The following is a 72089-nucleotide window of genomic DNA, read 5'->3' as shown; positions in this document are numbered from 1 at the left end:
ATACCTTGTTGCCTACACGATTATACGAGTTTTTAAATCAAGAATACTAATACTAGCCATTAGTAGTTTTAATAATCTGTTCGGTTAAATCTTTTTTCTTCTGGTGCGCTTCCTTCAGCTCCGTTTTCACCCGTTGATACTTCACTGTTATGTCAGCCAATCGCAGTCCAGTTCCCGATGAAGTCACCCGCAGTCTTTCCAGGAATTCTTTCTGCTTCTCCAGTTCCATTAACTCCTTGTCAATCATCCACTGTTGCACTTTGCCCCCACCCGACCCCCCTCCCCCATCGAGGCTGTCATCTGGGGGAGCTGATTTATCAACACCTAATTTTCAGAAGGTTTTTGGATTTAAAATCAGGTTAAAACCAAAACATGATAAAAACAAGTTTGACCAAGAAAAGACTTCTAAAAACCTATAAAAGTGAGCGTGTTTTCCTTCATAGTGGAAAACTTACGCATTCCAGAAGCTATTTATATGACAAAATACCCGTTCGGTTGGCAATGATCGTACACAAAAGTACAGCCAACATGCAGTAGGAAAAGAGTCAATGGACGCAAGTAAACAGAAAAATACTGACTTATTTTTTGAAAAAATCTCAATTTTCAAATTTCAAAGAAAAAAATAGATGCTCTTTGAACTTGTAGAATAATTTATGAATTTATTCAATTTGAGTATATGGGATCAATAGGTAAAAACTTTATTTGGCTGGGAACTCTGAAAATTAAATTCCACTTCGAAACCAGAAGTCGATCACGTTTTTAGGACGTCGATCACGTTTTAACAAAGGAAATGAACTGAACTTGAAAAGAAATCAGAACCCAAGCTGTGAAAAATCAACATTGAGTGCCTTAATGAAAAAAGTGAGAAAAAAAATCATGCCAACCTATACAGTGCTGATTTAAATTATCCGGACAAAACGATCAAAACTTGAATTTTCAAACAATTTTTTTGTAGAATTGGGTTAAGATTAAACAAAAAGTGAACAGGACAAAAATTGCTTAGAATATCACCAGAATTAATATGGTGCCATTTTTTCTCCAAAATTCTCAACAAAAATTTTACCCCAAAAATGGGTCATTTCGGCTTTTTTCAATTAATCAAAATTACGCTGAAACTACTTTGTTAATTGATATGAAAATTATATCACAGGAAGCCTCTTACGCAGCTCAACAAAGTTTAACGAGGGTTAAATTTCCAAAAATTTGCGCAAATTGTTTAAAATTTATTTTTAAACAGAAATTCTGTGTTTTATATAGTAAAAATCACACTTATTGACTATCAAGTGAAAATTTTTTTTCATTTATACTGGTTTTTGGAGATTGAACTTTTCTTATACTTTGTTGAACTGCGTAAGAGGCTTCCTGTGATATAATTTTCATATCAATTAACGAAATAGTTTCAGCGTAATTCTTGATTAATTGAAAAAAGCCAAAATGACCCATTTTTGGGGTAAAATTTTTGTTGAGAATTTCGGCGAAAAAATGGCACCATATTAATTCTGGTGAAATTCTAAGCAACTTTCTTTCTCTTCTTTTTTTGTCTAATCTTGATCAATTTGAGAAAAACGCGTTTGAAAATTCAAGTTTTGTTCGTTTCGTCCGGAGAATTTAAATCAGCACTGTATAAAAGTTGTCTGTCGCGACCATTGTCTGTTTCCATATCTTTTTTGACAAAAAAATTATCCTTAAAAAGTCATTGCCGCGTGATAAAAAGAAGCATGAACCTTTTTGATTTGTTTGAAGAGCCGCTAAAGATTCTGGAGATTCACTTGCAGCCAACAGCAAATTTTTATTTTGCTCTGCAATATTGGCTAAATGTTTAGCTTTCAATTTTTCCTTCATCTTTTTTGACCTCAACTCATTTGCCAATTTGTTTTTCAACAAAAGTTGTCGAGCTAACGAAGCACTCCTTGCGTTCAACTGCCTTTCGAAGTAAAATTTAATTTTATCTGCATCATAAGAATCAGTTTTCCCGTTATAACTCTTATAGCAAATCCTGTCAAACTCATTTTCAAGGTCTTTCAGCTCGTTGATGTGAAAATTGACCAGATCTAGATTCGAAATAACTTCCAAGTACTCTTTTGCACACTTATCGTCGTCGATTCGGTTCGAAATCCTTTCACTGCTCAATGCAATAAGACAGATATCAATTTTTTGCCAAACATCAAGCGTCGAATTCTCATAAAGCCGAATCTCTTCTTTCAGACGTTTGGCTTGCAACATCGTTTCCATGAGGTTTCTAGGTTTGTTGCCTGTCGCTTTTTTCAAGTTTAACTTGTCAGACACGACTCGTCGAATGGGCTCAAAAATTCGTCTTCGTCGCATAGATCGTCGAACTTTTTCCTTTTAAGTGCCAATTCAACTTTCAATTTATATAAAATGGCCGCGTACAATTTTTCATGTAATCGAATTAGGTATAATTGAAGGAAGGGGATAATTGGACAAAAAATTTTAACCCTAGATTATGAGTTGGATTGCGAAAGGGTTCAATATATAAGAACATATTGTGGTTGGATAAGTTATGATTCTGCCGTGTTTAATTTTGGTTCATAACGGTTCAATTTTGTTTAAAATTGTTTAGAAAAAAAATGTTTGAAAGAGCCTATAATAGTAAAACAAAAATCTATAGAAAAACAAATATTTTCACTGTATAGCAAATAGTATAAACGCCTTGTAGGCTCTTTTTCCTTTCCCCCCTGCAAATTTTTACAAGTAAGTTTGTTGACCACATTGTCCGATTGTTATGAAAATTGACATATAGACTAATTAGGCCTTGACAAACATATTTGGTCTTTATAATCAACCTCGTACAACCACTCGTTACACTAAAAAAATGAAGCTCGTCTGAGGTGGAGGGGGGGGGGGGGAGAAGAGCCGCTTTGTATAACTCCAACATCTTGAGTTTCTTTTTTGACTTTTTTGCCATTTTTTCTGGCTAGTTAAATGTTTAAAAGTTAAACTCATTTAATCCCCCCTCCCCCGCATTTGAATTTCAGTTTTGAGAAACTATTTCAGCGTTGATATAACATTACCAGTGGCGTGCGTGCGTATGAACTTTTTCTAGGGGGGGGGGGGTGAGGGTGAAAAATTTTTTGTGAAAACTTTTTCGCGCCGCAGGAAAATTTTTCAAAAAAAGGCCAAAAAGGCGTTTTAAGCACTATTTGGAAATGTTGACCAAAAAAATGCGCTTTTTTCTGCGCGCTACCTCCTCAAAATTAGACTTATAGGCGTCAAAGGCGCCTTTAGAAATTTTTTCAGTTTGTTCAACAAAAAATTGATGTCATAAATTTATACTAAAGGGAGGACCTTTTGGAAAAATTTGGCAACCAGAAATGAAGGAAAAAGGCGTTCGACCCAACCCCCCGCCCCCACCCCCTCGGCACGCTACTGAACATTATGCATTTGCCTTATGATCAAAATAACTAAAAACATGAAGGGAATTGGATCATGAAAACAGATAATAGGAAATATCGGTAGGGGTTTGGAGGAGGAAAATAGTCGAAAGTTAAATAATCGGTTTTCCTTTTTCTCTTCGATTTCTTCCATGACGTGTTGGTCGGCGTGTGTCTCAATGAACTGGAGAAACAGTCGGTTCTCTTTCTGGATTCTGCTGATTTCGGCTAGCAGATCAGTGTATTGTTTCATAAGCTCCTCTTGGGGAAGATCCATGAAACTGAGCCACTCCGACTGAAAAAAAAAGATCTTCCTGAACTTTTTTCTAATTATAACATGCAGGAGCAGATTGACTGTGCGATAGGGGGATGGGAAGTAGCGGATTTAAGAGGGAGGGGCGGGGGAGTCTGGACCCTCTTTCTCTCAGGGATTTGACCCCCTGCAGACACAAAGGGTCCCCTTTTTGTACTATTTTGAGATATCCACTTTTGGATGACTGATCTTAAAATTTTTCTAAAGGCGCCTTGGGCGCCAATATATACTAGTTTTGAGGGGGTAGCGCGCGCCAAAAAAACGCGATTTTTTAGTCGAAAGTTTCCAAAAAGTGCATAAAAACGACCGTTTTTTGAGAAAACTGCCTGCGTCGCAGAAAATTTGGTCAACATAGGGTCATTATAGTGATTTGGGAAAGCTCTGAAAATCAATTTGGTCGATCTAAAAAAAGGTTGAGAAAAATTTCAAAGTTTTTTTGAAAAATCACCACCCCCCCCCCCCCCCCCCCCTCGAGAAGTTCCTAGGTTCGCGCTTGAACATGTTCCAGAATGTTTTTGAACAAATTTTAGGAAATTTTTTTTGTAAAAACTCACCACTCATCTTTTTACAAAAAAACTGCCAAAATTGAACTTTTTATTGTGGCTTTGAACCCAATTGTGGCTTTGAAATCGTAAAAACAAATTGCAACAAGCATTTGGCTGGAAAAAAAATTTATGATAATAACAATTTTCATTACAAAATGCTTTCATTTCATTGTAATTGGCAAGGTTTCGGAAATATATAGTTTCTCCAAAATTGTTGTCAAAAAATCGATCCCACGTCGCCCTCAGATAATAATATTGGAAAATAAACTCGATCATAAACCATTTTTTTATCCTTATAAGTTTTTTATAGTTAGAAAAAATCGATCCCGCGTCGCCCTCAGACAACAATATTGGAATGAAACTCGATAATAAACCACTTATAATCATACAAATTTTTTATACTTAGAAAAAATCGATCCCGCGTCGCCCTCAGACAATAATATTGGAATGAAACTCGATCATAAACCATTTTTTTATCCTTATAAGTTTTTTATAGTTAGAAAAAATCGATCCCACTTCGCCCTCAGATAACATATTGGAATGAAACTCGATCATAAACCACTTTTTTATCCTTATAAATTGATTTTAAGTTCGTTTTTGTTTTGCATCGTGCAAAATTTTGCAACAATTTTGGCAGGTACTATATGATTATTGCAAGTTTTTGGAAAAACAGTTTGACTGTACGGCCTACTCGTTTTCTTCAAAGAATTTAATTTGCAAAATGTTTCGATCTCCCCGACCTCCCATAAACCCCAGCTCCACATCCCCCCAATTTAACAAAAAGAGTACATGGCATGCGCGGAGAAGTTTTCTTTGAATAAATGAAAGAAAGTTATTCCAAATTGTTCCAACTATTGTTCCGACTATTGCATTAAAAAGTATCACGTTCTTTGAAAAAAGACACATGGAGCTCTCAAATCGATTTGTAGTTTTAAAATCGCCATTCAGAAACATGTCTCAGTATCTCTCAAAATATTTTCATGTGTCCTCAATTCAGAAAAGCTTCCCACTCTTAATAAAGTGGAAAGTGTATCATTTTTAATCTTTTTTTTGTCTCAAGCTGAATAAGTGAAAAAAAAAGCTGGAGAGCAAAAACTATTGCAATCAAACAGTTTTCAGAAAATTTCCGTGTAAAACCTTGTTATCAATAAATCTTTCACATTCATTGTAACAAAACAACACGTTAGAAACACATTTTTGACTGACTCAACTGAAACAGAAAACTTGAAATCTGACATCTAGCCCCTTACACATTCTGATCAATTTTGCACATTTCAAGCCGGAATAAAGAGAAGTACTGAAAATGTTTATTTCTTTTTTCGAGGTTTGCAACTTATCATAACTTTTTCTTGAGCGGCTTAAGTAAATGCAAAATTTGCAATATGTTTTTTTGTTCCGACTTTCGATACGAAAGTATCGGAATATTTGTGCTCGGGGTGATTTTTTTTTCTTGAGACAAATTTCGACTTTTTAACTAGCCATTTTTGACGGAATTTTTTTTACATCATTCGAAAGATATTGTTTTTCTGAGCTCAAATTTGAAAGGATATTTCACCTGTGATCATTTTTCGTAAAGTTACGGGGGTTTAAAGATTGCCATTTCGGCCAATTTGGGACAATTAACGCGCGATATATTTCACGCTATTAACGCGTAAGCGAAGAGTTAATCAGTCTTAGAAATTGTTCCAAATTGGTTAGAAGAAGCTTATGTGCCATAATTGGTTTGTTGCAAGGAGCGAAATCTATCCTTTTGCACTTTGTATGGCGTGTGGGGGGATGATTTTCATTTGAAAATTTCAAAATTTAAAAAAATTTTATTTTTTATTTTTTTTATTTCATTAAATTTTTTAATGTTATTACTGCTCCATAAACCTTAAATTGCAGTCGGAACATTCAGGGCTTCGCCCTGATACGAGCAGTCTTGTTTTTCTTTAGAGCTTATTTTAACTGTTTTTTTTCATTATTTTAGAAATTTTATCAAAAACAATTTAGTGTATCACAATCTGCGGGTAAAATCTAACAAAATAATTAACAATTGCTTTTTTAATTTCTTGCATTTTTGTGTTTTAATTTCTATTGTGTCGTAACTTTTCTCTACAGTATTACCTATTATGATTGAATTGCATTAAATTTTACTATTACGTTATTGCGCGTATAATAATATGCTTTAAGAACAATTAAGGTTTGTTTTGGATCGACATAACAATCTCCTCGATATGGTATCTGATTAAGAATATCAACTCCTATGAAGAAATACAGTAATTTAGCGCAGAGTTTTCCATTTCAAATTCTAATTTTGCTGCATTCTGATATGTCAAAGATCGAAATTGTAATCTACTTAACAATCTCCCTTCTTTCTCCAGTCAGTCAGCAAATTTGAGACACGATATAAATAAAATTACGTCTAATTTCCCATAATTGTAGTTTTGCATCTTGGTATTTTACATTTTTTGGTCACGTCTAACTTACTTATTGTCTTATTTCTTAGGTTCTGTTTAAACTACTCGAGAAAATAGTATTCGCATTCGCTTTTGCAGTACCTGAGCTACTTTTGTCTCTAAATTTGAACAGTTGTTTTCTCCGTACAACCTTGTAAAGCTCTTTTTTATTTCCCCCAAATCCCCTTCATTTTTGAAACTCATTATAAAAATAAACATTTTAACATTGTCATAACGCATTAAAATTTGACACACTGAACAAACTAACTACCGTTCATTTTTACATGGTATGTCGTGACATACCATGTGAAAAAATGAAGAACAAATTTGAGTCACGGTAGTTAGTTTGTTAGTTTTTTTATGATAAAGTAAGGATTTTTTGAAAAAAAACTAGGTTTCTGAACAAGTTTATGATCTTTACACGATCTTACGAATGACGCATTTAGCCATAAAATCAAGCAAAAATATAAAGAAGTAAAATGGAAAAGAATTATGGCTGATTACCTTGGTGAACTCCCTGGATGTGGATTCCCCACTGAATGACGTCTTTATGTCCTGATAGTGGTGGGACTGGGAGTCCCTAGTGAATGCAGAGTGCACATAGGGCAGGGAGATGCGGGAGTTGCCCCCATAGTATGCTGTGTATGCACTTTCCTGGGCTTGATTGGCGGGGGAGTTGCCGACCCGACTGCCGTCGGATCCAGATTGATGGCCACTTATTTCCTGCATAATCGATTATTTTTAATCAAAGCTCGCTTCCAGTTTATCCCACCCTTCGTTTTTTTCTGAGTTTAAGAATTTACGAAAGTTGTTTTGAAATGACTTTTGATGTGTTCAAAGCTGCAATAAACGCTTGAGTGGGAACAATTGAACAGCTTGTTACAACAATCCTCCCTCATAATTTGCGGTATGAACAATTTTTAAACAACTTTTGGTTCTTTTATACCCCTTTTGGTTCTTTCAATTTTTCGATTTTCTCAGTTGTCGTGTGTTATTATGGCATTATGTGTGACGCTCAGGCACGAAGAACAAATGTGTTCAAAACAGTTAGTTTGTTCACATGCAATTTTTCATTGCATTATGACAATGTGAAACTAGACTTTCGAACCTTAAAAAAATTGGGGGGTGGAAAAGAGCCTAGTTTTTATTTTATTTTTACAGAATGGTGAAAACTGGAAAAAAAAACCTATAATTCAAAAAAACTTGATGTTGTTCAAATCGTCAGAATTATTGGAATGGAGTTAAGGCTCTTTTTCCTTTTCTCTTCCACCTGCTGTTCCGAAATTACTGTTCCCACCAACCGAATGTTATGAAATTTGACATACTAACTATTTCGGCCACAACAAATATAATTGGTTTTCATTATTAACTTTGTAAAAACCCAAACTGCACCATAAAATTGATGCTGATGTGAGGAGGGGGAAAAGGAAAAGGAGTCGGAGTTAATTATATTTAAGTTTATAAATTTGATCATTACCCTCCTCACTGTAAAAGTGACAAGAATGAGAGACAATCCAAAGGTGAGACCCTGTTGTCGTATAGAATCTTAAGTTGGTTGATTAGGAAGTTTTATATAAGCAATATTAAATGAATTCATTTTTATGTTCTGGCTCAAAATGCTCACTTTTTGTTTACGTTGCTCGAGGTATGTTTCTGTTGTGATTGCTTCTTAAAATTACTTTAGTTTTACAAGTCGTGTTTGACCTTGGCTTATTCAAAGCGATATCCTTCGGGAGTGAACGAGTTCAGTGTTATTGTTCCGACTTTCGATACGAAAGTAACGGAATATTTGTGCTCGGGGTGGGTTTTTTTTTCTTCAGACAAATTTCGACTTTTCAACTAGCCAATTTTGACTGAATTTTTTTACATCATTCAAGAACTATTGTTGTCCTGAGCTTAAATTTGATATTGCACCTGTGATCATTTTTCGTAAAGTTCTGAGAGTTTAAAGATTGCCTTTTTGGCCAATTTGGGTCAATTAACGCGCGAGATATTTCGCGCTATTAACGCGTAACCGGAGAGTTAATCCGTCTTGGAAATCGTTCCAAATTGGTTGAAAGAAGATTATATGCCGTAATTGATTTGTTACAAGGAGCAAAATCTATCCTTTTGTTCTTTATATGGCGTGTGGGGGGATGATTTTCATGAAAAATTTCAAATTTAAAAATTTTTCTTTCATTTTGTTATATATTTTTTAATTTTTTAATGTTATTACTGCTACATAAACATTAAAAGGCAGTCGGAACATTCAGTGCCTCACCCTGATACGAGCAGTCTTGTTCTGTTTAGTTGGAATAATACACGTTTTAATTGAACTCTATCCTTAATATTTTAAGCTTAGTTTATTTGAAATAATATAACATTTTGTTTTAGCGCAGTCATCTGAGAGAAATCTGGCTTGACGGAAAATCTACCAATTCACAAAACCCCAAATAAAGCTTTTATCGACGAGAAGTAGATTTCAAAACATCTCAAGATGACCAACAATTTTAAACCTACACATACGTTGCATAACAATTCTGTGAATAACCACAGGGAGCCAACGTTAGTTGCAGATAGAGCCCGTACCGAATTTTTTGGCCATAATCATATCTGATCATTGTAAAATCATGCAAAATTCATGTCTGTAACAGATGTGCAGCATGTCTATATTCGGCACGCACATACCTGCATCAGACATGCATCAGGTGTGCTAACTGAAGATATGCTCACACCTGCAGCATGCATGATCATGCCTGAACTGAACATGCTCACACCTGCAGGATACATGATCATACCTGAACTAAACATGCTCACATCTGCAGGATACATGATCATGCCTGAACCGAATATGCTCACTCCTGCAGGATACATGATCATGCCTGAACTGAATATGCTCACACCTGCAGGATACATGATCATGCCTGAACTGAATATGCTCACACCTGCAGGATACATTATCATACCTGAACTAAACATGCTCACATCTGCAGGATACATGACAATGCCTGAACCGAATATGCTCAAATCGGTATCTTCGGTATTATAAGATAAATAAAGAAATGGTTAAATTGTAACAACATCATAAACTCAGCTTGATAATGTGACACTTTACTTCAAATTTTTAGTTTTTTTCAGATTTTTTCTGACATCGGTGAAGTTTTTTGTTGAAAATTGACTGTAGTGGGTAGATGCATCTTTCTTTAATTGCAAGCAGGGAGTCGTTGGTAGCCTGGCGTGTGGATACTTTTCTCTGTTTCCTGTCAACAAGAAATGAATTGTTAGTCAAATTTTTTAACTAAATAAAACAAAATTAAATTTCATTCAAAAGTATTTGCGCTCGGGCTATGTTTTTTTTTCTCCAGAAAAATGTTGACTTTTTAACTAGCCATTTTTCCAAAAAAAAATATATCAACCAAAGGGTTTTGTTGTCATGAGCTCAAACTTAAAAACATTTTTAACATGTGATAATTTTCAACATGTATAATTCAAGCAAATGAAGCATTTAAAAAAGTGCAGAGAAAAAATCAATTATTTTTCAACTTTTTAGCAGTCCTTTGTTTAAAGCTATCATGTGAACTTTAAAGTGGTTGAAATGAAATTAAACGTTGAGATTATACAAAATTATTTTGAAAAATAACTTTTAGAAAAAAAAACAGTTTCAAAAACTAATATTTTCTCAAACACCACTGCTACGTCATTCTACTGCTAGTTTGAGAAGAAATGGTTTTCATTTAAATTTTGAAATTTTCAAAATTTCATATGCCTAGAAGAAGCAAACAATTATGCTTGAAGCAAACAATTATGTTTTTGTCACACTTTCGTCTGAACAGGCGCCAGGCGCGATCTAGGATTTGTCGAGGAGGGGGGAGAGAAGGCTTTCAAAAAAAATTCCCAAATCACTAAAAAGTCCCGATTTTGAAAAAAAAACTTTCTGTACCGCAGGCAAGTTTGCAAAAAAATTAGGCCAAAAGCGTTTTTATGCTTTTTTTGAAAAAATTTGGCCACTAAATTTAGTTTTTTTGGCACACGCTCTTTCTAAATGTTCAGTAAGGCTTGGCCCCGAAAGCGAATTTAAAAAAGGTTAAGGTCAGTCAGCCAAAAATGTATATCTCAAAATAGTACAAAGGGGGGGGGGGACATTTGGGTCAGCGGAGATTTAATCCGTCTTAGAAATCGTTCCAATTTAGTTGAAAGAAGCTTATTTGCCATAATTGATTTGTTGCAAGGAGCAAAATATATCCTTTTGTACTTTATATGCCGTGTGGGGGGATGATTTTTATTTAAAAAATTCAAATTTTAGAAAAAAAAGTTTTCATTTCAAAAGTTTTCATGCGTTATAAAGTAGTCGCATATTTGTTGTTAATTTATTCAATGAGATTAAAAGTATCAACCAATCAAATCTTTTTACATTTTTCGCAATTACTGTGGCTACTGGTTTGCGAAAATTTAAAGATTTTTATGTTCCAATCAAATTTTGCAAAAAATCATGCGTTAAAAAGTAGTCGCACATTTGTTGTTAATTTATTCAATGAGATTAAAAGTATCCACAAATGAAATCTTTTTAATTTATTCGCAATTATTGCGGCTACTGGTTTGCGAAAATTGAAGGATTATTGGCCCAAAAATTTTGTGACGAATTGCTTGAATTAGTTCAAACCGGGGATATTTAGTTTTTTCTACTATCCCTCCCGTTGACCCCCTGAAACTAACCTGACGTCCTCTTTTTTGGGATGTAGATGCGACATAACTTCCTTCATTTGAAGATATTTGACTCGAGGAGGTAAATTTGGATAAGCTCATTTCGAACAAAATCTGAAAAAGTGAATTTTTAACAACAAAGACCATTTAGTCAAGATACGAAGTAATGTATAAATAAATATGAATTTGTCAAGTTTTCAGTCAGGCGTTATCATGTCTGCGGCAGGCACGAACATGTTTCACTCAGGTCTGATCATGTAAGATCCAGGTACGACCATGTCTGTAGAAAAATACGCATGCTCACTTGTGAACAGCCCTGCATAATGGGGGAACAGTCCTGAGAAAATTCTGTCCCCTGCTAAATGGATGATCAGCCGTGAAATGGCACAAAAAGTTCAGTACGGGAGGAATTTGTTTACAAATTGCGATGGGAGAATTGCCAAAGGCATTTTGTGGTACACTCAGAGAAGAAGTGTTGTACGTTTTGCAATTTCAAAGGTTTTTTTGACAAAGAAGCAATTCCAGAAGGAAGAACGCAAATATTGTCAATTATCAAGAAACTCTAAATTTCTAAAATTAAAAAATATTCAGATCAGATTGTTGTAATTAACCATGTATAGTGATTGCTTTGAGGCAATTAATGCATGGACAGAAGCAGCAAAATGACAAAAACGATTATTCGCTGCTCAATGTAACAACAATATTCACTTGCGAAAGAAAAAAGTTAGACACTATAAAGTATTTGTTTGCGGGAATGAAATTTTCCCATCATAGCATTCATGTGGATTAGGCGAGTCCAGTTAAATTCTTTAAAAAAATGTTCTCCACAAACTCAAGTTGCGCTATTTTTTCTGCAATTGAAAATCAACCCAGGTAACCATGCCAAAAAAAAAATTATTTACTGCGGTTTTACAGAAGACCCGAAAAAGATATTCAGTCGGTCAGTCGAGAGCAAGATTCAATTAGATCCATCGGATGGTTCTTCGAAAAAACAAGCCTTATAAGAAAATCAGTTGTAACTTCCATTGGATTATTCAAGAACGAAATGAAAAACTTTTTCCTAAGTTTCTGCCTTTTTTTCAATAGAATTGAAAAAAAGTTCCAATTAAAATCATGCTTTTTCAAGATCTTCCAGAACCAATTAAGTTAAAGGGATTAAGGGTACGCTACACATGCTACCAACACTAAACCAACAACCAGATCAATTGATATCCATATGACACACCAAGAAATAAAAAAATTTGTGACAAAAACAGACCGATGAGCCCAATAATGTCTTTTTGTGTGAAAGACAACGCTATCAAGTTTGCACTGCACTCACAAATCACTGAAGGAGAGCTTTTTAATATTATGATGCCAAAAATTCGAGAACTGGTAGATAATGTCGCATATCAATTGTCAAAAAAATTTTTGAAGAGCCCTGTTTCACTAATTTGGACAACAAAAACTTGGTACTTACCAATTTTTAACAAATTCTTACGGATCAGGCGAAGTGTCTAACCGTTTCCCAAGAGGTGGACTCCACCATCGGAAACATATCGTTTACCATCGTTATCTTCGACGATCGTTTAATCTCTTTCCGTGAAAGCTTCAACAAACATTTAGGTTTATCGACCCTCGCGAAAAACAAGTTTGCCGTTAAATGTCCTATATGCAAATTTTATAAAGAAGAAATAGAGTGATTTGGTTTCAAAATATCGCAATGCAGATTAATTCCATTCGAATACAAGACGATTGCAAAAAATTCAATCCAAATGCCTCTAAAATTAAAAAAAGTTGCCTTCATTCTTTGGATCGATCAACCAATTCAAGACATTTGTATCATTTTTTGAATTCTTATGAAGTACCTAAAGACATTTGTTAACAAAAAATTGATTTCAAATTGTCAGACTAACATAACGTCGCTTTCGAGGAAAAGAAACGGGAATCAGTCAACTTGACAGAGAAAGCACATTTTGATGTGAAACTAAGAGCAAGACATATCATAGTTTCCCAACAAGTAAAACTGTAATCTTTAAAACAACTTGAAGAAAAAGATATGGATTTTACCAATTTTTTTCGAGAATTTCAATTGCAAAGCTGTTTCTTCTTCAAATTTTGACAAAAACTTGCAGTAACAAATTTTTCAAAAAAAAAATCAATTATAAATCCATCTGATATTTTGAAAAAAAAAAACCAAAGCTAGATGATTTGAAAAAGTCCATTGACGCAAAGATGTTTAAAAGGCTTCAGTTAAATCAAACTTAAAAACCTGCAGTTGTATTTACTGTCATTCCAAGTTTTGTACTCTTTGATGTTCTCCGTCGATTTATTCTAAATGTTTATGTTAATGTTATAAGAAGATTTTAAGAAGATGTTTTTTGGAAGGCGTTGAGGCGAAGGAACGGAGAGCCCTATGACTGACCTTTAGGCGATAAAAATATCCAATCTTCAAAAACTACGGTTAAATTTTCCTTTTTTCCTCTCCCCCCCCCCCCCCCCCCCCCCCCACCTCACTCAAACATAATTTTTTCGGTCTAACGAGTTGTTTTACAAGATTAATTATGAAGACCAAAAATGTTTGTCAAGGCCTAAATAGTCATGACAATTTTCATGACAATCGGACAAAATTAACAGGAACTTCAAATATAAAAAACTGCAGGTATGGGGGAAAAGGAAAAAGAGCCGAAAACCCTTTTGGAAATTAGACATAGCAATTAGCGTTTTCCCTCTTAAGAAGCCAAAAATCTTAAAGGTAGCATTACCACTCCTGATTTTAATCTCTATATGAAGTTCTGTGGTAAAAATTTGTTTGTAGATGTTTTAGAAGAACAATTCAAGCTGCGCGTGGACATCGCTGAAAATCTGCTCATTGTCAGCGACAACTCAACAGGCGAAAAATCAATGAAAATGAGGAGGCCTGAATGAGTATGCAAGTAGCCCCAGATAAGCTTTTCGGACTTTTACTGATGCTCCAACGAAGATGTTCCCCCAAACAAGAACGTTTACGAAAAAGGAAGTAAAAGAGCTATTAACGCCATTGTCGCCATCACTCGTAGAAGAAAGTGGCGATTCGGGTTTAGGTTTAGTTTATTTCGACAAGCGGACGCATATTTATACAATTCATTCCAAAATTCAAAAAGTGAAACGTCTTAAAAAGATTTTTCTCCATTTATCAATTTCTTGCTTACGTAAAACCCAGTCTTCCTCAATTGGGCAATTTAACTAAATGATAGTTCATTATGATCAGGGCTTTCCAATCTTCGCTTCCCTGCAGATTTTTCTAAAAAGAAACGTAGAGCTCTTTCAACGGCTCTTTTCCAGTCCCCCCCCTTTTAAAATACCGAGTTTTATGTTTGTTTTACGTGTTATTATGGCTAAATGCGTGATGTTACGATGTAAAGTATGAAGAACAAATCTGTTCACAGTTGTCAGTTTGTTCACCATGCCAAATTTCATTGCATTATGACAATGTTAAATAAGCTTTTCAAAATTGAATTTGAAAGGGGGGGGGGGGAACTGGAAAAGAGCCCTTTCAACTTAATTGTTAAAACTATTTTGACCATTTTCGCTTCAAATCCGTTGAATTCATTCCCATCAATTTTTTTATGCTCAGAAAGTTGACTTTATTTCATATCTCATTAATGAGAGGGTTCTGTTCTATTGACCTCATATCAACCTTTGACCAAATCGGATGAAATTGCATTGCTTAAACGGAAAGTTTCCATCATAATCTTTCAAACTCACTAAGCCCTCAACTCCGCTGGATAATTTTTATTTTCTGAGCACTTGAATTTAGTAAACCTGGCTTAAAATCTTTTATAATAAACTCTTGGCTCTTTTCCAGTCCCCCCCCCCTTTCAAAATACCGAGTTTTTTGTTTGTTTTACGAGTTATTACGGCTAAATGCGTGATGTTACGCTGTAAAGTATGAAGAAGAAATTTGTTCAGAATTGTCGATTTGTTCACCACGCCAAATTTCATTGCATTATGACAACGTTAAATAGACCTTTCAAAATTGAATTTGAAAGGGGGGGGACTGGAAAAGAGCCAAACTCTTTAGTGCAACCTTTGCTATTCGTTTTTAGTCATTTAGTTGTGACTTATGGGACTATATCTCACCTCTTTGCTTTTGGCCGGAGGGAGAAAAGAAACATAATTGTAATCTAATTTGTAATTTTTAAAAGTTTCCTTGTTGTAATTGCTTTTTTTAAACTACTTTGTTTGAACAGCTCGTCTATCACCTTGATTTTTTCATAGCGATCTCTTTTGGAGTTCAGTGTTATCTCGTTTTTTTAAGAAACAACCATCTTTTTAATTGAACAGCATTCTTAAATTGCACATATGCTATCATGGATGAATGCGCGATTTTCCAAAGAAAATTATGAAGAACAAATGTTTGTCAATTAAATAGTTTTTTTTTACATTTGAGAGGGGGGTTTGAAAAGAGCCTATATGGTTTGTTGTAATTTACAAAATGACTTTGCCTGTTTTCTGCTGCTTGAGGTTGATGCCTCTTTGGACATGGAGCCAGCGATGTCCTCATGGTTGGGATTGGCAGGGTTCAGAAGGTCTTCCGACACCCCAGATGGGCGCTCTAGCTCAGTCGGTTCTGCTTCTAATTCCATTTTGAAGCCAGCAAAATATAAGATTATCCGATTAAAGCTGATTTATTTGAACTTAATAAATAAATAGTGTAAAGTATTTCCCACGTGCACTTTCGGACTTTTTTCCATTGAAATCCCTTTAAAAATTACACTGGGCTCTTCGGCTCCCCCCACCTCATGAAAACATCAATTTTATGGTGTAACGAGGGGTTTTACAAGGCTAAACATGAAAACCAAATAGCTCTTTCTCCCCCCCCCCCCCCCCCCCCCCACCTGCAAACTTTTTAGGGTAAACTTTCTGTTCACATTGTCAAATTGATATCAAATTTGCCATACGGACTAATTAGGCCACGGCAAACATATTTGGTCTTCATACTCAACCTTGTAAAACCACTTCTCGTTACACTATGAAATCGATCGATGATTATGTGAGGTGGGGGGGGGGGGGGGGAGGAAAAAGAGCCGACTAAATATGTTTGTCATGGCCTTATTCCTCCCTAGTTCGCATGCCAATTTTTGTAACAACCGTACAATGTGAACAGAGAAGTTACAGGTGAAAATTCTCAGTTTGGGGGATGGGGAGGAGTAGACACAATTGACAGGTACTAACCTTCGGAGCGCTTTGCCACCTTTGGTAAGCTTCTATTTCAGTTGCCGCTTATGATCTTGATTTGATACAGTTTTTCATTGAGATTGGAATTTAAGGTTACGGAATCTGCATTTTCAACAACCAACTCAAAAAATTTTGAATAAAATTTTGTTTATGTTGTCCGAATGTTACAAAAATTGGTTGCGGACTAACTATGCCATGAAAAAAACATATTTGGTCTTCATGTTTAACATTCAAAAACCTCTTTTATTCGATAAAACTGATGCTTTTGTGAGGTGGGGGGAGGAGGAAAAAAGCTAAAGTTTTGATCCGAGGGGGATGGGGTACATCCCCTCTTACATCTATGGCTCTTTTTCCTTTTTCCTCCACCTGCAAATTTTTATAATTAAAATTAGTGTTCACATTGTCAGATTGTCATGAAAATTGACATACAGACTAATTAAGTCATGACAAACTTGTAAAACCGCACTCGTTTGACCATAAAATTGATGCTCGTGTGAGGTGGGCGGGGAAGGAAAAAGAGCCACATCCATTTTCTTTTTCACCCGATTTTTCTCAAAACCTCAGGTACCTCGAAGTATTCTTGTTAGTTTCATCCGGCTCTTTTGACTTCAAATCTACGGCTCTTTTGACTTCATTTTTGACAAACCATTTTAACATTGCAATGACCAGGGGTGAATTTAGCCCCAATCCCCTCAGGGATTCCACCCATGCCGATCCATTCAACCCTTGTACTATTTTGAGATGTCCATTTCTGGTGACAGACCCTAAAAGTTTTCTAAAGGCGCCCTCGTCGCCAACATACATTAATTGTGAGTGGAAGAGGGGGAGCGCGCGCCAAAAAAATGCGATTGAAGTTGCACGGAAAATCAATATGGTCGTAAATGAAAGTTCGAGAAAATCCTAGATCCGCCCCTGGTAATAACGCAATGAAATGTGGCATGGTGAACAAACGAACAAATTTTGAGATCAAAAGGAGATAAGGGGAAAAACCAAGGCTCTTTTTTCCTTTTCCCTCCGCATGCGAAACTTTTCAACTAAACGAGTGTTCACATGGTGTGACTGCTATGAAAAATGACATACGTTATGAAAATTGACGTACATAAATCTTATTAGGCTATGGCAAACAAATTTTGTCTTCATAATTAACCTTGTGAAGCCATTCGTCACGCCATAAATATGATGCTTGTGTGAGGTGAGAAGGGGCGAAAGGAGCCAAAGCCAATTCATCTTTAATTGGAGATGAGCAGCAAAAAATGATTTTGATTTGGATTTCACAAAAAATTCAAAAGTTATCTCATTTCAAAGAAACACTGGTCTTTGCTTGACTGCCGTTTTTGCACTGAATGCAAAAAGAAACAAGTTTTTCTGTGCAAATTTCATAGCTGCAGCAGGAGCTATTTTTTGTGACCGGAAAGGAAACACCTTGTTTCAAGGAACGATTAATTGCAAAATTTTAGATGAGGTGAATTAGATTCTCAGAGCCTTAAAATTTTTTGTGAAACCTTTGATTCACGTGTGCAAATTTCTCTTAGATTTTTATTATTTGCAGGCTTTTTTTATTTTCCCCAACCTGCAACTGTTTTTACGAGTATTTTTTTGTTCGCATTATCCTGTTGGTGTAAAAACCGACTTGCAGACTAATTAGGCCATGACAAACATACTTGGTCCTCAAAACTTACCTTGTAAAACCACTCGTTACATCAAAAATATGATGCTTGTGTGATGTGAGGAGTGAGACAAAGGACAAAGATCCGCTATCTACGGCTACTGTTTTCGTTCATCCTTAGATGCGTTTTTCTAACATTTCGTTTTAAAACTTTTAGTACCCCAAACTGACATAGCTCTCAAATTTTTTCTCCTCCAGCTCTGGAGGGTATACCAAATCTCTTTGTTTGTTGAACAAAGATAGCGTCAAAACACAATTTCATTTTTTTTGCTTTTCTTACCGTGTTGATTTTGTCGGAGAATACGTGAAGGAATTTTTTTTCTCATGTGAATTTCTTCAAGTGTATTTGTTTAAAAATGGAATCTGAGATCCATTGATGCCCTGAACTCAAAATAAGAGTGTTTTTAGTCGTGACGTTATGGGAGGTTTAGAAATGTCAATTACACCAATTTGGATTAATTCACTCGCATTAATAAGCCTTTTTCCACTTTATATAGCGAGTGGATGGATACAATTCAAAAGTTTTTTAAATCAGTTTCGACCATTGAAAAAGGAAAGGATTTTTTTATTCGGGGCTATTTTAGTTAATTTTTTTTCTTTTTTTTTTAGTTCTCCACGCAAAATCAAGTAATCATCGGAATGGGCACAGTGAGATTTATCATATAAAAGCCCTTTTCTTTGAGACTCGAAGAACATTATAAAGTTTTCAAAAAAATTGTCTCACAATTGAGAAAAAACGGTTTGAAAAATTTAAGATTTAGTCTAATTTCGATCGAGAAACGCGATCGAGTAACGCTCGTTACATTGAAAATTGTACTGTCTTTTTACGAGTTATAGGATAAAAAACTTGTTTCAACAATACAGAAAAAATTATCAGATGTTTCATTTAGCTTGTTGAGAAAAAAAATTTTTCAATTAAAAAGAAATATTAAGCAAAAAATTAAAAAACCATTTTCAATTTTACAAGTTTTTTTTCGTTTTTTTCCCCGTTTTTTTTTGCTTAATGTTCTCAGTCACGTCGAACTTACTGCTTTTTTACACAAACGTATAGTTCTCGAATCACACCACCCTTAAAAAATGACACTAATGTGTAGAAAATTGAATATTAGTTTAAAGAATTTTTTAACTTAATTTTTCTGTGCTACTTGGACAGCAACTGGCTATCCTAGTTTTAACTTGTTTTTGTTCATGTTTCTCAATTTTTTCATCAAAACATTATTTTTGGGAGGTTTGATGCTAGTCGGAGCGTTTTCAAATTTGCCTTTGTGTCAAGAAAATATTGTTGTAGTAATCTCAATTGTTGTTAATTGTTTTATCCACTAATGTATCCGTGAAGTTGTAAGATTTTGAAAAATGTGAATTTGGCTATTTCGGGGGATTTATTAAGGCTCGCAAATGAGTATATTTTACTATGTACGAGCAGCAAAACTGGCAAATAAATTGACTGATAACAATGTTATTTGATATGAAGTACGCTAATCAAATAAGTACCTGGGTTGAAGTTCATAGAAGGAAAACGCTTGTCATACAATTTTCATACAAAATTTAAAAATTTTTGTGAAAATTTTAATAAAAAATTTTGATATATTTTGACTCTTTTGAAAGCTTCTGGTCATCAAAAAAAAGGGTTTCAGGTTTTGTGAAAAAAGATTATCATACAACCTTCATGTATAAAAATTTTATGAATGCCACTATTTTGTTATAGAAAAAAATTTCAAAATCAGGAAAAACTGTTTTTGTTTAATTTTAAATGAATTTTATGAGTGTATAAAACTTCAGTGCGAATATGTTATTTATGCATAACGTGTTTTGTGAAAATTTCTTAACATGAACGACAAGACTACGAGTGTCCAAACGTGAGATCAGATAATAGGCAATGAAACCTTCAGTATTTCTCTTTGACATACAAGCAGTCATGTTTCATATAGATTTGATAGTTTTTCATTAGTGTTTATAGTTTTTTGATAGTGTCTGCAATTATTTCCGCACTCTTTATTAACAAAAACGACACGAATAGCCGAATGAGATGCAAGCACTCGGTTTGGGGTGTTCGATTTATATTCCGACCGAAATCTGTCGAAAACATGCATGTTGTTCAACCCAAAATCCATAGTCGAAAACACACCTTTCAGTCGTACTTTATTTCAAAAGATAGTCGAAATCATGGCCGAAACATACTCAAACACATAGACGAAACCTATTCGAAGCACAACTGTTTGTAGTTTTCATTGGAAAGCTGAAAAGATAGATGGTAAGAGTGTCGAAGCTTGCTTCAATTCAGGGTCAAAACATACGAGCAGTTTTGGGTAATTTCCTCTATTAAAAAGTATGCTTATTTATTGATTGTGGTTGTGATTAAAACACACAAAATTGTCAGAACGAATTTTGGGACGCCTTTTCTGTTAATCACGTTTGCAAAATGTTTTAAGCACTTTTCCTAATGAAGGAAAAGTGCTTTTCCTCTTTTTAGTCTTTCGGCACAAATTTTTCATTTTCTTTGATTTAAAATTCGTTGACTTTGCTAGATGGGCTTTACTGCCTTCCGGGATAGAAAAAAAAACAGGGTTTTTATTTTCGTGTAAAACCAATTTTTCGTGTAAAACCAACAAAGTAAAGCCATTTACTTCTTTCGTATAGGATATTGCGTTTCCTAGTCAAATTGAAACAGTTTGAAAGTTAATTTTCTGAAATGATTCGATACCTTAGATTCAAACAATTAGAAGGATGTGACGGTGAACTGCTTAGTTTATTGAAGCTTTTATTATTCCGACGTCCAAATAAAAACGGAATAATTATGATTAATTTTGAATCGTTTTTTATTCAGTAAATTTATGACTTTTTAACTTGAAAACTTGACGGAAATTTTTATACCATGTCGGAAATATTGTATACCGAAAGCTCGAACCTCAAATTTAAAAATACCCAAATTTCATATGCAAAGGAAAAATCACAAAAAGATGGGGACTTGAAAAAGGCTAATTTGGGCCAATTTTGGATGATAAACGCGCAATATTTTGCACGACGGATTATAGCGTTCAAATTAAATCAAATCGAACCAATTGGTCTTATTCTTAGTTTAAATACCTAATACATACTTATTGCAGTCGGAACTTTTAAGGCTTCACTGTGATATACGAGTATCTTGTATTTTAAATTTTTTTTCAAAGATCATACCAAAATTAAAGCGATTTGCTTGAAAAACGTTGCAAAAACTTACTGAAAAAGAATTCACATTATGTTAGAAACTATTTGAAAGGTTTTCTTGAAAAGCAATCATTTCTTTAATGTTTCATCGCTTCAAGAAGTTGAAAGGAACTATGGCGTAGGGTGGATTTACAACACATTTTAACATTTTAAATAAATTAAAAAATTTTGTTGGGGGTAAAATTTTGTAGGTTCCTATTCTAATGAAGCTATTTAATAGGTGATTCGGATTCCAAAAAAAGCAGATAAGCTGTTTCAATTAAAAAAAAATACTGATTTTAAGTCCACTTTTGCCCGGGTTGACCACCATATGAAAAAATGCTTGAAAAGCATTTTTTTCTACGCCAACAAAAATCCTTCGTATTTATTGTCTGAAAAAAATTAAAGAAAATTTAAAAAAAATTAAATTTTTTGCCTTTTTTCTGAAGTTTATGCCTCTTTTATCATAGAACTTAACTTCTCTAATGAAAATTGTATGATAAGCTTTTTTTTGTCTCAAACAAAAAATCCAAAGCTGAGGAAAAAAGTTATTGTTTCTCATTTGTAGTCTATGCAATTGTATAAAAATGTCTGACGATCATTTTTTCCATAGCATGGTTACGTTTTTCTTTGGTCGCGCCGGTCGCGGTTAACTTTTTTGTGTCACCTCGTTCTGCAAAACTTGGAAACACTGAATTTCGATTGCGATGGTCTGGAAGTAACTAATTTTGGTTCTACTGCTACAACAAGAAAAAAACTTCACTAAAAACTAGGGCAGTTAACCAGCAATATAATCGCTTTATCACCAAAACTGTAGAAAAAGAAAAAAATGAAAAGCGTCGATAGCAGTAGTCGCTTTAAGGGGGGTTTCAGGATTCGGTCCCCTGAGTTTCTAAACGGTTCCTCTTTTGTTTATATTGCTGACCAAAATGTATTAATTTTCAGGAAGAGCGCGCGCCGAAAAAACACTGTTTCTTGTAGCTTCTTAAACACTTTTTTCAAAACCTTCCAAATAACGAGTACTCAAAAACGGAAATTTTTGCCTGCTGTTTAAAAAATTCGGAAATTCGGCAATTTGGAAATGTTTTTGGAAGGTTTTGACCAAATTGTTGAAAAAATGACGTAAAAATTAGTACATGATGGCGCCGAAGGCTCAGTCAGCCAGATGTGTCGTAAAATTTAACCAAAAAGAGAACCGTTTAGAAAATCAGGGGTCGAATCCCTGAAAATTAGTTTAAAAATCCATATCCCTTGAGAAAACTTTTTACCAACGCTGTGTCGGAGTTAGCCCCAGGCTCAAGTCTTTTGGATTCTTACCTCTTATTGTTTCAATTCAAGGTTGACTTGTTGAACAAAAAGCCCCTCGATTATTTTCAAATCAGTTATATTAGCTTGGACGATCTCAAATAATAACCAATGGCATAAGAAACAACCGATGACATCAATGACGTAGACTAAATACACCTTTCTAAACCCACTATGACTCTTTCCAGCTCTTGTAGTTTTATATACCTTCATATTATTTTCTCTTTTTCTAGTCCGCCCGCTAAGCCAGCCGGAAAATGTAAATACGTCACCCGTTTTTGCACCATTGCTATTTTTTTGAAAAAAGACCCCGAATTCCAATTTTCGTACATACAACTGGAATGAGTGTGCAACTATCCATTAGAAAATTTAATCTCGAATTGGTATACTTAAGTGAATTTATCACTCCATGTGTAAGAGTTTAAAGAAAAATCTACTATTTTTTATTACTTGTAGTTATGTTAGAGTTAGTTACGTATGATTTATCAAAAATTTAGGGTGGTAATACGATGCCAAATTCAGATGCTGTGGCTACGGTCTGATTTGCTATATACAACTCAATTTTTGGCGCATATTTATTTCACCACAGTGTTTTTCACTTACTCTGTTTTTTTACCGGTTCAGCCGGCTCTGTTTTTTCAATAGGTGTGCTTTTTGCTGATATTTCAAAGGTGGCTAATCAGTGTGTGATTGCATTGACAATAATCGTTCCGGAAAATTTAACTCCAACACGATTGAAAAACTATCAAATAAAATCAAAGCTTCTTCTGTTAAAAAAAATGAAGATTTCCTTAAAACAGATTTCGGCAAAGCTTAAAAAACGGGATGAAATCTGAACATAACATGTAGATAAAAACTCGGTGTCCTGTATTATATTTTGCTTAATCTTTTTAGCAGCTCCAGTTTTTCTGGTCCGTCCCTATTTTTGTTCAAAGACGGTACCAGGTTGCAAGAAAACATGAAAAGAGCCAGCATTTTTTGCAACAAATTGACCATACCAAAATGAACCTTTTGTATCGGAATTTGACTTATAATTCTACTAAAGCTCAGTGGTAGGTTAAGTTCTGACATTATTTGGCGTTGTCTATAAAATAATTAACATTCTCTCTTGAAATTATTTTGGCGCTGGCGTTTTTATATTATGTCCTCACAGTTTTTATACCATTCTTGCCATTTTATTCAAACCATTGAAAAAATTATTTATTTATTTTAGAAAAGCTTGTCTTTCAATGGTTCAACGTTTATTTATTATCCGTTTTGATGCAACACGCGTTGATGTTTATATTTCAAAAGAAACACTTTCCGCACGGTAAACAGTTTTCCTTTTCATTTTACTTTCAAGAAAAAGCATTATTTTTGTTATAGCATTAAAAAAACATTTACACACTTATCTGATTCTCAAAAACGTTCAGTTCTATTAAAGATGCTTAAACATTAGCTGTGCCCAAAATCCAAAGATTGAACCTGCAAAAAAGTTATTTTTACTAAAACTGAGGGATGGTTAATAGCTTTTAGAAAGTTTTTTTTCTGCACGGGCGGAACTATAATTTTCTCGAGGGGCTGACTGAATTACTGATGCCTAAAAAACTCTTTTGTCTATTTGCTTAAACCAATTTCTGAGAAAAAGAAAGAAAAAACAATCTCTTTGAGGGTTTTTCTCGAAAGTTTTTGAAAAAAATCCAAAAACTGACACTTATTGGCATTTTTGAGGCGGGCACTTCCTTATTATAACAATTGTACGGCCTAAGGCGCCTCTAGAAACTTTTATTGGTTTTTTGACCAAAAAAAGAGATCTAAAAAATTACAATAACGTAATGTTTTTTAATGATTGGTCCCATGCATATTACAAGGCGGAAATATGTGTTATCATCTTTTTATCTTGACCTCTTTATATCTTGACCTTTTTATCTTGACCTTTTTATCTTGTGTCATCTTGACCTTTTTATGCTGTGTTCGAAACAAGTTTGAAACATTTTCTAATCGGATTTTTATCTGTTTATGAAACTTTCGTTGAATAAATTTTTTTCAAAATTATGGAAAGCGTTTACTTCAACTCAAATATGTCTTAATTACACTCCACCATAATATAGAAAACTCTTGAAAAAAGTTAAAATGTATATTTTTAACATACACTATTGTGTGCTTTTTTGATACCAGTCAGCAACAAATTTTTTTTTGTTTTAATCCAACGAGGCAAAATCGAAAAACCACAATTAAATGAAGCCAAACAATTAATTGAATATGCAGAAAGCTTTATCCGATAAAATTAACCATTTTTTTTGCATATTGATATAATGTTTTTTCTATGACTGAAAAGATGATTAGCCATTGAGAAAGTGCGGTTTCGATAAGTTAATTGATCCAATAATTTTAGTAACTGTAAGTTAGAAAGTTAGTCGGAGACAATGAATTGGCGGTCAACCAAAGGTGACAGACAACTCCGAAGGTTAAATACTAGTTAGCGCCAGACAGATAGATAAATTAAATAGCAGCAACTAGAATGAAACTGTGACTGGACTCGAAGATGAACTAATTTAGATACTATGACATTCCCTTTCTTGTAAGAAGTGATGACTTAATTTAAGTACTCAATGAAATGTTGTTGTATGAATGAAATAAAGTTAACGACGAGTCTTTACTAGAGTTTTTGTTTATTAACTGCGACCACATTTAAACTTAAACAGTTGAGTTTTTGCCGCTTCACGGCATGCCCTCTCCCTGGACGTTAGAATGTTTTAAGTTTTGTTTCTTATGTTTTTCCTCTTCTTTATTTTGTTCCTGATTTTTCTGCTTTTTGAATGTTGTCAATCATGACTGCCCCCATCTTGGTCACTGCTGTGCGCTTTCTGCCCAACCGCCTTGAGCTGGTCTCGTCCAATGAGCTCGCCGAATCTTGGCTTGAATATGAAACAAGTCGTTGTTTCCTGCCCCGCTTTTTCCCTCCAGTTTGTGGATTTTGTGCTACTTCGCGCTCCGTCTCCTGTGGTGTACTTCCCGTGGTGTCTTCTTTCCTCCGGTTGATCTCTTGATTTCCGTTTTTCGTGCAATCGTATACTCCGTCGCCGTCTCGTAATCGCTCGGTCGAATCGTTATCGTTTCTGTCGGTACTTGATCTTGTCCCGCACTAGACGTTCCCTGTCTCTCCCCTTCAAGATCCGCTCCCGGGTTTCCCTCATTTGTCGTTTCGATAGCTTGTCTTGTCGTTTCCAGCGATAAATAGTCCTCCTCGTCCGATTCTGAATCCTCCACATTGTCCCTGATTTGGAATTTAGATAGTTTTCCTACGGTGCGTTGGTAGGTTCACGCGGTGCCTTTTGAGCTGCTCGGTTGGTTTGCCAATAACTTCCGTTTAAGATCCCACGGCGGGGGTGGGGCAGCGATTTGGCCCGGCGTCCTCTTCTTCTGAATAGTCGTCCGTTTGAGTGCTACTCCCGATTTTCTAAGCACAGCACCATCATTCAATTTAATAGTATGTTCCTTCTGATTTATTATGCTGGATTTCAATGGTTTATACCTATTCAGATTTCGCTCTCCAGTCCTCTGCATTACTAACACTGGTCCGAACAATCCCAGGTTCATCGTCCTGATAAGTAATCCGGTCATCAGCCAGTCTCATTGGGTGGCGCCTGTTATTCACATCATATTCCGTATCAGATCGGACTCCCTAGTTCGTGTTCATCGGTTCTGTTATCGCTTGGGTGTTTGGGTCTCAATCATCTAATCAGGCAGATTTTGAGCGTATTAGATTTTCCAATTTAGATTCCTTAATGATGGCTTTTTGGTCAAGTTCCTGAGGACCGTTTTAGCTTCCCGACCGTGGTGCTCTCCAAACGGTGTTATGTTCAGGGTGGCGTTTTTGGTGAATCTCAAGGCACCGAGGGCCCTTTCAACCATCCGATCCAAGGGTTCCGGTTTTTCCTCCCGCGCATACGTTAGTACTGAATTCGTGATGCTGCCAATTGTCCGCTCAACGCACCCTGTTGCCCGATGATCATTAAGTGGCGAGGTAAGCATTTCAATTCCTTCTTTATGACAGAGGGCACGAACCTCCTTGGACATAAAGTTCGTTCCCTGGTCAACTCGGATCTGACGCGGAACTCCGTGGGCGATGATGTATGCTTTTAAAAATTTTACGATTTTGTCCGATCGATTTGAATTACACACTATAGCCGATGGCCAAAGAGAAAACCGATCCACGGCCACCAGAACATACTTTTTGGATTCCTTTAAATAATTAATTGGCCCCCAAAAGTCTAATTGCACAAATTCATTTGGTTCTTTGGGCTCAAGTACTCTCCCTACATCCCCTTTGAACACAAGTTTTTCATATTCTTACCAGCTAATGTGCATTCTTGACAATTTTCTGCGATTGTCGCTAAGCTGCGGAACATGTACTGGTAGCAGATGTCTTTGGCCGCGTCATACATACTCGATTTCCCATGGTGATAATAGTGCGATCTGTTATTCACCGCCGCTTGCAAGGTGTTTGGAATGACTAGTCTCTCATCCACCCATAAGAATCCGTCTTTCACATGAAAATCCTGAGTATACTGGGCATAGCATTTACTTATGCTGCAATTTTGGTGTGTAAATATGGGTCGTTGCACTTAATCATTTCAATGATTGCTTGGAGTTGAGGATCTGAACTATACTGCGATTCGATAAACCGAAGATTAAACAGTTTTAGAAGGGCGGTTTGTTTACTAACGACTTTGCAATTTCTCGGAATAACCGACATAACGCGACTTTCCGGATTAACCGGTGGATAAGTTTAGACGGGATAAACAGAAAGAATGGAAATAATGGTGCTACTCTTAGTGCTCCGGACTTCTGTGGTGACTGCTTGCATATCCTGGTCGATCTCCTCTATTTCATTGCTACTACTAATGCTGGGGTAACGTTCCAATAATTTTCTGATCTTCTGTTCCATAATTAGATTAGATTTTGAATGTTGAATTGTTATACTTGAATTTGAGTAAATTATCTATGGGTGCCTCGATAGATAATCTGTGAAACCAGTTTTTGCTCCGGTTTTGTGCTCCACTTGAAAATCGAACGGTATAAGACAATCTAACCATCTGGTTAATCTACAAAACATCGTCTTGTTCTTTTTGTTGTACCCCATTTAGCAACGATACAAGAATTTTATGGTCCGTAACGTTTAAAAAAATTTCTCCCCAACACATAGTTTCGGAATTACCCCGCCCTACACACAACTGCAAGCTTCTCTAATTCGTTTGTAGAGTATTTTTTCTCCGCCTCGTTTAAATCCCGGGATGCGAAGGATATCGGCCTCCAGCCGTCGGAATTTAGTTATTCAAGAACTGCACCGAGTCTGTTATGACTAGCGTCACAGAAAATTCTTGTGTCACGGTGTATATCAAAATGCCAAAATTCCACTATGTTGGCCACCTGATTTTTTAGATTCTCGATTGATATCTGACACTCACTAATCCAATTATATTCATTTTTTCTGCTTAATAAAGGGCGTAACGAGTCTGACGATTCGTCGAGTGCTGGGAGGTATTTGTGTAGGCTGTGAATGGAGCCCATAAAAGATTTTAGCTGCGACACCGTTTTAGGTGCTTTTAACGATTCGATCGGTTCCGTTTTTCGGATTAGCGGCGTAATTCCGGTGCAAGTTCTTTTATGCCCCCAACCATTCCCATTCTTTCCGCGCAAATTGGCATTTAGTAAGTTTAGGCGATACATTTTCTCGATCTAACTTCCGCAAAATTTTCTCGACCGCCGAGATGTGCTCAATTTTCAGTGCCTTTGGTGACAACCAAGATGTCATCAATGAATGCGTGTCCCGGTGGAAATTCCGAGAGGATTGTTTCCATTACTCTTTGGAATTCCGCTGGCATGGTTGTGGGCCGTAAAACCCCGTTCAAAAACGATACGTGCCCAATAATTTTCCTCCCACAAGCAAAAAATTGCATTGGACGCTTGTTTTCGGACTAAGTGGTAGTTGACCTTACGCATGCGTAAGGTCCATTGTAGAAAAGTATAAAAGTATACTTCCCCTGGTTTTCGTTCGCCTATCGTTTGTCCTACAGCATCCATGAGCTCTTCAATATCAGGCAGTTGATATATATTCTTGTGGACTTGTTTGCTTAGCTCCCTGGATTCTAGCGCTAATTTTACTGATCCATCCTTTTTCACTGTTATTACAATCGGAGAGACAAAGTACTCATCCGAATATTCTTCCGGTTTTTCGATGTGCCCTTGCTGCAAAATTTACTAATTTCCTGTGCAACCTTATCTTGCAATGTGATCGGCACTCTCCGTCCTTTTTGTTGAATCGGCGTTAGCGTTTCAAAAAATTCCGCGTGTACCTTATAATTCTTAATTTTTCCGACTCTATGAAAACGATTGTTAAATTGCTCACTGAAATAAGTCTGCCAGGGATCTAATGAGTCGTCCTCTCTTGTTGTTTCCGCCCCCGGTTGTTCTCCTTGGACCGACATCACCTTCTCTTCCGGTGTTCTCTGCACTATCTGCAATCCCAGATTTGGCATTAGTTCTCTCCCAATAATCGACGGTCTGTTTCCTCCTATTACTTTGATGTTCGCATTAGTCACCCATCCGTTCGTCTCCAATGATACGTTCATCATTCCTAGCAGCCGTAAAGGATTGTTTCCGTGATCTCTGAACTCGTCGTCCTCCGGTGCTGGCGCCTTCACATTTACGCCAGCGATGCCCAACGTCCGTTTCAGCTCTCCAACTGTGAATTTTGAGATCGGTGATCTGCTATCTATCCAGACGTTCGTTTGCCTACCATTTATATTAATTGGTAGTCGAGCGCCGGCCACTTTCAATTCAGTTTCCCTCCGAGATTTGATAGCCATTACTACATAGTCTCCTGAGCTGTCCAAATCCCACGATCGTTGCCTCTTTTCCGGTGTATTAACCCATCCGACTGAAATCTCATATTGCAAATAGGTATCCTCAGCGTCGCTTATCTCACTGGCATCCACATCCTCCTGATTTTGGATTAATCCCACCGCCGATCTTCCCAGGTTATTCCGCTTTCCCCGACAAGTTCTCTCGTAATGTCACGTCTTTCGGCAGAAATTACAAGTCGCATTCTTGGCTGGACATCTAGTGAGACGCTCCTGAGTAAAATTGGGTTGGTCGCAATTATAGCACCTTTTAGATGCTCCCCCTCTCATCTCTGCTCGTCCTCTGAACGATCCACGGCTGCGCTGTCTATTGTTTCGATATCCTCCTCGGATTGTCCCCACCGGTTCCGTTTTTATTTAAAACGCTCCAGTTCCACCGGTGGTGCCACTGGTTGTTGCTCCCCCGGTTGCCGATCCATATGATTTAGCATACTTATATCCACGTTCGTATGACAACGCAATACGGTGTCTTTGTCGAACGGCATAGCTCGTTCTGGGCCTCTCTATTATTCATGTTCACATTGAATACATCCCGCAAAATTCTGGTCTCCAACGTTCCAAAAGTGCATTGGGTGGCCCGTCCGCTTAACACTGACTGAAACTGTTCCAAGGATTCTCTAATGTGTTTTTTTCGTGCCAATAATTGGAATGTTTCATAGGTTTTATTCCGTTCTTTCTTAAACTCCGTTTCTATAGCATCTAATACCCTAGAATACGGGGTTGTAGATAATTCCAGATGTGGCCTCCTCTTTATGCAATTCACCCTGTCCTTTCTCCCCCAGGCAAAAGTACAAGTTCGAGATTAGAGTTTGCTCCGACGTCACTCGACCTTTCCCGTCTACCTCCTCCGGTAGTGCAGTAACCTGCGCTGCTGTTAACGTGCTGGCATAGTAAAAGTTCCTCGGGTTAATACTGTATTTGGCCACCATCCCCCATTGAAATCGGTTAAGCCAAAACTCCCATAGCATTGGTGGCTCTGCGAACGTTGAGCGCCAAAACGATGTAATCCCCAGTGAGTTTTCCCCCCCACTTTGGCCTGTTGGCTGCGCCATGAGAAAGTACAGTTTCGATAGGTTAATTGATCCAATAAGTTGAGTAACCGTAAGTTAGAAAGTTAGTCGGAGACAATTAATAAGCGGTCAACCAAAGGTGACAGACAACTCCGAAGGTTAAATACTAGTTAGCGCCAGACAGATAGATAAATTAAATAGCAACAACTAGAATGAAACTGTACTCGAAAGATGAACTAATTTAGATACTATGACACCATACTTTTAAACAACGCGATGCAATCAACCTTGTCAAAATGATAATTGATTTTTTTTTTGAAAATTACGAGCAGTTGGGTACGTTAAAGGTAAAAACATGTACCAAAAAAGATGAGGTAAACTTATATGTTTTGGCTTATAAAGTAGGCCAAAACGCTCGTCAATTTTCAAACAAAATCGAATGTCAATGTCTGCTCTCATTTATCTGGTCAAATTTGGAACAGTTTTTTAACTGAACTAATTTTTGCTCATTTTTGAAGATTTATTTTAACACAAAGGTTTATATTTCCTCAAAACAAGGTATTACTTCAAGTGTATGACTAATTACTAGCGTTTTTTCATAAGCTCCATGGAATTGTATGGCCAGAGTTTTCTGTGTGAGTGGTCAGTCCGGTGTCTGCAAGAGTTCGAATATGATGTAACGCTTAATCCACGTTGACTTTCAATTGCGACAGAATAGCAAAAATTGTTAAAAACCAAACTTTGGATCAAAAGAAAAGTATTCGGAAAAATTCAAAATAAAACAAGGAAAACCGTTTACTGTGCAAGTAGCACAGAATGTTCCGACCATGGTCTCACAAGTACAAGTTCGAGATTAGAGTTTGCTCCGACGTCACTCGACCTTTCCCGTCTACCTCCTCCGGTAGTGCAGTAACCTGCGCTGCTGTTAACGTACTGGCATAGTAAAAGTTCCTCGGGTTAATACTGTATTTGGCCACCATCCCCCATTGAAATCGGTTAAGCCAAAACTCCCATAGCATTGGTGGCTCTGCGAACGTTGAGCGCCAAAACGATGTAATCCCCAGTGAGTTTTTCCCCCCACTTTGGCCTGTTGGCTGCGCCATGAGAAAGTACAGTTTCGATAAGTTAATTGATCCAATAAGTTGAGTAACCGTAAGTTAGAAAGTTAGTCGGAGACAATTAATAAGCGGTCAACCAAAGGTGACAGACAACTCCGAAGGTTAAATACTAGTTAGCGCCAGACAGATAGATAAATTAAATAGCAACAACTAGAATGAAACTGTACTCGAAAGATGAACTAATTTAGATACTATGACACCATACTTTTAAACAACGCGATGCAATCAACCTTGTCAAAAATTTAGGGAAATTTAGGAAAAAAATCGAAAAAGATTTTATCCTAAAAGTATGTGACAAGCATAATTTTTGTTGAGGTTAATAGTCATTTAATTATTAAAAACTTAAATCCTTTTTTTTCGCTATTATCCACTAGTCTTAGAAAGTTTGGTGGATTAAAAGCTATCTGTTTGACTTTCTCTAAAAAAATGTTATATCGAACACCTGGAATTCAGCCGGTTTTTCTAATTAGCGAAAAAAGATTTTCCTACTTTAAAAATCTAGCAGTTACTGATATTGATCGAAAAATTCTTACTTGGAATAAAAATTAAACTTATGTGTGCCACGCCACCATTTCGATCAGCTAAACTTAATTCAATCACCGGACATAAAAACGCGACCGAGAAAAATTTTTCCAAAATTGGTGATTGAGCAAACACAGTAAAAGATAACCATAATAGATACTCATAGTTCAGAATGCCATGCAGAGGCGGATTTAGGAGGAGGGCGGACGCCTTATTTTTCAGGGATTCGACCCCCTACCGACCCAAAGGTCCCCCTTTGTACTATTTTGAGATATCCAAAATTGGTGACGGACCCTAAAAATTTTCTAAAGGCGCCAATATATACTTACTTTAAGGAGGAGGGCGCGCCAAAAAAACGCATATTTTTGGTCATAATTTTCTAAAAAGTGAAAAATCGACCCCCCCCCTTCGAGAAAATCCTAGATCCGCACCTGATGCCATGTAGTCGGTAAAACTTAAAATGAGAAACTTGCCTGATATGTTACAGTCTGGCGCCAGAAAATTCAAGTAGTGTTTTTTACCGTTATAAGTTTTGTGAAACCCTTAACTAGTCGAAATGTTTGGTTGCAATCAAAATAAAAATAATAATAGAATTCGACCAGATAAATGAAAGCAGACATTGATAATTGATTTTTTTTTGAAAATTACGAGCAGTTGGGTACGTTAAAGGTAAAAACATGTACCAAAAAAGATGAGGTAAACTTATATGTTTTGGCTTATAAAGTAGGCCAAAACGCTCGTCAATTTTCAAACAAAATCAAATGTCAATGTCTGCTCTCATTTATCTGGTCAAATTTGGAACAGTTTTTTAACTGAACTAATTTTTGCTCATTTTTGAAGATTTATTTTAACACAAAGGTTTATATTTCCTCAAAACAAGGTATTACTTCAAGTGTATGACTAATTACTAGCGTTTTTTCATAAGCTCCATGGAATTGTATGGCCAGAGTTTTCTGTGTGAGTGGTCAGTCCGGTGTCTGCAAGAGTTCGAATAAGATGTAACGCTTAATCCACGTTGACTTTCAATTGCGACAGAATAGCAAAAATTGTTAAAAACCAAACTTTGGATCAAAAGAAAAGTATTCGGAAAAATTCAAAATAAAACAAGGAAAACCGTTTACTGTGCAAGTAGCACAGAATGTTCCGACCATGGTCTCACAAACAATTCATAAAGTTTTTTTTCTTCAAATTACTGTTTTTTCTGCGTGGTGTGATAAAAAATCGGCGTAAAATTTATTTAAAGCATAATTGACACAAATTTTGTTTCTATAAACTCCAAAAGTTTGTTTTATTTGCCTAACGCTAAAGTTTAAAAACCTAAATTAAATATAATTAGGCTGTTGCTAGCCTGCTTGCTCGCTTTTTCTCTCAAAATTGAAATCAAAATCAAACTTTTAAACCAGTTTTTCTCTATATTGAGAAAACCTTTAACTTTTTTCAAATTGACCAAATCACTATGAAATGAATCACTCGAATGAAAGAGTTTCGTTTTGGTAAATCACTCAACTCTTTCCGATGATTGTTTTTTTTACTTGATTTTGTGTGGAAAACTAGAAGAAAAAATAAAAAATAAAATACAACCGAATACAACATTCATGCTCATTTATCAAATTGTCGGAACAAAAAAAAAACAATTGACCCTTCACAATATTTGTGTTTTTTCTCTCTTATTTGAATTACTTGATTTGTTTTGAAATTTTGTGAGAATAGATGTTTTTGAGAATGGATGTTTTTATTTGCAATTAGTTTCTTTTCAATTGAGAAGTTCTCATAAGTTTGTCTCTTCAAAATGAAGTGCTCTTTGAAGATGGATTCCATAATATTTTTTTGAAAGATTGTGATAAAATCAATTTTTTTCTGAATGATATATAATAGTGTTTGGATCTACATAACAAATCCCCCTGTGGTATCTGTTACAAAATGTACACCCCAATAAATAAAAGCAGTAAAATAGCAAAAGTGCTTTCTAGCAAAAATTCTAATTGGTAAATTTTTTCACTGATTCAATCTACTTAACAATCTTGAAGAAGGAAGATGGTTAGATATTTCCGTTTTAAATTTTTAAACAAAAAACTGTCCGGGATGGAATTTATAACTCAAGCTTTGACCGTGCTAAGGAAATTCACAAGAAGTTTACATTATTTTTCAATTCATTGGTTCCATTTCCAATAAATTAATTCTGAAAAACCAATTTGAATTGGTTTTTTGTCAATTGACGGGCTGTGACTGAAAAATTAAATAATTAACTTAATTGTCTGTTTCATCAAAAGTTATGTTATTTTTTGTTTAAAAATCGTTTCATCAAAAAATTGACAATTATCATTTAAAAATAGGGCCTGGCTGGAGCTATCAAACCGTCAGTGCAACTTGCAGCGCTGCTAGCCAGGTTTTAAAAAAAATCATCGACGATTCGTTTTTGTTTGATTCCTTGTGTAATTTATAACCTCTAAGGTCTTTAGAACTTCTAGTCTTTTAGAAAAAAAAAGTTAATTTAATGTCTTTTAGGACTGCTTTTGAGTTCTCTTTCCTCTCAGTTTTTTTCGTTTCCGTTTTTTTGCGTATTTTTGGTCACTCGTTCGCATTGACCTCTTCTATATAATTTCATTCTGTGTTACAACTGTTTTATTTGTTTTATTTGAATTTCATTAATGAATCTTTCATGAAAACTAGTTTTTGTTTATTTTTAAGAACAGTATGGGTAGCAGACACATATTATCTATAACACACACACAAACACACACACAACCTATGCCTTAATTATTCATGCAGCAGATTACCATAAACGCAGATTCATCTGCTAGATTGTACAGATCAATAAAAACTAAGTTTTTGATTTTTTATATTCACATTATGGTCAGAATTTGCAAAAATTGGCCAGAAAACTCAAATGAATTATTTTTGATTTATTCATTAATAATTTACATCATTCAAACATCCTAATCGTTTTTGGACAGCGACAAATTAGCGTTATGAGAAAAAACGGTCAAACTCTGTGGCTATCAAACATCAGGGTGTGGATAGTAACTTCAAATCGAGGGTTTTTGCTTCTCATAATTCAGGTACGCAATTTTATTTTTTCAACCATCAAAAAATTGTTCCAGATAAAAAATCTTGGAAACAAAAGAATAAAAAACTGACATGCAATTTTTTTATTTTTTGGTTTTTTGTTTCCAGTAAAAGTAAGTCCAACAAAAACTGACACCTCGTTTCACCGTGGAAACTTGTTTCACTTCCTTTTATAAGACGATAGTATGCCGTCTCCAGTTGAATGTTCACAGAAAGTCATCGATAGTTCATTGAGAATGAATTTTTATGAACAGTTTCAACAAAGATTCAGCTTTCTTAGATAGATTCTAAGCTTATAATAAATCATTTAATAAAGTTCTTAGATTATAACTCACTATCAAAGATGAGACGTTTCATTGATGAATGAGCGCTAAAAGACATTTTTGTTCGGCGATGAAACATCGCTACCTTATCGTTGATAGTTTTTTTCTAAACTTCAAAAATTGTTTCCACCTAATCTTAATCAGAACAAAGAAACCAGAAAATTTTCTTTTCCATCATCCGTTCAAAACTTTTTTATGAGTTTTCTAAATTTTAAATTCAAATTGGCTGCTTTTTGCTAAACATGGTCATTTAAACTAAAAATTAGAGGAAATCTTCAGAAAGTTTCAAATAACACCAAATTGTTTTTTTGTTGCACTGGCTTGGAAGTGGAATTGATTTATGATATAAATTAAATCAAAACTTTCCGGGATGAAAAGATGGCCCCAAATAGTACCTTTGAAACATTTCAAGTAGGATTCCCCTGAGTGGCAGTATTTCTCGTTTTAACTTTTTCGCTAGCACACTTGAAAAAAATTGAAAAAAATGCATCGCTTAAATATGACTTTATACAAACTTCACTCTAAATTCAGTTTTTGTTTTTGCTTTTTTTTCTGCTACAATTTTTTAGGATTTTTTGGTATACTCCGTCAGTTGCCCATGAACTTGTGGAGTGGGTCGCACTGAAGTCATGGTTCCGACCATCCAAAAAACGGAAGAATTGTGTGTTCGGGTATTTTATGTTTTTTCTTTTTTTTCCACGCAAAAGCAGATACCAAAAGTAATCAACGGAATCGATTGACTGATATATCTTATTGAATTTCTTCAAGTCGTGATCGGAACGACTTTAAAGCATTTCAAAAATGTTGCCACAATAGCGGGGAAAATGGTTTTTAGTTTAATTTCAAGAGTGCTTTAGGGATCGAGTAATTTGGAAATTGGCCTTTTCAGCTCAAATACTTGATTTTACAAAAAAAAGTTTGTTTTGAAAGTTACAGCTACCAATTCCTTGGCAATAAAAATATCTTGAAAAAAAATATCGTGTAAACAAATGAAAAACTTTAAAAAATTTTCTTCAACGTTTTTTTTTGCATTTTTCTGATTCATTTTGGAAAAAAGATGCTGTTGATTATGCTAAAATCATTATCTCGGTTTTTTTTCTATAGTTTTTAGGCATGTTTAAAGTTCGCATGAATTGAAAATACATCAAAAAAAAGAAAAACCTTTTGTATAGTTATTTTTGAATGTGCTCGAAACATTCTGTGCCACTTGCACAGCAACGGGCTGTCCTTGTTTCAAATTGACTGTACTATAACTGCATTATAAATATAGTATGAAAGGAAGGGAAATTGTTTGGTTTTATATGAAATAAAATAGTAGCTCAAAGTTTTCATTTATTGAACAAAAATCAATGAAAAAAAATTCAAAACAAAAAACTAAAAACAGCTGTTCGGGAAAATAATGAGTTTTTGTTTTGCAAAAAAAATGCAGTCAAAACACTGTACACCGAAAAAAAAGTTCAGTAAAAAATTTCCAAAAACGTTTTAAGTCAAATCATGCTTCGTTTCGTGTTTTAAGTTAGTAAATTGGGCCTGGGTAAACAAGTCGAACAAACGAGGCTTCAAATTTTGTCTCGAAATGCCTTCAAGACAAAATTTGATTTTTCTTATGACATGAAAGTGTTGTTTCCCGCGACTGATTTTCGTGATTAAAAATAGATTAGCATGGGAAAATAACTTCGATCTCATGGTCATTATAATCCAATCTTATTGCAATTTTAGACAAGAAAAATTTGTTTTTTTCGTCCTTGTATCTGATTGTGTTCAGACAAACACAATCCATTAATGTTCACCATGATGGATTATAATGGATTAGAGTCTCTACCCTTTTATTTGGAAAACTTCTGTTTTACTCAAGGCTAACGCGAGTTGTGAACCTACCCAATTTTTTATTTTCCGTTAAGCCTAACCCCCTCTCCTCCCCTTCCTCATGTCACTTTCCTGAATATTCACCGAGTTCAGTCCAATGGTGTTTGTAATTAGAAATTGGCGTGCTTATCGGTGTGTGTGTGTGTGTGTGTGTGTGTGTTTCTCAGTAAAAAGTGTTTCTCAACCACTCTAAAGCGCCCAATTTTTTTTAAAAAAAAAGATTAGAATGATACGCTAGCTTGAAATGTTATCGTAAAAACTTGCAATGATTCGCAAAAAAATAACTGGAAAATTTAAGGAAAACGAAAGCTCTCAAAGTTTTTAAATAATGTTATAATTATAGAGTTTCGGTTTAAAGAAGGCGCACAAAGTCCTAACCTCTGTTGGCAAGCTCGCAACACGTTGGTACAACTGAGGCGGTGAGTTTTTTGCGAGTTTTCTTTTTTAGACTTGTCTTTTGTCCCCACCAGTTATCGCAATACGGCATAAAATATGCATAAAATTCTTATGCTTAGTTAATAAAGTCGTTGTTACGCATATTTCATGAAAGCGTTGAAAAGTGTAAAAGGGGAATACCAAAGGTGGAACCCTTTGGATCGGCAGAAGCGACGGTTGTCGACCCACGACTTGTCTTTGTTCAACCATAGCCTTCGTTCGGCCGTCTTAAGTTGCGATGAAAACCGGACATCGTTCGACCGTTACGTTCAAATGATGATTCGAACACCTTAGCCCGGAAGGAAGTCCACTTCGCCTACTCCTAAAATCCGCTACTACATAAAATCCATCCGTTTTACGCATTTTCAGCTGATTATGTTTCACTTTTTACTGACTTTTCTTGGACCTGAATTCCCTGTCTTAAATAAATCATGCTTGATATCTGTAGATATTCTTTGTTATTTTTTGATCTGACTTTCAATTGTTTTCGAGTGAAAAACTCAGTTATTGAAAAAAAGTTTCTGAGGAATCATTTTCCATAATTACATGAACCGGCGCCCTGAATTAGAAATATAGAGAATCTGCCATTACTTTTTGTTAGTAAGTACGTGGAAAAATTTCCATTTCCTTCTAAAAACCCTTCAAAATAAACCCACGGAAATTATCATTCTTGCAAACAAAAGGTTGTTAAATACAGTTTTATGGTTCCGTAATTTCAAGATAATTGTAGTTTAAATATTGTGGTTTAAATTTTTTCAACTTATACTTATAGGTTAGCTTAAGGTTATGTTTAAAAAATTTGAATCCAAACTTTTATTGGGATCCAACTAGCACAATGAAAAAGTAAAATCAGTGTTGATGTCTATTTTCTTTTGGCTGCTTGATAACTTGTCTTCTTTTCAGACCATTTTGAACTCGGGGACAGTTCAATTTTCTAACACTATCAACAAAATGGCTCCACTAGGCTTTGAAGACATAAGAATGAAGTTCTCTGATTGCATAATTATTGCCCTTAATCGTATAATTCCCGAGAGAGCTTACATTTTTCAATTTTTATGTTAATTTCTAGAGCCTTTAAAGGACACAGAGCTGGTAAGTTACTGGATGAAAACATTTTCAGTAGAAGAGTAAAAAGACATTTTCAAAGTAGAATAACATTTTAAAAAAAAAGTTTCATTAAAGTTTTCTGCGATTTTGGATCTATAGTTTTTCATTTTGTTGACTTGTTTTTCCATTTTCAAAAGAGTTTTGAGGAGCTATGACATAGCACGAGTTTTTTTTTGGTGAGTTTAAACTACCTCAAAAATCAGAGGGTGAAGTGAATGGTCTTATTAAAACCGTTTCAAGTGACAGTCGTGTTTGATGAGAAAAATTTGCTGGAATGTTTTGCATCAGATTTAAACTTAGAGAAAAGTCCAATATAATGATGCATGGTTTGTTAACATATGTTGTGAAGGCATATCACAATTTGTGGACTCACCACCTCATTTTCAAAAAGTATTTTTTTTTTGAAAAAAGTTTCGAGAAATTAAAATTTAGAAATTTTATTTTAAAAAATAAACTTTAATTTTTGCTGTTAAAAATGACATTTGTGATCGGAACATTCGTTGCTACTTGCACCGCCGGCACTCTTATTTGAAAAAAAAAATTGGAATCACATCAAATTTTCACTTTCATGTTATTGTCTGCTTTCGAATCTTCCAATAAAAATCGTTAAAATATTTATTTCATCGAAAGCCCTAGCGGCCCCATTTTCGTCACAAAAAAGAACGAAAAAAATTAAAAGTAGGCGGAATTTAACTGGTATATTTTTTATTGTTGTTTTTATTTGTTTTCTGCAACAAAATTATGCTTTGAAAAGATATATGAAAAGAATTGAGAAGTGCGAAAAGGTGGCGATTTTTGGGAGATTTGAAATGTCGGAGTCACTGCGGTCATTTAAACCGAACAGCAACTAAGCCGGAAAAACTACTATTAACCATTAACCCATGGACCTTTCAAACTCCTCGTTTGTCGGAACATCAAAGCTGCATAGTAAGAACGTTTATCCACAAGGGAAAGGACCAACATACGAGCTGTTCAGCTCTTCACGAAGAACCGCTGTTGCACCCTGCTTAAAAACTACATGCAATTTTATTACAGGCTGGGTATTTTTGCCTCTCCCTTAAGCAACGAGCACGGATCATGGTGGGCCTCGAACATCCGACCCTTCGATTGAGAGGCGGAGACATAATCACTTATCCGCCGCTCCCCTACATGAAAAAAAACTAATATAGAAAATTTTTTGAAAAATAAAATTTTTCGGCTTTGTTCATTCGGTCCAATGAGCCCGATTGGTTTTTCGGTACACTGACCATTCGGGTGTGAAGTTGGGCAAAAATGAGGCTCCTCCTTAACCTTCGCGCCCTCTTATCCTATTTTCCAACGAATATCCAAAAAATTCAGCCTTTTGAATCACGTCCGCCTCCAAAAAGATGGTCAAGTATTATGTCATTGAGGCTAGCGCAACTTATATTACGTAATCTTGGCCTCAAAAATGACAATATTTTGTATTTGCAGGGAATGACGGGAGAATCAGCAGTTGATAATTTATGGGGAAAATAAAACGGAAATTATAGGCGGCTATCGACAGTGTAAAAAGTCACAGTCCCCGTTTTTTTCAGCCCCAAAACAGTGGCTTAAAAATTAAAGGCCAGCTTAGCGCACAGAAAATCCCCGCCTTTTAATGGGCTACTAAATTTGGTGGCAATTTACTGCACCGCCTGCCGCCTTGCAGTGACCGAAAAAAAATACACAATTTTTCATTTCTCTACCTTCATTTTTAATACCAATTTCACCCGTCGCATTCATGAATTCATGATGGAGTTCAATTTGTTTGTTCGAATTGTCTCCACGTTTATCATGGCTCCGTTTCGAGTCACCGATTTTGTTGCCTTTAATCAGTTATGATGAGTTCGATTTATTAGCAGGGGGTTTTCCCTCATTGCATATTACCGCCAAAGGTAAGTAGTTTTCTAATTTTGTATTTAAAAGTTTTTTTTACAAATTAAGGTTGACATACTTTCGAGGTCGAGACTTGACCTCCAAATTTTTGCATATTAATTGAAAAAAAGAGCTATTTACATACTCCGCATCTCTGAATTCTATCAGCTAAAAGATAATAAATACATGGGAAACTGTAAAATATCTTTGCCTAGCAACATTTAAAATTTTATTGTATTCAATTCAAATTTCAAGTTCAATTTTAAACTTGTCATATTTGTGTGACAAAAAATTAAAAAATTTAGTACTATTTTCAAACCGAATCATTTAGTACTATTTTGCGACAGGAATTTTCGGCTGATCGACAATTAGATTTTTCTAAAGGAGCTTTTGGCACCAATATATATTAGTTTTGAGTGTGAGCGCAAAACCCTACGAAAAGTTCCTAAAATGCGCCTATTGAACTTTCTTTTTCAAAAACTTGCATGCAGCGAGACATTGTTGTCAAAATAGGGTTCCTAGGGTGTTTTTGGTGAGCTTGGAAAATAATTTGATCGTGGTCGACAATAATTTCGAGAAATTTAAATTTTGCAAAGAATTTCCAACCTGAAAAAAAAATGGTTTTCCATCCCTACACTTTCTGTTGTTTTCCTAAGCAAGGAATAAAATCAAAAAGATTAAGAAGCTAGCAAAATAAAAGAAAAAATAGCTAAAATTTTCTAGAAAAAAGCAGGACCAGACTTAAAGCATAAAGCGTATTACTAAGTCTGCCGTGAGAATCAGGCTGAAAAACCAAAAAAAAGTAAGCCCGTTTTTCGGTGATATATTACAATAGGTGGTAATTTTAAGTTAAATAGCTGGATCACTTTTTGTTATACTTCGCACTGTATTTACAAATTTTTTCAGAAGCCAAATTTTTTGGCAAAAGAAGAGTAACATTTGAGTTTTTCAGTAATTTTTTATCTGGCAGAGTAATGTATTTATAAAAACTATTTTAGCAGCATGTACAATTGATTGAAATTGAAATGACTATATCATGCATTTTGTTCTCAAATTTAATGCACCCGGGTTGACCAAAAATGCTAGTCATAGAATTTCCATATATGGAAAAATGCTAGTCATACACTTTCCATGCAATTCCATACGTACAGAAAATTGCATGAAAAGTCTATGATTAGTATTTTTTCATATATGTAAATTGTATGGCTAGCATTTTTTCATATATGGAAAGTGTATGACTAGCTTTTTTTCATATATGGAAATTGAAAATTTAGAAATTTTTCATATATGAAAATTTTATGACTAGCATTTTTTAACAATTAGAAATCCAGCAAAATGAGGCAAAAAAACTACTTTAATCCCCATCCCATACGACGAGCAGTCTCTGAAGAGAGAAGAAAAAACCAGAGAAAATTTGTTTTCTCATAGTCAAGTCTCCTCACACACTGAGAAAGCAGAGCATTTCTTAATCTTATTTTAGGGGGACTCCAAACCAGGAGGGACTGCCTCAGAAAAATTAAAAAAAAACTTGTTAGCTAGCTGAGTAACCCAAAACAAAAAACAGTCCACCAGAGGCATCAATTTTCTGGAATTCTTCTCTTCCAATCACATTTGACATCAACATCTAAAAGAGTTCCCTATAAAACACACTTTTATTTGACACTCAGGTTGAAAAATTGAAACAAACATTTAAACATCAACAAACATTCGAACATCATAAAAATCCTAAATTATTCCCACGTGAGAATTTTCAACTTTTGAGATCACTTTTGAAATCATGTATGAGAAGATGCAGTCAGAAGTTGACCAAGTTATGGCACACAGAAACACCAAATTGTACCGATTTACAAGGTAAAAACTGTGCAAAAACGTGTTTCTAGGTGCCATCGATTGGCTTACTCTCGACTAGGTCTTCTCAGATACGAATCCTCTGATGACCTTCAAAACTTCTTTTGACCAATGCAAAGCGAGTTAGTAAAAACACAAAGGCGAAGCAGAGCTCCGCAAAAAATATATCGCGCGTTAATTGCCCAAAATTTGCCAAAATGGCAATCTTTAAACCCCCATAACTTTACAAAAAATGATCACAGGTAAAATATCTTTTCAAATTTGAGCTCAGGACAACAACACCTTTTGATGTCTGACAAAATCTATTTTAAGCAAACGAGTCACTGCAAGCAGTTCACGTCAAGTTCATCAAATTGATGTGCTGATTTACCTATCTACGATCTGGAAATTTTGGATAAGCTGATTTACCTATCTGTAAAAACTGTGCAAAAACGTGTTTCTAGGTGCCATCGATTGGCTTGCTCTCGACTAGGTCTTCTCAGATACGAATCCTCTGATGACCTTCAAAACTTCTTTTGACCAATGCAAAGCGAGTTAGTAAAAACACAAAGGCGAAACAGAGCTCCGCAAAAAATATATCGCGCGTTAATTGTCCAAAATTTGCCAAAATGGCAATCTTTAAACCCCCATAACTTTACAAAAAATGATCACAGGTAAAATATCTTTTCAAATTTGAGCTCAGGACAACAACACCTTTTGATGTTTGACAAAATCTATTTTAAACAAACGAGTCACTGCAAGAAGTTCACGTCAAGTTCATCAAATTGATGTGCTGATTTACCTATCTACGATCTGGAAATTTTGGATTCTTTTGTCAAATTTGGTTTTTATTTCTAAAAAACGCTAGTCATACAATTTTCATATATGGAAATTGTATGACTAGTGTTTTTTATTTCAAAAAACGAAAATAAAAAAAGTCAAAGTTTCAGTTGTAGCAGCCCAAAAAACGCCTAAATGTTTTGCCTGCAGTCAAATTGATTGTTCAAAGCGTTTTTTTCAAAAAAAAATTTTTTTTAAATGCTAGCCATACAATTTTCATATATGGAAATTGTATGATTAGAGTTTTTTTCATACCATTTTGTCCCTTTTTTTAATGAAGAGATACCAATTTCGATACCAAAACAACAATAAAATACCTTTGAAATTCGATTAAACTCATTTTGCAAAAATGTATGAAGTTTATATGACTAGCATTTTTCCATAGACTAAGTGTATGAAATTGTATGATTAGCATTTTCGGTTTATGGAGGTCACCCCGGGCATGCACTATACTTAAAATTACCACCTATTGTAGCATATCACCCGTTTTTCTTGATCCACGGGTTTTTTTTGAAAATTATGTTGGTGTCCAAATGGTGACTTCAAGATTTTATAAATTATACAACACTATTTCCAGAACAAATAAGACCTCCGTGGAGAAAAACAAAATGTTTTTGCTGACCAAATGCAAGCAAAATGAAGATTTTTTTTGAGAATTTGTGTGTGCATGTATGTGGACTAGGGTACCAGCAAAATTTTTTGTTTGTAGCATAATAATAGCATAAATTTTTGTTGGTAGCAATTGCAACGCCTTGCACCTCAGGGATTCGAACCCCTTGCCAACCAAAGTGTCATTAACTGACAATTTTTGAAAGAAAATTAATAATTCTGGATTGCTCATTTATGTGAAGAATTTTCTTGATCCGCCTCTATACTGTCAATTTTCTTCTGCAGTAATCAAAAAACTATTACGTCATTCAAGTAATTTATGATTGGAAGATTTAAAAACTGACGAAAAAAGGAAAATCATCTTTTCTGAGCCACTGGCTTTGTTTTTATAAATCTGTCAGTAAAAAATAAAACAGCGGATTGCTTTAAATAAAACTTAGCGGTTCATTTATTTTTACTATCACATTTTTTGTTTGGTCAGATTTCGAAGCCGAATCGATTTTAAATTATGCCTACTATTTTTTTAGTGAGAAAAAGCTTTCGATGTGAAGTTGCCAAATTTTCAAGCAGATTTGCTAAATTTCAGTTCTGGCGTACTTCAATTTGATTATCGAGAAGAATTTTTGGCAGAGGCCACAAAAAAATCTTCAAGTTAAAAATCCCTGGAGGATTTTGCAAAATCAGCACTTGAGCTTTAACTCTAGTTTTCTTTTTGTAGCCATGTCTCGAGATTTAAACAAATTATGTGCCTAATTGAAACAGAAGTTCTATTTCAGATGCACTACCGTCACTAAACACCAAATCTTGCAAAGGCCTTCTTTTCTGATGGATAGAAAATAGCCCAGCGTTTGAACTTATAAAACAGATTTCCTAATTTAAACTACTCGAATGACCCAATAAGTTAAATTTCCATTAACTCCATTGCAAATTAAATTACGCTGGAGAGCAAATTCACTTTACAAATAAATCAGTTCATTCGATTTGCTTGTTTACCCAATTTCAACGAAGAGTTTTTTGACAAAAAAACAGACAATCGAATGTTATTTATTCCATAATTTACTTCTTACAATTTGAACCAATTCTTTAAAAAATTAAGATATGCATTACCATCTCTGAACATAATCTCTGCCTGACGACCCAAAAGTTTTTACCCTCTTGGGAAAACTAAGAAGCTAAATGTCAGTTAATTGATACAAAAATGTAATGAAATATCTCACAAAATGCTCTACAGACAGAGATTCTTATTTACTTGCTTTTTTCTTTATTCCGGAATTTACACCCAGTTAAAAGCGAAATTCTAAAAATTAACCCCCCTTTTAATGGCAATATAGGTGAAAAGGCAGAGAGGAAAAATTTTCATTCTTCTTCTAAACAACTATTAGAATCATAAAAGCACCAATCTAAATTTTTTCGATAAATCATTAATTTCTCTAACTTTTAGCTGCTTTATCTTAGCTTAACTATTATAGATTTGAATAACTGAAACCCTTCTCAAATTAATTTTAAAAAAATGGTTAAACAATTTTTGAAATTTTTTTCCAAAAACGTACCAATATTTTCTTAATTGATAATAACAAAGTTTAAACGCTAATTTATTGTTCCAGACTTTCACTTTCTTGTAAAAAAAACTACTGGTAATTCGCTTGCTTTGATTTTTTTCTGACATTTTGAATCAGAATTTAACCAGAACATATCATTGATGGTTGAGTTAAAACTCTGAAAAATTATCTTATTTTACCTTAAACAATGGCTACTTCCGTTTATTTCCTTTAGAACTGAAACTTTGATTATTATTCCAAAAAATAAAATAAATCTTGATTACTTATAATGAGGCCAAGTTATGGGCCATTTGAAAGAATTTAGTCATGGAAATCTAAGCAACGCTTTTGCGATACTTTCTTCTACAAAAATTGAACCCAACTACCATCAGTTTAATTATATAACAACATCCAACAGCTTAACAATTTCCTATCGGCAGGTGACATACAAGAGAAGTCGTCGACCATACATTTGGAGTCCCGAAACTATGGCCAGTTTAGTAGTTTTGGCGGCAGTCTCCTGTCAGGTATGCACGCAATGATTCATGAAAACCAATCTTAGACACCTCCTAGAATTAGTCAAATCATCTTATAGAGAAAAGACGGTTTGACTTAAATAATTGCCAGACTTCTGTTGTTCCGCTTTTTATTTAAACAACATTTTGTTAATTTAAACGCACCTGAAACAGTTTGCTATCTTGTCAAAAAAATAGTTATCTAACTGAAATGCATGCGCTAATTTCTGGTTTAGGGATCTAAATAGATGATATTTTTTTCAAGTTTTAATGAAAACTCATGAAGGAAAAAATCCATTTGATTCCAAATATCGGCTTAAAGGGCTACGAAAAGCGCGTTTCAGAATTATTCTTTCCTTTAAATCAAGTTTTATTTTCGGTTTTTAGTGATTTTTGTGGTACCTTCATTTTTAATGATGCCTTTATTTAGGTAGCCATTCGCAACAATTTGCACTTCTGCAATAGACAGGTCATATTCATCTTTGGCGAAGTTTTTTTTTGTCTTTTTAAACTCTTTCATTAGTTATTTTATTATGATTGTTATTATGATGATAATATAAGTTTAATGTTTTTCTACAACATTGAAAATTCGTTTGGATTGTCACCTGCGTCTTTAAATTCAGAGTAGAACCCAGCAACCCATATGGGTTCGTCAGCTGTTTTCTCATAGTTACTCATATTTGATATGTTCATTAGTGTACAGTGCTGATTTAAATTATCCGGACAAAAGGAAAAAAGCTTGAACTTTCAAACACGTTTTACTCAAATTGGGTTAACTTTGACAAAAATCGAAGAGAACAAAAGTAGCTTAGAATTTCATCAGAATTAATATGATGAAATTTTTTCTTCGAAATTCTCAATCCAAATTTTACCCCAAAAATGGGACATTTTGGTTTTGTTCGATTATTCAAAAATTACGCTGAAACTACTTTGTTAATTGATAAAAAATATACATCACAAGAAGCCTTTTACACAGCCCAACAAAAGTTCCAAAAAAGTTTAATCTCCAAAATTTTGCGTAAAATGTTGAAAATTTGTTTTTAAGCAAAGATTTTGGTTTTTATATAGTGAAATCACATACCTTGACTATCAAGCAAAAATATTTTCTCTTACACAGGTTTTTGGATTTAACCCTTCTAAAAATTTGTTGAGCTGTGTGATATATATATTTTTGTCAATAAACAAAGTAGTATCAGCTTAACTCTTGATTGATCGAGCAAAACCAAAATGACCCATTTTTGGGGCAACATTTTGGTTGAGAATTTCGAAGACAAAATTGCACCCAAAAAATTTGATAAAATTCTCAGCAATTTTTGGTCTCTTCTCTTTTTATCTGATGTTAACCCAAGTTGAGAAAAAATGTGTTTGAATTTCAAGTTTTGTTCCTTTTGTCCGGATAATTTAAATCAGCACTGTATAATTACTACGATGAGAAATTAATTCATCTTCTTAGTTGAATAGTAGTTAAATGTTGTTGTTCCGGTATTATGAGTAAGTTTTTTTTTAAAAAAATTCAGTTTGATTAGTCATTGTTCTAGTTTTTATTCCAGTTGTTTTTGTTTTGTTGGTTAGATCTGCTTCCATCATGTGAAATCTTTCCTTATGTTTTCATTATGCTCTGAAATCAAGCCAATCAAAAAGAAACAGAGAAACAAGTTTTTTTATGATTTTTGTTTACAAATAGGTTTACACAAAAAAGGAAACAAAGACAAAAAAAACGATATATACAAGAGTCATAATCACCAGAGCAAAATTTATTTAGTGATTTAAAAAACGCAAAATTGAATTCATAAAATATTAGCAACTTTATACAGGAGTAGCGGTTTTGATTGACACAGATTGTTTCGACCACAATCTACTACAAATCGGTGTGTCTTGGCAGGTGGTCTAAAACCAGTTCTTTTTGTGAGAATGACTGGAATAAAAAAAATTTAACAAAACAACGCGCAGATTTGCAGAATGATGAAATGATGAACTGTGTTCGATGTGAAAACTGAAGAAATATACCTATGAAAAAATTAAAGGAGGGCGAGAGCAAAAATTGAAGAGTATGATTTTCTATAAAGAGGTACTGAAAAACCAATGAACAGAAAAATTGTTTTAAAATTTTATTACTCTATTCCAAAAGGCAATTGGAACATTAGAGTCTTCGCCCTGATACGAGCAGTTTTGTTTCTTAGGGCTCCAATTCTAAAAAAGATACATCTTTTTATCATAAAGTACATTTTGTGCGTCAAAAATCTACCTTGTTTTTCCAATTCCATGCGAGTGGTTGTTGAATCAGTAGCCTATTTTTGTTGAAAACAGATATTGATCTCATGAAAATCTACCTTGTTTTTCCAATTCCATGCGAGTGGTTGTTGAATCAGTAGCCTATTTTTGTTGATCAGTGCCTATTATATTGATCTCATGGAAAACGGAAGATGTTGCTTGTACAATTTTTTTGCGATAAAATAGATGTCCTTAAAAGTACCGTCGAAAATTTTTTAGGTAGATCAAAATGGTTTTCCGAGCTTTCCCCAAGCACTACAAAGACCCTGAAAGAACCTTGAAGACGTTTTTTGGCATTTTTGGGAAGTTTTCACCAAGAAGTTGCGTTCTTTCGGCGCGCGCTGACCCCTCCTAAAACTTGGGGTTTCCAAAAATGGATATCTCAAAATAGTACAAAGGGGGACCCTTTGGGTCGGCAGGTGGTTCCCCTCAGAGATTTGACTCTCTCTCAAACCAAAAGGTCCCCTTTGGTATTATTTTATGACATCGATCGGAGACCAAAACACCCTAAAATTTAGTACCACACTCCCCTTGGGATAACTAAATTTTTTATTGTATACTTATAAAATTTAAAATAACCATGAGTTTTAGTACTCAGTTTTAATCAGTTTTGAACAGATTTTTGATCTTCTGCAGGAACCCTCGCGTTTCATTTTTCCTCTGGTCTATTTTGTTCCTCTACCAAATTGTCATCAAAGTTTAGGGGGACCCGCCATGCAGCATTCCAGGTTTTTGCAAGGTTCAGTGCCTCGATTCCAAACTTTCGATGAAAAAGATGTTTCAAGCAATCCTAGTTTCGTCTCCACCGGCTTGTTTACATCAGTTTTAAACGTTGCCAGTTTAATCCTGTACGCCTCCAGCGCCGCCTTATTGAGATCTGCGATATCCTGCTGTGTAGTAATGAGTTTGACTGAATGTTTGACAGGATTTCCATATCGACTGGGACCTTTGTTTTTTGTCTGCCTTCCACTGCGTCTCACAGTTACGTCGCTTTCGCCTGATTCGTCTGAGAATCCTTGGGCTGCGTTGTTGTCTTCATCGCCGCTCGTGTCCATAGTTTTCAAAACATTTTCTGCAGCCCTCTGCACTCCTCTTGTCAGGACCTGGTCGGCTAACAGATTCCAGTCCTCTGGGATTAGGTCGCGGCTATGGAATGTTTCCAGTATTTTTTCCGCTGATGTCATTCGAGCTATTTCTTTGCTCTAAACTTTCATCTCCTTCCTTGGGGTGGACGTGTTCACCGTATAAGCTTTCGCCGTAGTTGACAGTTTGTTTGTTTCCTCATGTTCGTCTGTTTTGTTTTTCTGACTTACTGCTGCTGCAGCTTTTTGTTTTCTCGCCCCTTGACAAGTTCGCTTTTTGTCCTTTTTTCTGACTCCTTTTGGTTCCGAGCTACTCGCGTTTCCCAACACTGGATCAGCATTGTTGGGTTTGGCCCTCTTTATTGCAAAGTTCAGCCATCCATTTACCTCTATGTCTTTAGATGTTACATTCTGTTGGCTATCTTGGTATAGCGCCGCTGTATTCTCCATTTCCGATCTCTCCTGGATTTCAGGCTTTTCTTCTGACTCGCTGTTTGTTTTTTTTGTTCCGCCGTCTTTTTTCCTTGTTCTTGATTTGGGTTCGTTTCCATGAGGGCTTCTTCTTGATTGAACTTTTTTTTGGCTTTTGTCTCTGAGGTCACCGGTGTCATTTTTTGATTCGGCGATATCGCTCTTTTTAAAGATTGCCCCCGCCGCTGTTTTTACTGTGTGTGGAGCTTCCGATTGAACTTTCCGCTTTAAAGGATTCGTTAAAACCTTCCCGCTCTTCCTGCTTTCATCTTTCCTCAGTAGATTTGGTGATCTTTGGCCTTCCTCTTCTGGCTTGTCCTCGATGAAACCGTATTCCCACGAGTATAGGAGCTCTTTTCTTAAATATGGGTTAATTGTGCTCGTCGCGTCGTTTATCCGCTTTATATCCTTAGCTGACATGTCCCTCCGGGTCGTATTCCATCGAGCATTTGCTTCGAGCAATGTCTTTAGGGCTTTAGCCCGGTGTCTGTCCTCTGCTGCTTTGCCCTTTTCTCACAATTTTGACGCTATCCCTTGACTGATCTATCTGTCTTTTTAGTTGTGAAGCAGTGAGGGCTGAGCGCTCCAGGTGTTCCTTATCTAAACGATCAAAGTTTTTAATGAACTTATCCCTTAAGATTTTGAGCTCAGTTTTTGGAAGTCGTCCAAAATGAGCTTCGAATGGGGAGCAGTTGATCGTTTTTTGTTTGCTACATCTAAGATCTCGAATTATCGTGCTAGGAGCAAGTTTTATTGATCTTACATTTTCGTCCAATAACAGAAGTCCCAGTCTTCGTTTGATGGTTTGTATGGTTCGTTCGACCAGACCACATCCCCTGTGGTCCCCCACTGGGCAGAATTTTTGATCAATGGGCAGAATTTTTGTTAAAATTTGATAGCTCGTTTGAGAACTTCATCTGGTGCGAATGTTTTGAATGTCAATATATCTTGCAATGCAAAACTTTTCAATCGGGATATGAATAGATCTCGGACCAGTTCTTCTTCCAATCCACCCAATTCGGCCGTGGCTGCTTGTGCAGTTAGTGCCACATGAAAAGACTCCAAGGTCTCTCCGGATTCTTGTGCTCTGCTGAATAATCTATATCGCTCATACGTGTTGTTTTTCGTTTTTTCAAATGATACCTTAGCCAATCTCACCATGTCTCTGAACTCCAGTTTTGATATTTCAATATGTGAAATTTTCTGCACGAATTTTTTCCACTTCTGTGCCTAGCGCCAGGAATAAACGAGACTTAAGTCGTTTTCGGACTTCATTGTAGAACACATTATATCCGACTTTGGGTCCGCGTTCCCTTCTTTCTTGGTTTTCGAGTATTACTTTGTCTCTTCTTAGTCTATCTCTCGCTTCCCGGTCCGTTACTGCCTGTGCATATTCGGTTGCTCCCGGAGTTTCTGGGCGAGGCATTGGCTCATCAATGATTTCTTTTGGTTCTTCTAGTAATATCTCAATATTCACATTTTTTTTCACCGTCACTGCAAACATAAATTGGTCCAACCGAATTTTAAATTTCCACGGTGGATCCGAACTAGCTGATGTCCAGAACACTGGAATACCCATGTCCATTCTGTTATCCTGTGAAATGATTCCTGCTGGCTGTGATAAGGTAATGAAATGCTGTAAGCTCAATTGAAAGTGATATAGTTTCAAGAGTTAATTTAAATCCGAAACTTTGTTTTCTCAATCAATAGACGGTTCTGTGAACCAGCTCACTTTGTCGTACCATTGTACGCAGAGCTAACGTAAAACTAAAGTCTACTCAGTGATCAACACTGAATGACTTTGACTTAAGTTTAGTAACAATATATATAATTATAGATACCGATATGCGTCCCAAGGTAAGTGTGCAGCGAGGTTAACATTGTTACTGCAGATGCAGTATGTGCTGTACGACATTTTCAGACAAATGTTTCCAGAAAACTGATTTTTTTGGCCCGTTTTTCAAACGTTTGCCTCAGACGCAAACTTTTTTTTGTCAAACTAGGGTTTTTACAGTTTTCTGAGTGTGCTAGGAAAATCAACTTGGTCGACTTAAAAAAAGATGGACAAAATGTTAGAAAATTTTTTGAAAATCCACCCCCAGTCGAGAAAATCATAGATGCGCACCTGTTTTCTGGGTAAACAGATTGACATTTGTGTTGTTTTTAAAATTCTAGTTTCAACACATATGAAGCACTTGTTATTCATTCTCACAAATTTTTTTTCAAAACAATCATAATGCAATCGCAAAAATTTTTTCGAAAATTATATGTTTGCATTGCATTGAAAAGCTTTTTGCTCCTCTTTGTTTTTTCTTTTCTCTTCTTTTTTCCTCTAGTGTTCATTAAGAAAAGACAAAGAGCGTTTTCTAACAGTTGATTAGGCCCCAATTTTGGCTTCAACAGAGCACAGAAATTAACTTCAATTCCTCAGACATTTTTTCTCAGGTCCATGGTTCAATTTTTAAATTTAATTACATGTAAGAATTTGCAGCAGAACTCCACAGACTATTAATTTAATCTAGATTTCTCTCTAATCAACCGAGCTCGGCGTCATAATTCTGAAAAATAAAGATTGTACTGCGCCGAAAAAATACCGTGTCGCTGAAATAATGAAAACCGATAATTCAGATTTCAATTATTTAGTCAAGTTGTTTTATCAATAAAATATTGATTATTCCAATTAGAGTGTTTTTTTTTCGTGTCAACGGCTTGAGACGAACTACTTGAGTGCTGCTTAGTTGTTCTTGCGCTTTCGAATATAATTTATCCAAATATAGTTAAAACCAGCTTCTTCCTCCGAAAATGCCTACTTGAGGGCTGTTATTTCTTGCGCTTAAACCGTCTAATTTTTATTCCTACTAAACCAGTTATACCTATTGGAGCTTAAAATGCTTGTTAGTTGTATCAGCACAAAAATTGCAAGAAAATTGAAACTAGTCACAAAATGCATCGCCAAGGAGTTTTTTGAATACAACAGTTTTGTTTGATGCGTTGAACGTTTTTTTCTGGGGACCTGGCTGCTTCTTAGCGTTTGTACCGGTTAGCATGCGCAGCTTATTCGGCATATAAAAACTGACGAGCAACCACCTACAAAACGAAGAAGCAAAAACTTCGTTTATCCAACACGTCTGTGTTTGAGCCGAACTCTGCGTAAATAGTACCCTGCCGCAGATCGAGCTTGTAATGACTCGCAACAAACAGTGACCGCCGCATAAGAAGTTTACATAACTTATAATTGTTCCGACTTTCGATACGAAAGTAACGGAATATTTGTGCTCGGGGTGGGTTTTTTTTTCTTCAGACAAATTTCGACTTTTTAACTAGCCATTTTTGACGGATTTTTTTTATATCATTCGAAAGGTATTGTTGTCCTGAGCTCAAATTTGAAAAAGATACTTCACCTGTGATGATTTTTCGTCAAGTTATTGGGGTTTAAAGATTGCCATTTTGGCCAATTTGGTACAATTAGCTTGCGATGTTTTCGCGCTATTAACGTGTAAGCGGAGAGTTAATCCGTCTTAGATATCGTTCCAAATTGGTTTAACGAAGCTTATTTGCCATAATTGATTTGTTACAAATAGCGAAATCTATCCTTTTGTACTTTAAATGGCTTGTGGGTGGATGATTTTGATAAAAAATTTCAAATTTTAGAAAAAAAAAATTCATTTTGTTTTACTAGTTTTAATTTTTTAATGCTATTACTGCTCCATAAACCTTAATAGGCAGTCGGAACATTCAGGGCTTCGCCCTGATACGAGTAGTCTTGTTTCAATTAAATCTTTTTTCATGTCGATGGATCAAACTTTTGCACTAGGACTGTTCGCTTGACAATGCAGCCTTTAAAACAAAGTACGCGTTTAAAATCAAATGTGGCTTTGAAATAATGAAAAAGGAAATTATCGAATTGCGCATGCTAATCGGTTTAATTGTAAATAGTTTTTTTTGCCCTTTCGATTCGACACAAAAAACAGATAGTGGCAAGCTTTTTGAATTGTACAAATGTTATCTATCCAGAAAAAACTGTAAATACCTTTTTTTTCATGTGATTCCTGCGAATCGCAGAGGAGCTATCAGTAGGCCTTAATAGGCCCATCGAGAAGAGTCGTCCATTTGTATTATCTCCCCACATTCCAGACTGTTTATTTCGTTTAGCGAAGCTCTTTTTTGTTTAGCGAACCTCAAGACCGTTTATTCAGGCCATTTATTCAAGTATTTTTGGACACGAGTGTGACATAGTTACCCGGGTTCACCAAACTTCTTATCATACAAATTTCCATACATGGGAAACTTCTTGCCATACAATTTAATACAATTCCATACGTACCGAAAATTTTATGAAATCTCTATGATAAGCTTTTTTCCACACATGAAAAATGTACAATAGGTGTTTTTCCATAATCCAAAAATTTGGTTTTTCGTTTCTAAATTTAATTTCTGAAAGATTTTGGGTTGCGCTTGTAACTGAACACAAGTGAAAAAATCTTGGTTTACTCGAAGCACCAAAGGTTGGAAGGTTTTGCATTTGCAATGAATAAAAAACGACCTGAATTGTCTTAGAGCTGTCTTGCACAAATGATATAACGAAATTTTTGATTTTTGGCAACACTTTTCAACGATGATCATTTTAATATTTGAGTTTTTAATATACCATACCTTGATTAAGGCATACATAAACATGCCATACAAAAAAGTAGGAGTTTTCAGCGTTTTTGAAAAAAGTTATATAGCCAAACGGAAAAGATCCAACCTTTGTGTATCCAGGACTACGTTATGCAACAAATCAATTATTGCATGCAAAATTTTTTCTTGGATTATGTTTGTTTGCGTAGAAAGTTCGATTTGCGGTTGAAAAATTAACAAAAATTTTTTTGGGGCAATTTCAAATTTACAAAAAATTTTTGTGTCGCTAACAAAAAAATGCTTGTCATAAAATTTCTATATATGGGAATTGTGTGATAAGCATTTTTTCAAAATTAAAAACCTGGTTTTTTTATTCGCAGATTGTTTTATAGAATCAAACAGCCGCAGAAATTAGTTTATGTCTTTTTTCAACCATTTTCAGAAATTCTATGAAAATTGTATGACAAGCGTTTTTCCACACATTTGTTGTTTGGAATTGTATGATGAGTTTTTTTTGTGCATGGAGGTCAACCCGGGACCTGCTACAAAATTATTAATTAAACTAAAATTAAAATAAGAAAGTTGAGTTCAATTGATTTTGGAATGGCTACGTAAATTCAAGATGTTGATAACTGCAATCTTTCAACAATCGTGAGAGAGTGACAGAAATCGACTTTTACACATTATCAATTTCGGGAGATCTGTCCCGACCTTGATCATCTAAGTTTAACTATTCACTTCACATAAATATATTATTCAACACAGACTAGCGAATAGTCCAATAACAAGAAGCTAGACAGCCGTCACAACGAGAATTGGACTAATTTTTATTTATTGAATGATCAGTTTCAACAATGATGTTTTGAAGACCTCTTCGGAAATTGTTTTTTATAGGTTAACTGAGGAATTTTTCATAAAAGTTCATTTACCAGCTAAATCAGGGGCGGAACTAGGGGAGCGGAATTAAAAAAAAAATTCGAAAAAATTCGACTTTTTTTTGGGTCGACCAAGTTGATTTTCTGAGATCTGCCAAATCAATACAAAGACGCCAGTTTGACAAAAAATTCTGTGACGGAAAAAAGGCATTTTGAGGTTTTTTCTTAGAAATGTCGACCAAAAAATCACGTTTTTACGGCGCACGCTATTCCCTCAAAATTAGTATAAATTGGCGCCAAAAGCTCCTTTAGAAAAATGTTAGGGTCAATTAGCCAAAAATGAATATCTCAAAATAATAATAAGGGGGGATTCTTTGGGTCGCACCCCCCCCCCTTTAATTGCGCCCCTGAGCTAAGTTAGATAGAAGTGTTGCAGTCAATTTCTGAGCTTGTTATTGATGGTTTGATTTTCATGACAGTTCTGATTTCAAAAATCTCAGAGTTAAAGGAAAAGGATTTATACGACTAGTCAACAATAGAGAACTTAATCATTCAAATCTGTGCTGGCAGCTCAGTTCTAGGAAAAAGTCTATTAGCGATTCCTGAAAATATAATTGATTTTGCCATTTGAACCAAGGTGTAGCAAAGAGCCCATTAAATTTTCTGAGTTTGCTCTGAATTAGATTTTCTGTCGGGCTGAACTAGATTTTACGGCTCTTTTGAAAACTATTGCGCGGCTTATTACAGTATACCTGGTGTTGGGCCAAATAATCACTACAGGTAATCGTCTTTTTTACGACCTCAAGTTCCTTTGAAATTTCGCCAGATAATTTGTCCAAGCCATGCCAGATAACAAATTCGCTGGATATCTGTCGAATTATTTCTCATTTTCGCTTTATATCTATCACATGCGATTCTTGCAAAGCGGGTCATTTGTTTGTTTGTTTTTTGTTGTTTGTTTGCACCACTGGCCAGCGGGTAACAAATTTGCTCTCTGGGCTATACTGTCAACTAAAAAAGACCCATCTGGACGTGGCTATCTTGCCCTACATTTTCATCGGGTTGCCCGGTAGCAGGCACGAATAAATTATAATTATTTTCTCCAACGTCACTTTTCCCCCAATTTGCGCCATTGCAAACAGAAAGCAATTCATTGTTGAAAAGTGACATTTTACAAAGTATTTATTGGCATTTGAAATAATTTGCGTCAATACCACAAAACCGCTCATTTTCTGAAAATTTCGTTCCAAACTGAGCTATGCCATAGTTAAATTTCTTCCTGATTTTAATAGATGCTTTTTGTTTTAATTTCAGCCACCTGAACAAACATTATTTCACAGCGACTTATATTATAGATTTATTACAATAAATTGACCAAAATGACTACTAAATTTATCAAGAAGCCAAAGTTGCCGAAATGTTGTCACGTTTCGGACGTCGTTTTTCACACGAATCTTTTACTGCAGGTTGCATCGTTGGCGCTAATAGCCCTCTCGGCCTTCACGACCTACTGGCTACTGAGGAACCCCAAGTCAGTGAAGTCCATTTGAAAAAAAATTACAAAAAAAAACAAAAAAAATTAATTTATGTTATTCTAATAAAAAACATGTAAAGAAAAGTTTATAAGCCGTATTTCAATATATTTGCTAAACTTTAGTTTAGAAGCAAAAAAATAAACAAAAGCTTTTCGTGGACAAATTAAATTTGAACCGCAATATTTAAGTCAAAATCAAATTTTTCTTATTTATTTGGTAGAAAATCATAATTTTTTATTTCTTTTTACTAAAATGGACATCACTGGCCCAGGTTATCGAACACTTCAGTCCTCAAGGGGGACAATTATGGACTGTGGGTGTTCTGTACATCCACGACTTCCCCCTCCATTCCGCCGGTGCCTTGCGAATACATCACTGGATTCCCTGGTGAGTAGAGCCAGAAATTTTAACCCTTACTTTTCAGAAAAGTTCAATCCTCAATGTAAATTTTGTTAATGGACCATAAAACTTCAGTAGCTTTTCTCCCTCACGAATCTTGGGTAAACCTCCATTAAACAGAAGTTCTAGTCATATAATTCCATATTTGATGCTTATGAAAGATTGCTACACGCACTGACAAGAAATGAACTGCAATCGTATTTTACAGATAGTGTAGCAGAGACATGAAAAAAAAAATCAATTTGAATCAATTTGAAACTGATTTAGTCAGATCCGAATATTTAGCTTGAAAATTCCGTTTCAATTGGTTCTGTGATTGGTAATTTCTCTGCCGTGAAAACCCCTGTAAGTCTATTTTATATCGAATTAGGTATCTTTGGGTTACGGTAAATCCATTCATATGCAGTATTTTATCTGTATAAAAATCGATTCAAATCGATTTCATTCTCATGTTTGTCAATGCGGATAGTCACGAAAATCCATATTTGGTGCACTTTTTCTTCTTTTCCCCCACCTGCAAACATTTACAAGTAAAAGTTTTGTTCACATTGTCTGTTATAAAAAGTGGCAAGCGGACTAATTAGGTCAAGACGAACAAATTAGGCCTTCTATTTCAACCTTGTAAAATCACTCGTTACATCACGAAGTAGATGATTAGCTTTGGTCGGGGAGGGGTCATTGTTGTTGTCTGACCACCCCCATTCATCAAATGGAGGGAAGGATATAGGAACAAGGGTGTGCTGTTTTTTCTTCGCACTTTTTACAACCTCAAAGAAATTTCGCAGGGGTTTCAAGTGTGGTCTCTTCTTAAAGTATTATTAGTCGTGATTTCGATTACAGAAAAATCAAAAGAACTCTCAGTGTCGGATACATAGGGTTTCAGACTAAGTTTGAATAAAGGTTAACCTCCAACAAATTTAGTTCAAATTTATAATTTTACATTTTTAAAATCTATTAATTAATTATCGCTGTTTCTGTAGTATCTCAGTGATCGCTATTTTCCAGCGCTGATTCATGTATAATTCAGAAATTTTTTTTTGGTTAGCTAAACTTGCGATACTTCAGTGCTATTTCAGTAATGATTCTGTAGAAAATCTTAAATCGGCATCGCTGACAGTTACCCAAATTAATGATAATCTATCGATAAAACTTGGTAATGAGGCATTGAACATCGAAAATTCATCGATGGCGACAGTTGTTTTTTTATACTTTTCTATTGTTAATTTTCAATATGAGCTCAACCCGGGTAACAGTTATAAAAGTCATGCAAACTTAAATTAACAGACAAAAATATTCGCCTGGGTTATATTTTTTGCGCATTTTTGGTTTGATAATGCGTTGGCAAGTTTATTTATTTTATTTTTTTTCTGCTTAAACCAATGCTTTTTCTTGGACAAAATTATCAAGAAGTTTTTTCAAGAAAACTGAATAATAAATTACCGGGTTGACCAAGAATGCCTATCATACAATTTTCATGAATAAAAAAATGCTTATCATACAATTTTGTACAATTCCATAGATATAGAAATTTTTAAGAAAAGCCTAAGATAAGCTTTTTTTCATATATGGAAGTTGTAGGACAAGCATTTTATCATAAACCAAAAAGTTGATTTCTTAAAAATTTTATTTCTCAAATTTTTTGGGATGTGTTCGCTACCAAACACAAGTGACTAAAACCATGGTTTACTCAAAACTAGAGTCACCAAAGGGTTGGTCGTGTGGCATTTAAAATGCTTGGAAACGACCTGAATTGTGTAAGAGTTCTCTTCACAAATCATATACTGAAAATAATAATCTTTTAAACTTTGGCAAAATTTTTCAAAGACGATTTTTTTCAAAATTAGAATTTTCAAGTAATCAGACATTAATCAAGGCATATACAAACATGCCATATAAAAGAAATAGGAGTTTTTAGGCTGTTTGAAAAAGCTTATCCAGAGAAACGGAAAAAAAACCAATTTTTATGTATCCAGGACTATTTGTTATGCAGACCAAAAAAGAGAAAATTTGCATGCAAAACTTTTTTTGGTAAATGTTTGCTTGAGTACAAAATTCGGTTTGCGGTTGGAAAAAAAAGCAAAAAAAAATATTTTGGGGCAATTTTTTGTTGTCATGAAAAATGCTAGTCATACACTTTCCGTATATGAAATTTTTATGATAACAATTTTTTCCAAAAGAAGAAACATAATTTTTTTTTCATCACTAGACAGTTTTATTTGGTTCAAATATCCGCAGAAGCTAGTTCGAACCTTTTTTCATTGAATTTTTGAAATTGTATGAAAATTGTATGATTAGCATTTTTCCATTGTGATTAGCATTTTTGATTTATGGAAATGTATGATAAGCATTTTCGGTGTATGGAATTGTAAGATAAGCATTTTCGGTGTATGGAATTGTAAGGTAAGCATTTTCGGTTTATGGAGGTCAACCCGGGTCATTATTTAATTTTCAATTTTTTGTTTTTATAGTTTTTTCTTGAGTCAGAGGCCAGCAACTGCCTATCCGTGTTTAAATATTTGAAGTGAATGGACAAAGTATTGCAGATATATTAGTAGCCTTTGATCATCCTGAGCAGTCTGTGTTTAGCTTTTAGCTCCTTAATTAATTACCCTTTAAATATTATCAGAAGAAGTTTATCTACAATTCTTTGGCAATGAACATTGTGAAGTTGACCACAAAATCTACTTTTAGAGAATAACCTAACAACCTCTTTTTTTGTACCAGTTGTAGGTCAGTTTTCAAGGGTCAGTTATGTGAAGGGGTCATTCGATTGGTGCCTATTGACAAAATATGTAAATTAAATGCTATCATGACTTAACCTTTCGGGGAACTAAACTTGATTTCCTTTGAAAATTCCTGAAAGCAATTGATTATTGGTGCAATGATAAATTGCGTATATATCGATATTAAATTAATAAATTGTAATTATCAAACTGACTTTTGATTTGAAGCAAAGGCGGATTTAAACTCTTATGATGATAATTTTTTTCATCATCGTCATTTTAAACGGAATAATTGACACACCTGTATCTGAATTGTTTGCCAGGTTTTTTTTATTTAACTGATATTTAACCGACTGATTGTTAAAAAATGAAATGCAAAACCTGAAAAAATTCTCCTCTACCCTCTTGTCGTTCGGCCAACTGGTACCTCTATTAGGAACATGCACATGTTTAGAATGGTGGAATGCGAGCAGGTCTTTCATAGTGATGTCAAGTGTAGTTAGCCTAATGGCACTCGTGGCCTACTTCACCTCAGCCTTCAACTTCTTCCCTGGCGAACGAGGGAGGACGACCTTCATAGGAGCAACTTCCAGTTTCGCCGAATGTTTGTTTTGCCGAATTTTCTCCTCAATTCATTTTGAATCACTGATCGCGGCAGCAACTTTTTGGACACTTTTTCGTTGCCAATCACTAAAATATATATTTTTGAATAAATATGATTTGGTGCAGGGGTAGTTATTGGATCTTTTCGAGAATAACAGAATGAATGCTGTTCATTTTTAATAACTGTTTCGACCTTTTTTGTTATAAAAACGCCCTTGTTTGTCGACAAAATGACCTTCAGAGCTCTCCCAAAATGCTCCAAATCCGCCTATGGCTAATATTTATGGCACAGTTTTTGTTGAAAAGTTTGATGACGGTAAAATTAAAAAAGTTGATTTATAACTGTCAGTTGGTATCGGAATACCTAGTCGAATTGACAAAAAAATTACATTAGTTTAAGCAAAATCAGTTTGTTTTATAGCGCGTACATTAAAACTAGAATTCATGTAGGATCAAAAAGAGGTCAAATTTTATTAGCTGACATGTGACCCAATTAGTCTTCATTAAGGATGATCGTACTTGAAAAGGAAATACCCGCTGCATTAGGGTAAAATAGTCTTGTCTGTTTCATTGAATTTGAATCAAAATTAGAACTAAACCTGCGCATGCTTTTCCTCCACGTCTTAAAAAAGTAACAAGAGGGGGACCCTTTTGGTGGCCAGGGGGTCAAAATCCTGAGGAAAGGGACAAATTAGATTTGAGCATAGTACATGCAAGCCTTATTACTTGAATTTAACATCTAATTTTAAAGAGAGAGAGAGAGAGAGGGGGGGGGGGGAGTTGTTCACTTGGTCTATTTAGGGGTGATATTGTTCACATGGGCAAATAGTTATACGAATTCTTCTGTCTATTTCAGGTGTGTTCCTGGTGATCTCGTTGTGTATCTTCCACTCTCGCTCCCATGACACGTACGAGGCATTCCACGTCGGCTGGTCTTACTACACTGCCTGGGGCGCCTTCATCTGCAACATGGGATCCCTCTTCTTCGTCTTCATTTACTTCTTCTGCAGGCCTGAGTCAGTTTTGCACAAGTTTCAATCAGTTTTGCACAGTTTTCAAAGAAGTAGCTACAATTTTTCATAGTTTAAATAATCATAATAATAATGATAGTAATCATAATAATAATAATAATCATAATAATCATAATAATAATCATAATAATAATAGTAATAATAATCATAATAATTATAATAATCATAATAATCATAATAATAATAATCATAGTAATAAAAATCACAGTAATAATCATAATAATCATAATATTATGAAAACAGCAAATATATCTCTGGGCGAATAAACTTATTCATAAACACATGCTTATCGATTATTTCTGGTCTGTCAAAAACGAATCAGATACTCGACTGTGGCACTGCCTTAACAAATGCGAGATTAATGACCTCGACTTTTAAAAGGGAGTGAAGAAATGAAAAGAGCAACGACGATCAGTCGCGAGAAGATAGAATGTTAAAAACAGTCTTCTTCCTTTTTGCAGTTGAGTTAAATTCACTTAACGGAACTTTCCATGGTAACAGGAAGTAGTTACTATTACGAGAAGATGAAAGCAAAGACATATAGAAAACGCCGACAAGTGGCAAATCAAATGCTGGAAAAGGTTGAGGTACAGTAAGATACTTGCTCGACATATTGATTGATCAGGTTTAAATCTGCAGCGCAGTCTCGAATCATCAAAGGTCAAATCAAACAACCCGAGCAGCAAGAACCGCAGAGGACAACGTGAATGCGATCGCGAGAAGTACCCAGGAACCTTAAACAGACAAACAGACTCGGGATCATTGACACAGAATCAGAAGTCAAAATAACAATGGAACGCAAGTGAGCTATAAAGATTGAATCACAAATGTGGAGAAGGTCCCTACAAATGGCCAAATGAGTACTTCACAATCATACAGCTGAAACGGGGATCACCATGAGAGAAAGATGACTAAAATGAAGGAAGTGCAAGTGTCCATCCTAAAATGAAGAAATCGCATCGAAAATAATTTGAGGTGGAAGAACAATCGGGAATGGTAGAGAGGATGCACTCAAACAGACAACATATTACAGGCGCTGCATGTGATCATGAAAGGCAGGCAAAACCCTGACACTAACGAAATTGCAATGAACCGATCGAATTAAGAAGCATTTGATGAAGATGGAATAGAATCACCACTGAGAGTATTGTACGACCACATGCTCCCTACTCGTTTTTTTTTGAAAATGTCGAAATGTTACTAGAAATGGAGGACAAACGGTCAGATGTCACATGATCTTCATGTAAATAAAGAACATGAAGCAGTACCGAAAAGAAATGAAAGGTTCAGGTATGATAGTATCTCACGTACATTACCGTGTGGCACTATTGACATATTCAAACTTAGATGAAAGCACAAAACTGAACATAGAAAGTGTGGCGAAGAACAACTCTGGAAACGAAATAACGGAGAGCAGGCTAGGACAGCAGGCTAGGAGCAGAAGCGGAGGAAAAAGATGTTTGAAACTAGAGAAATTAGAGAGGAACACATAGAGAGGACGACTGTGGTACGACAACCAAAGAGTCGATCAAAAACTTTATGTACCAAAAAGTCAACTACATTATTGTTGAAAATGGTCTACGATATGAAGAAAACTACAAAAACCGAAATCAGATAAACATCATAATGGAAAAGTAAACACTGCAGGTAAAAAACAACCGTCAGTTACTATCCCATCTCGATTGGAGTCATTTAAACTCACAACGGGATTCTAATGAACATCGTGTATCGATGCAGAAATGATGAGAGGCTGATTGATGACCCTGAAACACTAATGGCATTTGTAACAATGAAAAAAACCTGCTATTAGATGGAAACAGGGTATCGCTATATCAGCGAGTTTACTCGACATCCAGCTAGCAATTTTCCAGCTGTAAAATCTAAATATTCTCCACAGTGCTAAAAAGACACAGTTTTATTGAAATAAAACTTGAGTGCCATCCAAGCGGTAAGAGAGCGTTTTAAAAAGGCAGAAAAACAGGAAAAACCAACCAGGAAAAGTCAAAACCTAGCAGTTAACCAATTCAAAAGTGGAAATTTAGTTCGATATCATAGAAAAATAAACTTAAAGAGTGATGGATACGTTTTGCGAAATGAATCATAAATGAAGGTCCATTTTTCATGAATCATAGAAAAAATTATTTAAAACCACCATACACGAGTCAATCTTGCCCATGACTGGAACACAGAAGTAAAGGATAGAGCGTCATGATTGTATCAATCTTAAAAAACACTACAGGGTCAAAAAATATTTAATGATAAACCCCCCATTTATCCACCAAAACATCCCTCATTGAATAGAACGGACAATTTGTTCACAACAAGCATGAGAAATTGATACCGTCACAATGATCATATCAATATTGGAGAATTCCGATAATGTGAAAAGACAAAGAAAAAAAATAAAGCAAAAAGGTCGACAGAAGCGAACACTGCAAACGAAAATGATCACTCGAACAATTATTTTGCTTCAAATCACTCAAATTCAAATTTAAGAGAAATTTAATTGAAAACAAAGAAAGTTACAAGAAATACATTTAAAATTAGTTGACGAGGATGTTTAGGAGAATTAGTGAAAAAGTATGAAAAAAATATCAGATTTTTTAAGACTCCTGAATTTTATAATTCAAACACAAAGACTTCCAAGTTTATGCGTTTAACTGAAAAACAATACCTGTACGCAAACAAAATTCACAGAGCGAAAAATAAAACGAATAAACAGCGTTAGATTCAAAGACGAAATATCGATTCGAAAAGAGATTAGGAAGACAAAGAACAACAAGATTTATCGTTATACCGTCCCAACATCGCCTCCAATTGATAAACGTAAAGCGATCATTTTCATCACGTGTGTGAGAGTCCGGGGATTCAATATAGTTAGTACGTCCCAAGACGATGAAGGAGTTTAACTTCGATCGGTACTAACAAAAATCAAACACGAAGTCAAACACGAAATCAAAGCGACCCCCATTTGCATCAAAAGTTATGCAAAGAAACAACAGCAGCACTGTAATAAGCCAAACGACACAAGGAGGTTCGGGATAAAAAAGTTAACAAGAAACAGAACCAACGACAGAAACCGAAAAAGGAAATATCAAAAAAGCGGACTTGGAGAAACTACCAGACAGAGAAGCCAAAAGAAGAGTCAAGTGAATCTTTGATCAAGAACTGGGCACTATCGAATTATCAAAACAGAATGGGTTCCTATTGCCGTTAAATTTAACCCGTCAAATTTAGCAACGGGACCAATCAGAAAAATCCAACATCTTAGCGAGAAAGGACGTGCAGAACAGACGGAGATGTGGTCAAAATGTTAGGTAAATTCGCCTTTGACAGCGCACAAGCATCTAGAATTAACAGACATAATAGAAGGGGAGAAGAGGCAACCCGAGAGGGAGGCTACAACATAAAGGATGAAATTAACAGCCAGGAAGAACAATCTCAAACGATTTCAAAAAAAAATAAGAAAACTGGAGAGGGAAGAGAAATACTAAAATGTAGATCGGTTGACAGATGGAAAGTGGCTGAGGATAAAGCCAGAGAAACCAAAAGTCACCTAAAATCAGAGAAGATATGGAAGGCAACGAAAGTAGCTGGGAAGTTTATCAGGGGTTATCAGGACAAGTTATCAGGTCAGAATTCAAGTGCATTGACGTTGTTCCACACGCTATCCAAAACAATCCACTGCGCAGTAATCAATTTTTACGAGGCTGAACAACACACGCTCCGACAAACTTCAGATGAGCTAGTTTTTTCAAAAACCCTCATCCACAACATAGGCGTGGGCTGAACTTTCCAACATTTCCCAGTTTTACTGAGAATATGAGTGTCAGAAAAGCTGTTTACTCCCCGAAGATCAAAGCTAAGAAAGCAAAATTTTTGCTATGTCTTAAGCTGGGTTTTAGAAACCAAGGTGATACGCTAAAATAACCGTAGACGATATCTTTATGTATGCAAGTAGCGTTCAAAACTGCCAAATTGACTCCTTGTTGTCAACAGAACAGTAAATTGTCTTTTCCATCAAAAACATATTAGCGGGAATGACCGTTGGATGTCAAAAACCGAAAACAATCTAGACACAAATGTTTTAGAAATTGCATAGACAGCAGTAAAGAGCCTACAAATGCTGAAGCAAACGCACCAAGCTAAAAATGGCTGCTTACTGATTGAAGGCTCAGGCAGAATTTTTGACTACTGAAATCATTTGAAAAAAGTGGATGAATTTTGTATTTGGGCGTGTTTTAGTTTTGTTCATTTTCTTTTATTTTCATGCAAAAACAGGTACCAGAAATTATTATCGGAATGGGTCGAGTGATCAGTCGTATTAAAGCCCTTTCAGTCTTGACTCGAATGATTTTTAAAAACTTTTGAAACTTTTCCTCCGTGTCGAGAAAAATGAGTTTGAATTTGTAAAACTTTTTGGTCTAATTTCATTTTAGTGCCACTTTGAGAATGAAAAACTTCGAAATTCAAAATTTTCCTGCCAAAAAATTGGAAACGATGTTTTTTTTTCGTTTTCCTATTCATTTTTCTCGACAAACTGTTTTCCAATTGGATTACAGAATAAAAGTATATTACATTTTAACTAACTTAAAACAAAATAAACTTTAAAACAAAAATATATTTTGAACCTTTGAACAAAATAAACCGTGGACAAAAAACTCAAAACTGATTGAATTTTTTGTTTTGTTTGATATGTTTGTTGTCCGCAGTTTGTTTTGTTTCCTGATACTGAGTTTTGCGTGATGAAACTTATTTCGGCGAGATCAAATTCTCTTCAAAAAAAATTAAAAAACTGAAATGAATTTGTCAACTAGATTTCAAAGAAATTATTAACGAATGATTAGAAGAATATTTTCACTCTACCAAACTTATTGTCGTTCGTCTTTTACTCTGTTTAAGGCATACGAATGAATGTGAAAGTGTTTTCAGTTCAAAAAGATGATGAATTTGTGTATGAAAACCATCTGCCAAGACAAGTCATAATTCATTTGGTGCTCAAGTATACCTGGCTCTGAGCTCAGCTGAATATTAGTTTTTAAGTTTGTTAGATTGTTGACGTTGAATTTCTTATTCAGGCCAGAGATAAAGCCAGAGCCGACGGACGAAATCGAAACCGAGAAGATACTCAGAGGGCTCTCGGACGCGCCCGAGTACAAACAGCCGAATGACATTGCCACTATGAGCCCACTTTTCAACGCCAACAGCAACAACAGTCAGAAAGGTGAAAAAAAATCTTGATGTGATACAGCTACTTGAAAAAAGCAAAAATTCTGCTTTTGCAACCAGGTTTTGATGGCAGTGACAGCCAATTCACACGTAAAATGCTGTAAAATACAGCAGCGGCTAAAAAGTAATATCATCAGTTTGAAGTTATATTTTATCCCTCATCGTCAAATTTGGTTTAAAAAAATGCCTTTACTCCTCAAATTTTTTGCACGGTTTTGCGAAAGTAAAAGAAAAAGTTTTTTTTTCTCTGAAAAATAAGGACCTTTTCAAAATTTTGAGAATTATAAGGGAATCGAATTGAAAAGAGAATAATCAAATTTGTAGACCTACATTTGCTGAAAGTTCAAACTTAAAATCAAATTAGCATCCTCCCCCTGAACAGCTCAGCGGATTCTGTGTATGTGTGTGAGAGTGTGCGTGCGTGCGTGCGTGAGTGTGTGTGTGTGTGTGTGTGTGCGCGGGGGGGGGGGGGGGGGTTGTCAACTTGGTCTGAAGAATTGATGTAGACATATTTGAGTTTTTAATTAAAATTAAGTACATATGAGATTTGATCTAGCCGGAAGCAGCAAGCAAATTTCACCGTCAGGAAGTCAAAACAGTCACCAGTACCACCTAATTATGACTAACGAAAACGGGTCTGTCAAGACAGGCTTGAAGTCAACTTCCCGTGCGAGTTCAATGACCTCTCGTGACCCCAGTTATACGTACAATTTGACATCTGCACAACAACCGTCGACCTCGATGGGAAATAGTCACAGTGAATATCAAATGGGAATTTTACAAACAACTTTATCGGTTTAAAATGAAGATTCGTTCGATAATGAAGTTGAGTGTTTTATTTGAACCAAATCATCGGAAGTCCAAAAAAGTCATGTTTCATGAAAAAAGAAGCAAAAACTTTTTCTGTGAAATTTAACTTTATTAACGCTTCAATTTTGACGGTTCCACAGTTAGTTTAATGTTGAAAAAATCTGTGGACTCAGAATTTCTGCTGCTTTATTGTTCATTATTTGTAAATGATTTTGCACTTCATAACTCTAAATGCGTTCTAATTTAATATTATTTAATATACCTGTTATGATTAAAAAATTACAATGGAGGAGAATCATCATGAAAACAATTACGCTAAATCAGGTCCATTATAAAATTCGGTAAATGTTACAAAGATATTATGAGAAAAACTTTTCTTGAAATAAATCACAATAAATCAGCTAGATAAACTTACAAGCTTTACCACTGCAAAAATCTGCGTTTTGTTTTAAGATTTTTAATATAATACTAAATTTGAGAACTATTTAATACAGGATTGGTAATAGGAATTTCTCGAGACTTTTAAAAAAATGATAATTGTTTCTACATTTTTTAAAGTTCAGCAAACGAGCTCTCCAAAAATTTTACAAAGTCCTTTTTTGGCCAATTTTTTGAGAAAAAGAGCCAAAATAGCCAATCAAGGGCAAAATTTTAAGAGATATGACCAAAAATGTACGTTTTTTGTAGCGAGCTCTCCCCGAAGCTAAGATATATTGGCGTCTTCAGCAAAACATTTGGAATTTACCTAACAAAATCAATGGTAGTCGTAAAAGCAAAGCAACAAACTGCTGGATCGCCAGGAAGCCGGAAACGTCCCCACCCCCTTCATTAGTTCACTTCTGGTAGGATATTTGATAAAAATTTAATTGATTTTTTATTTTTGGTTTAAGTTTTATGTTGTTTGAGCTTAAAGCATACATAAGTCATAAACACAGACAGATATTAAAAGAATTTTAGTTCGAAAAAACGTAAAAAATTCGAAAAAATGTACGAAAAACTTAACGAAATTTTAAAATGGTATTTTCCTACTTTATTCCCGATTAATTTAATTACAATAAATAGTGATTTATTTTGCACGCGTTAACGTACCAGCAAGACCAAATTTCTGCCTCAATTCAAATTGGATATATTTAATTTGCCGCTTACGCTTTATTAGAACGAAATTAATGGCGCATCAGTTAACAAAATTTGAATTATAGTCGTCAAAGAAATCACAAAGTCAAACCATTAAAAAATTGTGGAAAGAGATCACAGGTGAAATATGCTTTTAAATTTGAAATCTAGACACAAAATCTAGATAGTATAAAAATTCCAAAGAAAATGCTTTGCTAAAAAGTCAAAAATGTGAAAAAAACCACCTCAAACATTAAAGGCTTTGAAAAACGGAACAACTATGGTCTGTACAAGTTTCATTTAACAAACTTAACTATATAAGATGCGCGCATAATGTTTTGCACAAGGTAAAAGACTGTGTAAAGGTTAGCAAGTCTCGCTAAGCTGTTGGTCAGATTCGCATATAAGCTGAGGACAACTTTAGCTTTCTCGCAAACTTTGCAATTTTCACTTCTAACTCTTTTCTCCAAAACCAAGCCATTGTAGAAAAGAAAACGGGTAATTTTTGCCATTGAAAACAAGCTGGGAGGTTAATAGTCATACTCATACTACAAATGAAAATGAATAGAGGTTTAAAGTACTTAGAAATATTTCGCGAAAATAATAGTTATCTACAATGCTTAGACTAAAAATGAGCCTTGTCATTGCAATTTATGAAATTATTAGTTCTCGTAATTTGAACTTACGAAAAAAAATTTTCCAGGTATTTTTTTTACACTGACGTTTTTTTTCAGACTGAAAAATTTTGAGTGAATTTTTTTGCGCGAGGTCATCTTTATCAACCCGCACATCTCATTTGTGGAATTTACATCGCGGACGTCAAGACTTGACAACTTTGGCTCAAGTGAATTTACATTTGTCAAGTGTTAAACCAACGCTGACGAAAAATTCCGACCTCATTCAGCTCAAAAAATTTTCCCATCTAAGTTGAAGCTTGACAAAGTATTCTTGCTTTGTGATTGTTATAACTGATTCCATAATTTATTTCGCTTGCGATTAGTCGAACTGGAATATATATTTTTTCGGGTTAACAACTAGTTTAACAGAATCACTAGAATCATTTTACTTTTGCCTCATATTAAATCAAAAGTCTGACTTTAATTTTGCCCGTGGCGAAGAGAAAACGCACCTGCCTATCAAGACAGTAAGCAATGGTTCGAACCTTCATTGGACTTGTTTTTTTGTTTTTTTTTTTCTGAAAATTGTCTGCGTGTCGAACAATTTTTGTTGGTTTTCTGCTTGTCTGTTGCTTAATTACTGCAGCACCAAACTTGCCTCAAACTTGTGCTCTGTACTCTAAATAAACAAAAATTTTAAGGTACTCTGGTTTCGGGAAAGTAATTGAGTTTTATGAATTTTTGCCTATTATTTAGCTATTTTTCTGTTTTGTTTTTGACGCTATTGATAAAAAACTTTGAAAGAAAAACGATTTTGTCCTTTACTGCAGTGGTATGCTCAAGAAACAAATCCCAGAAGTCGATTTCCTTCGGGATCTTTTTTTGTCGTAACTGAAAATTTTCGAATTTTCTAGACTTTCGTGTCTGCTAATTTTTGAAAGTTTAGGTCCCGCATAAAAGTTTAGTTTCTTTAGCATTTTGAAAGCTCTTTTTAAAGCTTCTAATGGTACAGATAATTTTATTCCTGGAAGTTTTCGTGCTTTTTGCAATCGTTAATTGTTTTTGACAAAAAAGAATGTTTTTTTTTTTTCAAAAGTTTTTTTTTCAGTTTTTGACTTGTCCTTTTTTCTTGTAATCATAATCATACATTTTAATTTGAAAGCTCGTTTTAAAGCTTCTAATGGTACAGATAATTTTATTCCTGGAAGTTTTCGTGCTTTTTGCAATCGTTAATTGTTTTTCACAAAAAAGAATGTTTTTTTTTCAAAAGTTTTTTTTTCAGTTTTTGACTTGTCCTTTTTTCTTGTAATCATAATCATACATTTTTGCCCCGCGAATCATGCGAAGCTCGACTTTGCCTCTGTCTGAAATATTTCAATTATCAAATTACATGAATTTGATAGAATCACAAAAAAAACATAAATTAAAATTTATTACATCAAAACTAAATATAATTAAAACATAAGTTTAAATAAAAGAAATTTCATGTTTTCATTTCAAGGAAACGTTGTACCAAAAACACAAGCTGCAGAACAGTGGTTGCTCTTGTTTCATGAACACGACATTTGGCCTGGAGTGTGTTCTTTCTCGGAACAATAACATAGAATAGCGCAAAAAATTTTGGATTAACTAACAAACTAATCCAAAGTAACAAGTGACAGATTCTGCTAGCAAAGTATAGTTCCCGCAAACATTTTTCGATGCGTAGTTCACAAAGCACAGAAACTATTTAAATCTGTTGAGGAATCAGTTGTTCACAGATTTTTCTCGATTCAGCATATTTATGGATCTTGCTATTTGAGCTGATTTTGAGCTGATTATTTTAAGTATTTGTTTTTTGATTCCCTAACAGCAAAATGAGAAAAGAAAATTGTGTGCGTGAAATTGCCTGAAATCGAGCGTTTCCAAAAAATGTAGCAGAATCATTTATTTCAAACTTGAAACCAGCAGAAAACATTAATGGATAAAAATAATTTAAATAAGATTGTTTTGGGCTATACTGGGCTAAATTGTGTCTAGATAATCGATTATGGAGGGAAAACTAGTCCACCTAATGGATTTTTAATCCATTATAATCGATTAGTAAAGAATAATTAAAACGTCTCCCAGCCCAATTCCCCCACGTAGGGATGAGGTACATTGTGGGGTGTTCGAGTAAAACTAAAAGCTATAAATAACAAAAAAAGTAACGTATGATAAAAAAACGCGAAATTGAGCGAGACAACAAAAACACAATTTTAGGAATAAAATTATTATCAAAAAACAAAAATAACTTAAACAACTGATTGAAATTGAAACAATTGGTTAATTGTGAGAGAAGGTTTCTTAACTACATAAAAAACCCTTTTTTTTAATTCAACTGAAAATGACTGTCTTCCCATTTCGACACTTGTGATGACTTATCATACAATTTGCATATACGAGAAGCTTCTT

The 72089-nt window shown here is 35.0% G+C and overlaps 1 protein-coding gene across 4 annotated transcripts; it reads left to right on the top strand.

Annotated features, from left to right (window-relative positions):
• Positions 1–23350: 23350 nt before the first annotated feature.
• Positions 23351–68102, top strand: LOC134848310 (uncharacterized). 4 transcript variants are annotated; one of them, XM_063865707.1, is made up of 9 exons: positions 35024–35335; positions 40526–40968; positions 45001–46289; positions 57063–57127; positions 57403–57518; positions 60708–60857; positions 61713–61872; positions 66966–67111; positions 67673–68102. In XM_063865707.1, exons 3-9 carry the CDS (start codon positions 46065–46067, stop codon positions 67915–67917), a joined length of 1107 nt encoding a protein of 368 aa, XP_063721777.1. In that variant the 5' UTR covers positions 35024–35335; positions 40526–40968; positions 45001–46064; the 3' UTR covers positions 67918–68102. The 4 variants fall into 4 exon arrangements, with proteins under 4 accessions (XP_063721778.1, XP_063721774.1, XP_063721777.1 ...); XM_063865708.1 differs by lacking the exons at positions 35024–35335; positions 40526–40968 and adding an exon at positions 23351–23773; XM_063865704.1 differs by lacking the exons at positions 35024–35335; positions 40526–40968 and adding an exon at positions 23351–24030.
• The last annotated feature ends 3987 nt before the right edge of the window (positions 68103–72089 follow it).

This window comes from Symsagittifera roscoffensis, chromosome 6 (assembly GCF_963678635.1).
Source record: "Symsagittifera roscoffensis chromosome 6, txSymRosc1.1, whole genome shotgun sequence".
NCBI lineage: Eukaryota > Metazoa > Xenacoelomorpha > Acoela > Convolutidae > Symsagittifera > Symsagittifera roscoffensis.
This window is presented reverse-complemented; position numbering and strand designations above follow the sequence as displayed.

Coding starts and splice junctions, on each gene's coding strand:
- LOC134848310 (XM_063865708.1), top strand. CDS start 46,065: ATGGGCCATTTGAAAGAATTTAGTCATGGAAATCTAAGCAACGCTTTT. Junction 57,128..57,402: donor TGGCTACTGAGGAACCCCAA/GTCAGTGAAGTC, acceptor TCACTGGCCCAG/GTTATCGAACACTTCAGTCC. Junction 60,858..61,712: donor AACTTCCAGTTTCGCCGAAT/GTTTGTTTTGCC, acceptor TGTCTATTTCAG/GTGTGTTCCTGGTGATCTCG.